The 72,089-nt window shown below is 38.1% G+C and overlaps 2 protein-coding genes and 2 non-coding genes across 4 annotated transcripts; 3 read left to right on the top strand and 1 right to left on the bottom strand.

Annotated features, from left to right (window-relative positions):
- The first annotated feature begins 27,203 nt into the window (after nucleotides 1-27,203).
- LOC130952107 (small nucleolar RNA R71) lies at nucleotides 27,204-27,311 on the top strand. Its single transcript, XR_009074288.1, has one exon. It is a non-coding gene; the product is annotated as a small nucleolar RNA R71 (small nucleolar RNA).
- Nucleotides 27,312-37,632: 10,321 nt separating this feature from the next.
- Nucleotides 37,633-39,109, top strand: LOC130949846 (peptide chain release factor 1, mitochondrial-like). Its single transcript, XM_057878461.1, has 7 exons — nucleotides 37,633-37,708; nucleotides 38,049-38,097; nucleotides 38,182-38,260; nucleotides 38,381-38,455; nucleotides 38,556-38,633; nucleotides 38,761-38,919; nucleotides 39,038-39,109. Exons 1-7 carry the CDS (start codon nucleotides 37,633-37,635, stop codon nucleotides 39,107-39,109), a joined length of 588 nt encoding a protein of 195 aa, XP_057734444.1.
- A 150-nt stretch (nucleotides 39,110-39,259) lies between these two features.
- On the top strand, nucleotides 39,260-51,074 carry LOC130949845 (protein GLUTELIN PRECURSOR ACCUMULATION 3-like). The gene is made up of 8 exons (XM_057878460.1): nucleotides 39,260-39,274; nucleotides 39,385-39,486; nucleotides 49,078-49,183; nucleotides 49,431-49,538; nucleotides 49,710-49,766; nucleotides 50,118-50,251; nucleotides 50,526-50,610; nucleotides 50,917-51,074. The coding sequence occupies exons 1-8, from the start codon at nucleotides 39,260-39,262 to the stop codon at nucleotides 51,072-51,074; spliced, it is 765 nt and encodes a 254-aa protein (XP_057734443.1).
- Nucleotides 43,385-43,492, bottom strand: LOC130952076 (small nucleolar RNA R71). The gene has a single exon (XR_009074257.1). It is a non-coding gene; the product is annotated as a small nucleolar RNA R71 (small nucleolar RNA).
- Nucleotides 51,075-72,089: the final 21,015 nt, after the last annotated feature.

Below are 72,089 nucleotides of genomic sequence, written 5' to 3'. Positions count from 1 at the left end.
CCTCTGGCGACTGGTTTGAGATCTTCTCTCTTGAGTTGATTTGGGATGCCAGTTGTGCTGGTGGTCCACCTGGCTTCGGGGATGCATATATCCTCTAGAATCTTGTCAAGGCCCTTGTTTGTTCTCATCATTCTCCTATTAAAGGAGTCTGGGTCATCTTTCAGCTGAGGTAGCTTAAAGATCTCCCTGATTTTGTCAGGGTGGATGTGAACAATTTTTCCTCTGACCAAGGTCCGATAGTCATAGAGGGCAATTCCAGATATTCTCTGCCTGTCCGTCTTCCACAGATTAGCATAGAATTCCTGAACCATGTTCCTTCCCACTTTTGTTTCAGGATTAGCTAGGATTTCCCAATTCCTGTTTCGAATTTGCTCTTGGATCTCCGGATATTCATCTTCTTTCAGATCGAACTTGACTTCCGGGATCACTAATCTTAGACCCATTATTTTGTAGTAATGGTCTGAATGTTCTTTGGTTAAGAACTTCCCTTGATTCCAAAGTGGTTTTGGAATACTCTCTTTCTTGCCTCTTGGAGTGGATTGTTTTCCTTTAGGAGCCATGATCTTAGTGAGTATGTTTTTGTGATCACGGATAAACACACCAAACTTAGAGGTTTGCTTGTCCTCAAGCAAAAGAAAAGAAAGGAGAGGGATAGAAGGAGAGCAAGTGTGGAATGGAGGATGAGAAGAGGGAGGCCGAATGGGGATTTAAAAGGGAGAGGGGTGGGTTTCGAAAATTTTAAAAAGATATAAGATAAAAGATATGATTTATAAAAGATAAATATGATAAGAAAAAGATATAATTTCTTTTCTAAAAAAAATTGTGAAAGATATGTGTAAAAGATAAATCTGAATTTTTATTTTGAAAAAGATTTAAAAAGATAGTTGAGTTTTGAAAGATTTTGAATAAAGAGTTGGATTGGATAAAAGGATTTGTTTTAATGGATTAAGATGCATTTGATATTTTTGAAAAAGGGATTTTAGAAATTAGGATTAAAATTTTTGAAATTGAAGGACGAGATTTTGAAACATGTTTGAAACGTGGAAAATAAAATAAAAATTGTGAAGTAAAAACAAATTTACCTCCTCCCCACCATCCTGGCGTTAAACGCCCAAATGCTGCATGTTTTGGGCGTTTAACGCCCATGTGCTGCTTTCCTGGGCGTTCAACGCCCAGCTGTTGCTTCTTTCTGGCGTTGAATGCCAGGTAGTCGTTTGTCACTGGGCGTTTTTCTGAACGCCCAGGACGCTGTCAATCTGGCATTAAACGCCCAGAAGCTGCTTCTTTCTGGCGTTCAACGCCCAGAAGATGCTCCTTTCTGGCGTTTAACACCCAGATGGCTACCCTTACTGGCGTTGAACGCCCAGTGGGTGCTTCTTTTGGGCATTCAACGCCCAAAACAGCTTTTACTGGCTTTTTCGAACCAATGAGCTTCTTTTTGCTGTTTTATTCTCTGTATCCTTCTGTAACTCTGTTAACTCATGCAAATTACCATTTTACTTTGAAGAAAATTGACATAAACCTGTAAAAATTAATTAATTAAAGAAAGAAAAAGCTTTTATAAATGGCTGGGTTTCCTCCTAGCGAGCGCTTCTTTACTGTCTTTAGCTGGACTACTACTGAGCTTTTAATCAAGCCTCAGTTTTGAGCATTCTTGCTCAAAGTTACCTTCAAGATAATGTTTAACTCTCTATCCATTAACAATGAACTTTTTATTAGAATCATCATCCTGAAGCTCTACGTATCCATATGGTGACACACTTGTAATCACATATAGACCTCTCCACCGGGATTTTAATTTCCCGGGGAATAATCTGAGCCTAGATTTAAATAGCAGAACTTTCTGCCCTGGCTCAAAGACTCTGGATGATAATTTCTTATGATGCCATCTTTTTGCTTTCTCTTTGTAAATTTTTGCATTCTCGAAAGCATTGATTCTAAATTCCTCTAGCTCATTTAACTGGAGCAATCGTTTTTCTCCAGCTAACTTGGCATCAAGGTTTAGGAATCTGGTTGCCCAATAGGCTTTATGTTCCAGTTCCACTGGCAAGTGACATGCCTTTCCATACACAAGCTGGTATGGAGAGGTCCCTATAGGGGTCTTAAATGCTGTTCTGTATGCCCATAGAACATCATCTAAGCTTCTTGCCCAATCCTTTCTACGGTTAATTACAATCCGTTCCAGGATTCTTTTAAGTTCTCTATTAAACACTTCAGCTTGTCCATTTTTCTGTGGATGATATGGAGTGGCTACCCTGTGGCTGACTCCATATCGAACCAAAGCAGAGTAAAGCTGTTTAGTGCAAAAATGAGTGCTCCCATCACTGATTAATACTCTAGGGGTACCAAATCTGGAGGAATTTTAGCACTGTTTTAGTGTCATTAGTGGGTGTTGCAATAGCTTCCACCCATTTGGATACATAATCCACTGCCACCAGAATATAAGTGTTTGAGTATGATGGTAGGAAAGGCCCCATAAAGTCAATACTCCATGCATCAAACAACTCAATCTCCAAGATCCCTTGTTGAGGCATGGCATAACTGTGAGGCAGATTGCCAGATCTTTGGCAACTGTCACAATTAAGTACAAACACTCGGGAATCCTTATAGAGAGTAGGCCAGTAGAAGCCACATTGGAGAACTCTTGTGGCTATTCACTCACTTCCAAAATGTCCTCCATACTGTGATTCATGGCAGTGCCAGAGGATCTTCTGTGCTTCTTCTTTAGGCACACATCTACGGATTACTCCGTCTGCACATCTCTTGAAAAGATATGGTTCATCCTAAAGATAGTACTTTGCATCCGTGATCAACTTCTTTGATTGCTTCCTACTGTACTCTTTGGGTATGAATCTCACTGCCTTGTAGTTTGCAATGTCTGCAAACCATGGCACTTTCTGGATGGCAAAGAGTTGCTGGTGGACGAAATTGTATCTCTTTATAGAATATGATAATAGAATATGGTCCAAGATCAACTTCGTTCAACTAACCAGCAAGTGCACTGGGTCGTCCAAGTAATACCTTACGTGAGTAAGGGTCGATCCCACGGAGATTATTGGCTTGAAGCAATCAATGTTATTTTATTAATCTTAGTCAGGAGGCTAATGAAGTTATTTGGATTTATTTGTAAAAGGTCAAACTACAAACTACTTAAAATTGCAAGTTGGAATAATGAAGAATAATAGAGTTACTTGTTTATAAAAGATTGTGGAATATGTTGGAGTTTTGGAGATGCTTTGTCCTTTGACTTCAACTCTTCCTTGAAATCCTCTTCTCACACGCAGGTTCCTTCCATGGCAAGCTCTATGTAGGGTGTCACCGTTGTCAATGGCTACCTCCCATCCTCTCAGTGAAAACGTTCCTATGCTCTGTCACAGCACGGCTAATCATCTGTCGGTTCTCAATCAGGTTGGAATAGAATCCCTTGATTCTTTTGCGTCTGTCACTAACGCCCAGCCCTCAGGAGTTTGAAGCACGTCACAGTCATTCAATCCCGGAATCCTACTCGGAATACCACAGACAAGGTTTAGACTTTCCGGATTCTCATGAATGCCGCCATCAATCCAGCTTATACCACGAAGATTCTGATTAGGGAAGCTAAGAGACATTCATTCAATCTGATGTAGAACGGAGGTGGTTGTCAGGCACACGTTCATGGGTTGAGGAAGGTGATGAGTGTCACGGATCATCACCTTCTTCACAATTAAGCGCGAATAAACATCTTAGATAAGAACAAGCGTGTTTGAATGGAAAACAAAGGAATTGTATTAAATCATCGAGACGCTGCAGAGCTCCTCACCCCCAACAATGGAGTTTAGAGACTCATGCCATCAAAAGTATGTAATTCAGATCTGAAAATTTCATGAGGTACAGGATAAGTCTGTAAAAGTTGTTTAAATAGTAAACTAGTAACCTAGGTTTACAGAAAATGAATAAACTAAGATAATTGGTGCAGAAATCCACTTCTGGGGCCCACTTGGTGTGTGCTGGGGCTGAGACTAATGCTTTCCACGTGTGGAGGCCTTTCCTGGCGTCAAACTCCAGGTTATGACGTGTTTTGGGCGTTCAACTCCGGATCATGACGTTTTTCTGGCGTTTAACTCCAGACAGCAGCATGAACTTGGCGTTTAACGCCAAGTTACGTCGTCTATCCTTGCGCAAAGTATGGACTATTATATATTGCTGGAAAGCCCTGGATGTCTACTTTCCAACGCCGTTGAGAGCGCGCCAATTGGACTCCTGTAGCTCCAGAAAATCCATTTTGAGTGCAGGGAGGTCAGGATCCAACAGCATCAGCAGTCCTTTTTCAGCCTAAGTCAGATTTTTGCTCAGCTCCCTCAATTTCAGCCAGAAAATACCTGAAATCACAGAAAAATACACACACTCATAGTAAAGTCCAGAAATATGATTTTTGCTTAAAAACTAATAAAATTCTATTAAAAACTAATTAAAACATACTAAAATCTACAAGAAATTACCCCCAAAAAGCGTATAAAATATCCGCTCATCAGTTGCTCATCTAGAAAGGTTTCAGAGATCTCAGTAAGAGGGAGGGACGTCCCTTCTACTAGTTCTATTTGGGACAGGTGATCTGCTACTTGGTTCTCTGTCCCTTTTCTGTCTCTTATTTCTATATCAAACTCTTACAGAAGCAACACCCATCTAATGAGTCTGGGTTTTGAATCCTGCTTTGTGAGTAGATATTTAAGAGCAGCATGATCAGTGTACACAATCACTTTTGATCCTACTAAATAGGATCTGAACTTGTCAATGGCGTAAACCACTGCAAGTAATTCTTTTTCTGTGGTTGTGTAGTTCTTCTGTGCGTCATTTAAAACACGACTGGCATAGTAAATAACGTGCAGAAGCTTGTCATGCCTTTGTCCCAACACTGCACCAATGGCATGATCACTGGCATCACACATCAATTCAAATGGTAATGTCCAGTCTGGTGCAGAGATGACTAGTGCTGTGACCAGCTTAGCTTTCAGGGTCTCAAATGCCTGCAGACACTCCTTATCAAAGATAAATGGCGTGTCAGCAGCTAGCAGATTACTCAGAGGTTTGGCAATTTTTGAGAAATCTTTTATAAACCTCCTATAGAATCCTGCATGCCCCAGAAAGCTTCTGATTGCCTTAACATTGGCAGGTGGTGGTAATTTTTCAATTACCTCTACCTTAGCTTGATCTACCTCTATTCCCTTGTTCGAAATTTTGTGCCCAAGGACAATTCCTTCAGTCACCATAAAGTGACATTTTTCCCAGTTTAAAACCAGGTTAGTCTCTTGGCACCTCTTTAGAACAAGTGCTAGATGGTCAAGACAGGAGCTGAATGAGTCTCCAAATACTGAAAAAGTCATCCATGAAGACTTCCAGAAATTTTTCCACCATATCAGAGAAAATAGAGAGTATGCACTTTTGAAAGGTTGCAGGTGCATTATACAGACCAAATGGCATCCTTCTGTATGCAAATACTCCGGATGGACATGTGAATGCTGTTTTCTCTTGATCCTGGGGATCTACTACAATTTGATTATAACCTGAATGTCCATTCAGGAAGCAGTAGTATTCATGACCTGCCAGTCTTTCTAGCATCTGGTCTATGAATGGTAAAGGAAAATGATCCTTTATGGTGGTTGTATTAAGCCTTCTATAATCAATACACATACGCCACCCTATAACTGTTCTTGTAGGAACCAGTTTATTTTTTTCATTATGGACCACTGTCATGCCACCTTTCTTAGGGACAACTTGGACAGGGTTTACGTAGGGGCTATCAGAAATAGGATAAATAATCCCAACCTCTAGTAATTTAGTGACCTCTTTCTGCACTACCTCCTTCATGGCTGGATTCAACCGCCTTTGTGGTTGAACCACTGGCTTAGCGTCACCCTCCAATAGGATCTTGTGCATGCATCTGGCTGGGATAATGCCCTTAAGATCACTGATGGACCACCCAAGAGCTGTCTTGTGTATCCTTAGCACCTGAATTAGTGCTTCCTCTTCCTGTGGCTCTAAGGTAGAGTTTATGATTACAGGAAAGGTATCACCTTCTCCCAGAAATGCATATTTCAGGGATGGTGGTAATGGTTTGAGCTCGGGTTTGGGAGGTTTCTCCTCTTCCTGAGGGATTTTCAGAGGTTCTATTATTTTCTCTGGTTCCTCCAGATCAGGCTGAACATCTTTAAAGATATCCTCTAGCTCTGATTCGAGACTCTCAGCCATATTGAACTCTTTTACCAGAGAGTCAATAATATCAACGCTCATGCAGTCATTTTGGGTGTCTGGATGCTGCATGGCCTTGACAACATTCAACTTGAACTCATCCTCATTGACTCTCAGGGTTACTTCCCCTTTTTGAACATCAATAAGGGTTCGTCCAGTTGCTAGGAAAGGTCTTCCCAGAATGAGAGTTGCACCCTTGTGCTCCTCCATTTCCAGCACAACAAAGTCAGTGGGAAAGGCAAATGGCCCAACCTTGACAATCATGTCTTCAATCACGCCTGATGAGTATTTAATGGAGCCATCAGCAAGTTGAAGACATATCCTGGTTGGTTTAACTTCATCAGTCAACCCAAGCTTTTTGATAGTAGCTGCAGGTATTAGATTAATACTTACCCCAAGATCACATAGAGCTTGCTTGGTACAAGTACCTTCTAATGTGCATGGTATCATAAAGCTTCCCAGATCCTTAAGCTTCTCAGGTAAGCTTTTCAGAATGACTGCACTGCATTCTTCAGTGAGGTAAACTTTCTCAGTTTCCCTCCAATCCTTCTTATGACTTAAGATCTCTTTCATGAACTTAGCATAAGAGGGTATTTGCTCAAGTGCCTCTGCAAACAAAATCTTTATTTCAAGAGTCCTGAGATAGTCTGCAAAGCGGGCAAATTACTTATCCTGTTCTGCTTGGTGAAGTTTCTGAGGATAAGGCATTTTGGCTTTATATTCCTCATCCTTAGTTGCTGTAGGTTTATTGCCTACAGATGTTGGTTGAGAAGTCTTTTTAGAGGGGTTGTTATCAGCACTTGTATGTGTCTGACCTCCCACTGGCGTTCGAATGCCAGGGGTGGAAGCTGGAGTGGCGTTAGACGCCAGCTCCTTGCCTGTTTCTGGCGTCTGAATGCCAGAACTGAGCTTCCTTTGGGCGTTCAATGCCGATTCATTGCTTGTTTCTGGTTGAACGCCAGAACTGAGCATGGTCTGGGCGTTCAGCGCCAGCTTTCCACCCATTTTCTGGCGTTTGAGCGCCAGAGTTATTCCTCTCTGGGCTCTGACTGTCCTCAGATGGATTTTGGGTGGTTTGCTCGTTTCTTGGCTTCCTGCTACCTCGAAGTGAGGTATTTAATGTTTTTCCACTTCTTAATTGAACTGCTTGGCATTCTTCTGTTATTTGTTTTGATAACTACTGTTCTGTTTGCTTCAACTGTACTTCCATATTTTTATTAGCTATTCTTATTTCTTGTAGTATCTCCTTGAATTTGGCTAACTGTTTTGTTAGAAAATCTAATTGCTGATTGAATTCAGCAGCTTGATCTGCAGGACTAAGTTCAGCAGTTACTGTTTTAGCATCTCCCTTCTTGGGAAGTTCACTGCTTAGGTACAGGTGCTAATTCCTGGCAACTGTATCAATGAGCTCTTGAGCTTCTTCAATTATTTTTCTCATGTGTATAGATCCACCAGCTGAGTGGTCTAGGAAAATCTGAGCTCTTTCTGTAAGCCCATAGTAGAAGATGTCTAACTGCACCCACTCTGAAAACATTTCAGAGGGGCATTTTCTTAGCATTTCTCTGTATCTCTCCCAGGCATCATAAAGGGATTTATTATCTCCTTGTTTGAAGCTTTGGATGCTTAGCCTTAGCTGTGTCATCCGTTTTGGAGGAAAATAGTGATTCAGAAATTTTTCTGACAGTTGTTTTCATGTCTTTATGCTGTCCTTAGGTTGGTTATTTAACCACCTCTTAGCTTGGTCCTTTACAGCAAATGGAAATAGTAATAATCTGTAGACATCTTGATCTACTTCTTTATCATGTACTGTGTCAGCAATTTGTAGAAATTGTGCCAGAAACTCTGTAGGTTCTTCCTGTGGAAGACCGGAATATGGCAACTTTGCTGCACCATGATGATGAGCTGAGGATTCAACTCAAAACTACTGACTCCGATGGAGGGTATACAGATACTACTCCCATATGAAGCAGTAGTGGGGTTAGCATATGACCCCAGAGTCCTTCTGGACTGTTCATTTCCACTTAGTTCCATGATGGAGCAAGGGAGATGATATGGATGTTGATATTATTTATTTTATTAAATATAAAAATTTATTTTCAAAATAATAAAATAAAATAAAATAAAATAAAAATGAAATAAAATTAAAAAAAATTTGAAAATGTTTTGCGAAGATTTTTGAAAAAAAAGATTGAGGAAAGAGAGAAAGTGGTTAGGATATTTTTGAAAAAGATAATAAAATATATATATATATATATATATATATGAAATCTTAGGAGGATAAGATTTGAAAAATTTTGAAATTGAAATCTGAATTTTTATAAAAAAAAATTTAGAAAAAGTAGCTTAAAAATAATTAGAAAAGATAATTTTTTTGAATTTTGAATTTTATGATGAAAGAGAAAAACACATAAAAGACACAAGACTTAAAATTTTTAGATCTAATGCTCCTTGTTTTCGAAAATTTTGGAGGGAAAACACTAAGGAACACCAAACTTAAAAATTTTAAGATCAAAACACAAAGAAGACTCAAGAACACTTTGAAGATTCACAAGAATACCAAGAACAAAAGAAAGAACACCAAACTTAAAATTTTTTAGAAAATCAAAATAATTTTCGAAAATTATATCAAAATTAACAAGAAAACACCAAACTTAAAGTTTGGCACAAGATTAAATCAAGAAAAATTATTTTTGAAAAAGATTTTTACTAGAACCGGTGCCCAATCATCAAGAACATAAACCAATGCTCTAGCCAATTGAGCTGTAAATGTAACACTTGTTCTGAAGAAGTATATTTGTATTATTCCTTTTGGAAGACTAATGCTTTGGAAAAGAACAAGAAAAACAAGAAAAGACACAGAACAAGAAAAACTAAAAATCAAACAAGAAAAATAAACAAGAACAGCTTAAAGATCAAAGAACAGAAATTCGAAAATTTAAAAGAAAAATATAAAATATGCAATTGACACCAAACTTAGAACAAGACACTAAACTCACGAAAAATTTAAAAATTGATAAAGAAAAAATAATATTTTTGAAAAATTTTTGAAAAGGAAATAAAGGACTAAGAATTTAATGACTCTATAGCAACAAAAATAAAGTATTCCTAATCTAAGCAACAAAATAAACCTTTAGTTGTTCAAACTCAAACAATCCCCGGCAATGGCGCCAAAAACTTGATGCACGAAATTTTAATCCCAATATCAAAATCAAGATTTCTTATGATTTCGTACCACTAACCAGCAAGTGCACTAGGTCGTCCAAGTAATACCTTACGCGAGTAAGGGTCGATCCCACGGAGATTATTGGGTTGAAGCAAGCTATGTTTATTTTATTATTCTTAGTCAGGATATGAATTATAATTGTCAGTTTGAATTATTAGAAAAATAAAAGAGCGTGAAATAATTACTTATTGTGCAGTAATAGAAAATATGTTGGAGTTTCGGAGATGCTTTGTCTTCTGAATTCCTGTAATGTAATATTCAACTCAATACCATAATGCAAGGTTCCTTCCATGGCAAGCTCTATGTAGGGTGTCACCGTTGTCAATGGCTACTTCCCATCCTCTCAGTGAAAATGGTCCAAATGCTCTGTCACAGCATGGCTAATCAGCTGTTGGTTCTCGATCACGTCGGAATAGAATCCATTGATTCTTTTGCGTTTGTCATCACGCCCAACACTCGCAAGTTTGAAACTCGTCACAGCCATCCAATCTCCGAATCCTACTCGGAATACCACAGACAAGGTTTAGACTTTCCGGATTCTCATGAATGCCGCCATCAATCTGGCTTATACCACGAAGATTCTTATTAAGGAATCTCAGAGATACTCATTCAATCTGATGTAGAACGGAGGTGGTTGTCAGACACACGTTCATGGGTTGAGGAAGGTGATGAGTGTCACGGATCATCACCTTCTCCATAATTAAGCGCGAATGAACATCTTAGATAGGAACACGCATATTTGAATGGAAAAATATAAGTAATTAAATTAATTCATCGAGACGCTGCAGAGCTCCTCACCCCCAACAATGGAGTTTAGAGACTCATGCCATTAAAGAGTATAAATTTCAGATCTAAAAATGTCATGAGATACAAAATAAATCTCTAAAAGTTGTTTAAATACTAAACTAGTAACCTAGGTTTACAGAAAATGAGTGAACTAAGATAATTGGTGCAGAAATCCACTTCTGGGGCCCACTTGGTGTGTGCTGGGGCTGAGACTTAAGCCTCTCACGTGCTTGGGCTGTTTCTGGAGTTGAACGCCAGGTTGTAACGTGTTTTGGGCGTTGAACTCTAACTTGTAACCTATTTCTGGCGCTGGACGCCAGACTGCAACATGGAACTGGCGTTGAACGCCAGTTTACGTCATCTATCTTCGCACAAAGTATGGACTATTATATATTGCTGGAAAGCCCTGGATGTCTACTTTCCAACCCAATTAAGAGCGCGTCAATTGGACTCCTGTAGCTCCAAAAAATCCATTCCGAGTGCAGGGAGGTCAGGATCCAACAACATCAGCAGTCCTTTTTCAGCCTAACTCAGATTTTTGCTCAGCTCCCTCAATTTCAGCCAGAAAATACCTGAAATCACAGAAAAATACACAAACTCATAGTAATGTCCAGAAATATGATTTTTGCCTAAAAACTAATAATATTTTACTAAAAACTAATTAAAACATACTAAAATCTACATGAAATTACCCCCAAAAAGCGTATAACATATCCGCTCATCAAATGCCAACCCGACACATCCTTTCGGATGTCGCCCTTCTGCCACTTCCGAGGATATAGCGCCTGGCTCACTCTTGTTCCGAGGATATAGTGCCTGGCTCACTATCATTCCGAGGATATAGTGCCTGGCACACTTGCATGCTCAATCCGAGAATATAGTGTCTGGCACACTCTTGTGCCAGAGAAGGAAAACAACAACACATATAACTCATCACAAATCATTCCAAGGATATAGTGCCTGGCACACTTTCCACATCCACAATTCCATCAACCTCAAATCATCATCATTTCTCATCTTAAATCACTTCCAATTATCAATTCTCAATATTCCAAGGATATAGTGCCTGACACACTCTCTTTCAAACATTTTCATTCCGAGGATATAGTGCCTGGCACACTTTCCACATTCAACACGATCATCATTCCTCTTTTAATCATCAACTCATCATAACCATTATCATTTCCATTAACATCCTTACACTTTCATATCCTCAAGTCAATTAGCTTCTCACTTCGTTGTCAACAATCACCAAATTCACTACTCCTCCTTCCCTCTTAACCAAACTCATTCTCAATCCACCAAAACCCTAATCCTCCGTTTGCTAACTTTTCAGAATAATACCAAATCAAACCTCCTAGGACCCTTCCCATGTTTTAATGCCCAAAACTAGTTGATGAAATCGTCGGGAAGGTGAAATAGTTGAAAACAAAGTTAAATTTGTGAAACAGGGCGTGTGCGTCTGTACAGGGGTGTGCGTGCGCACGCCCAGGAAGATTTTGAAAGTGTGCGTACGCACAGGGGTGTGCGTACGCACAGGTACTAAAATTTATAAAGTCTGTTCACTCACACAAGCTGTGCGAGTGCCCCTAACAGACGTCCCTTCCCGACTTGTGCATGCGCATAGGGCTGTGCGTCCGCACAGGTCGTAAATCTTCAGTTGATGTGCACGCGCACAAGCTGTGCTAACGCTGCGAGCAGTACACCCTTTCCTGCACAGGCCTGAGCGTCCGCACAGAATAACATTTTCGCAGGGTTGTGCGTCCACACGAAGCTGTGGGTGCGCACATATAAGAAATCCTGAAATTCTGCAACTTTGCAGAATTTCAGATTTCAACACCAATCTTTGAATGATCATAACTTCCTCTCCACAAATCTAAATTTTACAAACTTTATATCAAATCAAAGGATTTTCAAAGATCTTTAATTCTAAACCAAATTCAACAAATTTTAAAAACCGAAGCAAAAGTTATGATCTATCAAAGTTCACCAAAAATTTATTTTTACCCAAAACCTCAAATCTTCAATTTCACCAAAAATCTCAATCCAAAACCAAACTAATCATAATCCAAATAATACCAAAAGAACCTCAAAGTCCATACCATCTCTCTCCCAATTCAACTACCCATAGTATCCCAATGATATCACTCAACTCCATCAAAACCCTTAGTCATCAACATCCAAAACCCTCATAGCTATTCATAATCATCATCAATCAACAACAACATCAACCACTACAATTCCTCACCACTTAGCCTCAACATTATCAATCATCATCCATATTCACTTTATCACACTCAACATACACACCCTCCAACATCAACCAATATCACAATTTATATTTAACACCAACAACATCAATATTCATCATCAACTATAAAAAAATATCAACATCTCTCAACAACATTACACATCAACAATATTAACAATCATTATCAATCCTCATCAATTTCAATAATCATTAATCTCTCATCAATTACAATTAAATCACACATTCATCATCAATCTTCATCATCATTAAATACCAATAATCACCATCAAACTCATATACTCCTCATACCAAAACTCCATATTATCATCACCATCATACAAATCATCCCCAACCATCAAAATCACATACAATTGAGTATACACCCAAAGCATTCAATCCTATCTTAAAGGCAACTAGCCTAAGTGTCCATGAACATTACATATTACATAAAGAAAATTGAAACCATACCTTGGTCGATTTACAAACACACCAAACACCAAAACGAAGCCACCAAGCTTGATCCAAAGCCTCAACCAACACCAACAAACACCAAGGCTCACACTAACAACACATATATCATTAAAATCAAAACCTAAGATACACAAAACAATAAAAGACAAGGGTTTAGTGAAACCTTACCTTACCCAACGTGATTAGGGATAAAATTCAACATTTACCCGTTACTAGAGATCACCTAAACAACCAAAACCACAAAATCTACACAAAAACCAAACATGAAATCGCGCAGAAACTTAGGGCAGAGAACTGGGAGTGGAGATGCGATTTCTTATCAGGTTTTTTTGGATAGAAAGGTAGAGCTCAACGAGAGCTTCGCATGGCCGTAAACGACTGGTCAATCGGAGGTCCGTAGCTCAAGTTATGGCTCCCGGAAGTGGAGGATGAATAGTGTCATCCCTCTTCTCTCTTCTCTCAAAAATCGCGGCTCTCACTCTTTGGAGGGTGAAAATGAGCTGAGTTGCTCATTAAACCTACTTATATATGTTGGGCCTTTGGCCTGGTTTTGGCCCGGTCCAACCCGTTAGCGTTTTTGGTCCGTTTGGCCCACTTTTGGCTAAAACCTTTAAGATTAGTGTCCGGTTTTCGATTCTAAATTATTTTTGTCCTTTTAAAACAATAAACCAATTTTCCAAAATCTTGATTTTCTAAAAACACAGTACCGGGCAGACATAAACCGGTTCGACCGGTTCGGCTGCCGATCCGTGACTTTTCTCGATTTTTCTCAGAAAATATATTTTCCAATTCAAAAAAATCCACTAAAATCAAATTTCACATTTTATTTTCAAATTAAAACTTTGAAATTTTGAATCTATTCCGGGCACCAAAATTATTATTTTTAAAACGATTCTAGTGAAAACGCGGGTTCTTACACCAACAGCTCAAAGCCTCTAGTAACTTATATTGGAATATTATTTCAAAAGTTCTGGAAGTAAAAACGCTTACCAAGAAGGCAAAGGCTCAGTGGCGGCTTTCGGCAGCCAGAGCGGCGGTGGTTCATGGCTGTGACACGGATCTGGCGGCGAGACAGTGGTGGAAGGTGTCTTTCCTATCACGTTCTGACCCTTCCTTCCATAGCTCAGTTCGGCGATGAAGCAGATCCACGGCGCTGATGGAAGCACAGCGGTGATGAGCTCCCTCAATGGTGGCGCGAGACAGATCTGACGGTGACGGGATCCTCGACGGTGTCTTCTCTCTCTTCCTGCAAGCGTTCTCCCTTGGTGTGATTGCGCAGCGATTTGGCGGCAAGGCTGGGCGAGACGGTGGCACAGGGAACGGCGATGACGATGGGTCCTGGTCGGCGATGGCGACAGCTCGCGATGACAGGGACGCTCCTCCGTGACAGCATGAACAGAAGCAGCAGCGCGAGCCCCTCTTCGCGTCTCTCTCTGTCCGATCTCTCTCCTCTCAATGACTCGACGGCGACGGTGGCTCCTAGCCCCACCAGCGTCGTCCCCTTTCCTTCCCCCTCTTCTTCTCAGCTTTCTGGTAGACGAAATCGTGATCCTCTTTGTATTTGCATGAGATTTAAAAATTGGCTCTATTGGAATTTATGCTCACAACTCCATTCAACTAACCAGCAAGTGTACTGGGTCATCCAAGTAATACCTTACGTGAGTAAAGGTCGATCCCAAAGAGATTGTTGGTATGAAGCAAGCTATGGTCACCTTGTAAATCTCAGTCAGGCAGATTAAATGGTTATGGATTTCAAAAATTAATAATAAACAGAAAATAAAATAGGATAGAAATACTTATGTAAATTAATGATGGGGATTTCAGATAGGCGTGTGGAGATGCTAGAATCCTCTCGAATCTCTGTTTTCCTATTGCTCTCATCCTATCCTTCTCACTCCTTTCCATGGCAAGCTGTATGTAGGGCATCACCGTCGTCAATGGCTACTTTTCATCCTCTCGGGAAAATGGTCCTATGCGTTGTCAATGCACGGCTAATCGTCTGGAGGCATCACCCTTGACAATGGCTACATCCCATCCTCTCAGTGAAAATGGTCCAAATGCTCTGTCACAGCACGGTTAATCATCTGTCGGTTCTCAATCAGGTTGGAATAGAATCCATTGATTCTTTTGCGTCTGTCACTAACGCCCAGCCTTCAGGAGTTTGAAGCCCGTCACAGTTATTCAATACCGGAATCCTACTCGGAATACCACAGACAAGGTTAGACTTTCCGGATTCCCGGGATCCTACTCGGAATACCACAGACAAGGTTAGACTTTCCGGATCCCCATGAATGCCGCCATCTATCTAGCTTATACCACGAAGATTCTGTTGGGGAATCTAAGAGATATGTGCCCAGCCTAGAGTAGAACGGAAGTGGTTGTCAGTCACGCGCGTTCATAGGTGAGAATGATGATGAGTGTCACGGATCATCACATTCATCAAGTTGAAGTGCAACGTATATCTTGGAATAAGAATAAAAGAGAATTGAATAGAAAGTAATAGTAATTATATTGAAACTTGAGGTACAGCAGAGCTCCACACCCTTAATCTATGGTGTGCAGAAACTCCACCGTTGAAAATACATAAGTGAAAGGTTCAGGCATGGCCGAATGGCCAGCCCCCTAAAACGTGATCAATAGCCTCTTAAGATGAAGAATAAAACAAAACTGAGACCAAAAGATGCAACGTGGTCAAAAGACGACTAATACAATAGTAACTTATCCTATTTATACTAGACTAGCTACTAGGGTTTGCATGAGTAAGTAATTGATGCATAAATCCACTTCCGGGGCCCACTTGGTGTATGTTTGGGCTGAGCTTGATCTATCCACGAGCTGAGGCGTTTATTGGAGTTGAACGCCAAGTTATAACGTGTTTTGGGCGTTCAACTCCGGGTCGTGACGTGTTTCTGGCGTTTAACTCCAGACAGCAACATGTAATTGGCGTTCAACGCCAATTTACATCGTCAATTCCCAAATAAAGTATAAACTATTATATATTGCTGGAAAGCTCTGGATGTCTACTTTCCAATGCCGTTGAGAGCGCGCCATTTAGAGTTCTGTAGCTCCAGAAAATCCATTTTGAGTGAAAGGAGGTCAGATTCCAACAGCATCAGCAGTCCTTTTGTCAGCCTTTTTTAGAGTTTTGCTCAAGTCCCTCAATTTCAGCCAGAAATTACCTGAAATTACAGAAAAACACAAAAACTCATAGTAAAGTATAGAAATGTGAATTTAACATAAAAACTAATGAAAACATCCCTAAAAGTAGCTTGAACTTACTAAAAACTACTTAAAAACAATGCCAAAAAGCGTATAAATTATCCGCTCATCACAACACCAAACTTAAATTGTTGCTTGTCCCCAAGCAACTGAAAATCAATTAGGATAAAAAGAAGAGAATATACTATAAATTCCAAAATATCAATGAATATTAATTCTAATTAGATGAGCGGGACTTGTAGCTTTTTGCTTCTGAACAGTTTTGGCATCTCACTTTTTCCTTTGATGTTCAGAATGATTGGCTTCTCTAGGAACTTAGAATTTCGGATAGTGTTATTGATTCTCCTAGCTAAGTATGTTGATTCTTGAACACAGCTACTTTTGAGTCTTGGCCGTGGCCCTAAGCATTTTGTTTTCTAGTATTACCACCGGATACATAAATGCCACAGACACATGACTGGGTGAACCTTTTCAGATTGTGACTCGGCTTTGCTAGAGTCCCCAGTTAGAGGTGTCCAGAGTTCTTAAGCACACTCTTTTTGCTTTGGATCATGACTTTAACCACTCAGTCTCAAGCTTTTCACTTGGACCTTCATGACACAAGCACATGGTTAGGGACAGCTTGGTTTAGCCGCTTAGGCCTGGATTTTATTTCCTTGGGCCCTCCTATCCATTGATGCTCAAAGCCTTGGATCCTTTTTACCCTTGCCTTTTGGTTTTAAGGGCTATTGGCTTTTTCTGCTTGCTTTTTCTTTTTCTTTCTATTTTATTTTTTTCGCAAGCTTTTGTTTTTCACTGCTTTTTCTTGCTTCAAGAATCAATTTTATGATTTTTTAGATCATCAATAACATTTCTCTTTGTTCATCATTCTTTTAAGAGCCAACAGTTTTAACATTCATAAACAACAAGATCAAAAAATATGCACTGTTCAAGCATTCATTTAGAAAACAAAAAGTATTGTCACCACATCAATATAATTAAACTAAATTCAAGGATAAATTCAAAATTTATGTACTTCTTGTTCTTTTGAATTAAAACATTTTTCATTTAAGAGAGGTGAAGGATTCATGGAATTATTCATAACTTTAAGACATAGTTACTAACTACTAACGATCATGAAGTAGAGACACAAAACATAGATAAACATACAACATAAAAACCGAAAAGCAGAAAGAAAATAAGAACAAGGAATGAATCCACCTTAGTGGCATCTTCTTCTTGAAGGACCAACAATGTCCTTAAGCTCTTCTATGTCCCTTCCTTGCCTTTGTTGCTCCTCCCTCATTGCTCTTTGATCTTCTCTTATTTCATGGAGAATGATGGAGTTCTCATGATGTTCCACCCTTAATTGTTCCACATTGTAGCTCAAATCTTCTAGGGAAGTGTTGATTTGTTCCCAATAGTTGTTGGGAGGAAAGTGCATCCCTTGAGGCATCTCAGGGATTTCTTGATGATGAGCTTCCTCATGCATCTCTTGAGATCCGTGAAGGGTCTCTCTTCCTTGCTCCATCCTCTTCTTGGTGATGGGCTTATCCTCTTCAATGAGGATGTCTCCTTCTATGATAACTCTAGCTGAGTAACATAGATGGAAAATAAGATGAGGAAAAGCTAGCCTTGCCGTGTTGGAGGGCTTATCGGCTATTTTGTAGATTTCATTGGAGATGACTTCATGAACTTCTACTTCCTCTCCAATCATGATGCTATGAATCATGATGGCCCGATCTACAGTAACTTCAGATCAGTTGCTAGTGGGAATGATGGAGCGTTGAATGAACTCCAACCATCCTCTAGCTACAGGCTTGAGGTCCAGTCTTCTTAGTTGAACTGGCTTGCCTTTGGAGTCTCTTTTCCATTGAGCTCCTTCCACACATATGTCCATAAGGACTTGGTCTAACCTTTGATTAAAGTTGACCCTTCTAGTGTAGGGGCGTTCATCTCCTTGCATCATGGGCAAGTGGAATGCAAACCTCACATTTTCTGGACTAAAATCTAAGTATTTCCCCCGAACCATTGTGAGATAATTCTTTGGGCTCGGGTTCATACTTTGATCATGGTTCCTAGTGATCCATGCATTGGCATAGAACTCTTGAACCATTAAAATTCCGACTTGTTGTATGGGGTTAGTTAGGACTTCCCAACCTCTTCTTCGGATATCATGTCGGATCTCCGGATACTCATTTTTCTTGAGCTTGAAAGGGACCTCAGGGATCACCTTCTTCTTTGCCACAACATCATAGAAGTGGTCTTGATGGCTTTTGGAGATGAATCTTTCCATCTCCCATGACTCGGAGGTGGAAGATTTTGTCTTCCCTTTTCCTTTTCTAGAGGATTCTCCGGCCTTAGGTGCCATTGATGGTAATGAAAAACAAAAAAGATTATGTTTTGACCACACCAAACTTAAAATGTTGCTCGCCCTCGAGCAAGAGAAGAAAGAAGAGAAGAAGAAGAAGAAGAAAATATGGAGGAGAGTGAGAGATGGTGTTTTCGGCCAAGGTGAAGAAGAGGGGATTTGTGTTGTGTGAAAATGAAGTAGAATGGTGGGGTTTATATAGGGAAAGGGGAGGGGGTAGGTTTGGCCATTATAGGGTGGGTTTGGGTGGGAAAGTGTTTTTGAATTTTGAAGATAGGTGGGGTTTATGGGGAAGAGTGGGTGGATGTGAGTGGTGAAGAGGTGATGGGGAAGAGAGATTGAGGTGATTGGTGAAGGGTTTTGGGAAAGAGTGTTTATTGGGAAGAGAGATTCAGAGATTGAAGTTGTTGGGAAGTGTGACATGGGGGAGAGTGTAATAGGATTAGGAGGTAAGGTGGGAATATGTTAAGTGGGGATCCTGTGGGGTCCACAGATCCTGAGGTGATCCTGTGGGGTCCACAGATCCTGAGGTGTCAAGGAATTCCATCCCTGCACCAAATAGGCATGTAAAATGCCTTTGCACACCATTCTGGCGTTTAAACGCCGAGGTGATGCACATTCTGGGCGTTCAACGCCCATATGTAACATGTTTCTGGCGTTGAATGCCAGTTCCATGCTTATTACTGGCGTTCAGCGCCAGCTTTCCTTAAGGCACATTCCTGGCGTTCAAACGCCAGAATGTTGCTTCTTACTGGCGTTGAACGCCAGTCTGTCCTCCCTCCAGGGTGTGATTTTTCTTCTGCTGTTTTTGATTCTATTTTTAATTTTTATATTTTTTTCGTGACTCCTCATGATCATGTACCTAATAAAACACAAAATAACAATAAAATAAAATAAAATAAAAATTAGATAAATAAAATTGGGTTGCCTCCCAACAAGCGCTTCTTTAATGTCAATAGCTTGACAGTAGCTCTCATGGAGCCACAAGGTGATCAGGTCAATGTTGTATAGTCCCAACACCAAACTTAGAGTTTGGATATGGGATCTTAACACCAAACTTAGAGTTTGGTTGTGGCCTCCCAACACCAAACTTAGAGTTTGACTGTGGGGGGCTTTTCTTGACTCTGAACTGAGAGAAGCTCTTCATGCTTACTCTCTTTTGTCACTGAGGGATGGCCATGTGTCTTAAACACAAGGTAGTCCCCATTCAATTGAAGGACTAATTCACCTCTGTTGACATCTATTACAGCTCCGGCTGTAGCTAGGAAAGGTCTTCCAAGGATGATGCATTCATCATCTTCCTTCCTAGTAACTAAGATTATGAAATCAGCAGGGATGTAAAGGCCTTCAACCTTTACTAACACGTCCTCCACTATTCCATAAGCTTGTCTCAATGACTTGTCTGCCAATTGTAATGAGAACAAGGCAGGTTGTACCTCAATGATCCCCAGCTTCTCCATTACAGAGAGTGGCATAAGATTTATCCCTGACCCCAGGTCACACAAAGCTTTTGCAAAGGTCATGGTGCCTATAGTACAAGGTATTAAGAACTTGCCAGGATCTTGTCTCTTTTGAGGTAGAGTTTGCTGAATCCAGGTATCTAGTTCATTAATGAGCAAGGGAGGTTCACTTTACCCAGTCTCATTACCAAATAACTTGGCATTCAGCTTCATGATAGCTCCTAAATATTAAGTAACTTGCTCTCCAGTCACATCTTCATCCTCATCAGAGGAAGAATAGTCTTCAGAGCTCATGAATGGCAGAAGGAGATTTAATGGAATCTCTATGGTCTCTATATGAGCCTCAAATTCCTTTGGATCCTTAATAGGAAACTCCTTCTTGCTTGAGAGACGTCCCAGGAGGTCTTCCTCACTAGGATTTTCGTCCTCCTCCTCCCTTGTGCATTCGGCCATATTGATTATATCAATGGCCTTGCACTCTCCTTTTGGATTCTCTTCTGTATTGCTTGGGAGAATACTGGGAGGAGTTTCAATGACTTTCTTACTTAGCTGGCCCACTTGTGCCTCCAGATTTCTAATGGAGGACCTTGTTTCACTCATGAAACTGAAAGTGGCCTTTGACAGATCAGAGACTAGATTGGCTAAATTAGAAGTGTTTTGTTCAGGATTCTCTGTCTGTTGCTGAGAAGATGATGGAAAAGGCTTGCTATTGCTCAGCCTATTGCGTCCACCATTGTTAAAGCCTTGTTGAGGCTTTTCTTGATCCTTCCATGAGAAATTTGGATGATTTCTCCATGATGAGTTATAGGTGTTTCCATAAGGTTCACCCATGTAATTAACCTCATGAGCTTCTTCATGAAGCTGCCTCTTTAGTACTGTTGGACGCATGTTGCCATCCATTCAGATTTTGAGAGATCATGTTGACCTATTGAGTCAACACTTTGTTCTGAGCCAATATGGCATTCAGAGCATCAATTTCAAGAACTCTGGTGCACGAAATTGTGATCATCAATGGCGCCATCAACATGGTACGCTCATTGCAATCTCAACTCTCTATCACAACTCCGCACAACTAACCAGCAAGTGCACTGGGTCGTCCAAGTAATAAACCTTACGCGAGTAAGGGTCGATTCCACGGAGATTGTTGGTATGAAGCAAGCTATGGTCACCTTGTAAATCTTAGTCAGGCAGACTCAAATGGGTATGGGTGATATATGAATAAAACATAAAGATAAAGATAGAGATACTTATGTATATCATTAGTGAGAGCTTCAGATAAGCGTATGAAGATGCTTGTCCCTTCCGTCTCTCTGCTTTCCTACTGTCTTCATCCAATCCTTCTTACTCCTTTCCATGGCAAGCTTATGCAAGGGTTTCACCGTTGTCAGTGGCTACCTCCCATCCTCTCAGTGGAAATGTTCAACGCACCCTGTCACGGCACGGCTATCCATCTGTCGGTTCTCGATCAGGCCGGAATAGAATCCAGTGATTCTTTTGCGTCTGTCACTAACGCCCCGCCCTCAGGAGTTTGAAGCACGTCACAGTCATTCAATCATTGAATCCTACTCAGAATACCACAGACAAGGTTAGACCATCCGGATTCTCTTGAATGCCGCCATCAGTTCTTGCCTATACCACGAAGACTCCGGTTAAAGAATCCAAGAGATATCCACCCAATCTAAGGTAGAACGGAGGTGGTTGTCAGGCACACGTTCATGGGTGAGAATGATGATGAGTGTCACGGATCATCACATTCATCAAGTTGAAGAACAAGTGATATCTTGGAACAAGAACAAACGGAATTGAATAGAAGAACAATAGTAATTGCATTAATACTCGAGGTACAGCAGAGCTCCACACCTTAATCTATGGTGTGTAGAAACTCCACCGTTGAAAATACATAAGTGATAGTGTGATCATTGGCCTCGGCCCCAGAGAGGGAACCAGAAGAACCAAGATCTGATCTAAGAACTAGATGTCCCAAGATTAAAAATACAATAGTAAAGGGTCCTATTTATAGGAAACTAGTAGCTTAAGGTTTACAAAGATGAGTAAATGACATAAAAATCCACTTCCGGGCCCACTTGGTGTGTGCTTGGGCTGAGCATTGAAGCATTTTCGTGTAGAGACTCTTCTTGGAGTTAAACGCCAGCTTTTGTGCCAGTTTGGGCGTTTAACTCCCACTTTGGTGCCAGTTCCGGCGTTTAACGCTGGGAATTCTGAAGGTGACTTTGAACGCCGGTTTGGGCCATCAAATCTTGGGCAAAGTATGGACTATCATATATTGCTGGAAAGCCCAGGATGTCTACTTTCCAACGCCGTTGAGAGCGCGCCAATTGAACTTCTGTAGCTCCAGAAAATCCACTTCGAGTGCAGGGAGGTCAAAATCCAACAGCATCTGCAGTCCTTTTCAGTCTCTGAATCAGATTTTTGCTCAGGTCCCTCAATTTCAGCCAGAAAATACCTGAAATCACAGAAAAACACACAAACTCATAGTAAAGTCCAGAAAAGTGAATTTTAACTAAAAACTAATAAAAATATACTAAAAACTCAACTAAAACTACTAAAAACATACTAAAAACAATGCCAAAAAGCGTACAAATTATCCGCTCATCACAACACCAAACTTAAATTGTTGCTTGTCCTCAAGCAACTGAAAATCAAATAAGATAAAAAGAAGAGAATATGCAATGAACTCCAAAAACATCTATGAAGATCAGTATTAATTAGATGAGCGGGGCTTTTAGCTTTTTGCCTCTGAACAGTTTTGGCATCTCACTCTATCCTTTGAAATTCAGAATGATTGGCTTCTTTAGGAACTCAGAATCCAGATAGTGTTATTGATTCTCTTAGTTAAGTATGATGATTCTTGAACACAGCTACTTTATGAGTCTTGGCCGTGGCCCAAAGCACTCTGTCTTCCAGTATTACCAACAGATACATACATGCCACAGACACATAACTGGGTGAACCTTTTCAGATTGTGACTTAGCTTTGCTAAAGTCCCCAATTAGAGGTGTCCAGGGTTCTTAAGCACACTCTTTTTGCCTTGGATCACAACTTTATTTCTTTCTTTTTCTTTCTTTTTCTCTTTCTCTCCCCCTTTTTTTTCGTTTTTTTTCGCCTATTTTTTTTTTGTATTCACTGCTTTTCTTGCTTCAAGAATCATTTTATGATTTTTCAGATCCTCAGTAACATGTCTCCTTTTTCATCATTCTTTCAAGAGCCAACATTCATGAACCACAAATTCAAAAGACATATGCACTGTTTAAGCATACATTCAGAAAACAAAAGTGTTGCCACCACATCAAAATAATTAATCTGTTATAAAATTCAAAATTCATGCAATTCTTCTCCTTTTCAGTTAAGAACATTGTTAATTTAAGAAAGGTGATGGATTCATAGGACATTCATAACTTTAAGGCATAGACAATAAGACACTAATGATCATAAGACACAAACATGGACAAACATAAGCATGAAAATTCGAAAAACAAGAAAATAAAGAACAAGGAGATTAAAGAACGGGTCCACCTCAGTGATGGCGGCTTGTTCTTCCTCTTGAAGGTCTTATGGAGTGCTTGAGCTCCTCAATGTCTCTTCCTTGTCTTTGTTGCTCCTCTCTCATGATTCTTTGATCTTCTCTAATTTCATAGAGGAGGATGGAATGTTCTTGGTGCTCCACCCTTAGTTGTCCCATGTTGGAACTCAATTCTCCTAGGGAGGTGTTGATTTGCTCCCAATAGTCTTGTGGAGGAAAGTGCATCCCTTGAGGCATCTCAGGGATCTCATGATGAGAGGGGTCTCTTGTTTGCTCCATCCTTTTCTTAGTGATGGGCTTGTCCTCATCAATGAGGATGTCTCCTTCTATGTCAACTCCTACTGAATAACAGAGGTGACAAATGAGATGAGGAAAGGCTAACCTTGCCAAGGTAGAGGACTTATCCGCCACCTTATAGAGTTCTTGGGCTATAACCTCATGAACTTCCACTTCTTCTCCAATCATGATGCTATGAATCATGATGGCCCGGTCTAGAGTAACTTCGGACCGGTTGCTAGTGGGAATGATTGAGCGTTGGATAAACTCCAACCATCCTCTAGCCACGGGTTTGAGGTCATGCCTTCTCAATTAAACCGGCTTCCCTCTTGAATCTCTCTTCCATTGGGCGCCCTCTTCACAAATGTCAGTGAGGACTTGGTCCAACCTTTGATCAAAGTTGACCCTTCTTGTGTAAGGATGTTCATCTCCTTGCATCATAGGCAAGTTGAACGCCAACCTTACATTTTCCGGACTAAAATCCAAGTATTTCCCCCGAACCATAGTAAGCCAATTCTTTGGATCTGGGTTCACACTTTGATCATGGCTCTTGGTGATCCATGCATTGGCATAGAACTCTTGAACCATTAAGATTCCGACTTGTTGAATGGGGTTGGTGAGAACTTCCCAACCTCTTTTTCGAATCTCATATCGGATCTCCGGATATTCACTCTTTTTGAGTGAAAAAGGGACCTCGGGGATCACCTTCTTCAAGGCCACAACTTCATAGAAGTGGTCTTGATGCACTCTTGAGATGAATCTCTCCATCTCCCATGACTCGGAGGTGCAAGCTTTTGCCTTCCCTTTCCTCTTTCTAGAGGTTTCTCCGGCCTTAGATGCCAAAATGGTTATGGAAAAACAAAAAGCAATGATTTTACCACACCAAACTTAAAGGGTTTGCTCGTCCTCGAGCAAAAGAAGAAAGAAGAGAGTAGAAGAAGAAGAAATGAGGAAGAAGGGAATGGCTTTGTGTTCGGCCAAAGAGGGGGAGAAGTGGTGTTTTAGGTTGTGTGAAAGTGAAGGAGTGAAGAAGGGTTTATATAGGAGAGGGGGGGCTCATGGTTCGGTCATGTATGGGTGGGTTTGGGAGGGAAAGTGGTTTGAATTTGAAGGGTGAGGTAGGTGGGGTTTTATGAAGGATGGATGTGAGTGGTGAAGAGAAAGATGGGATTTGATAGGTGAAGGGTTTTTGGGGAAGAGGTGTTGAGGTGATTGGTGAAGAAGAGAGAGAGTGGTGGGGTTGGTGGGGATCCTGTGGGGTCCACAGATCCTGAGGTGTCAAGGAAAAGTCATCCCTGCACCAAATGGCATGCAAAAACGCGTTTTGAGCCAACTCTGGCGTTAAACGCCGGGCTGGTGCCCATTTCTGGCGTTTAATGCCAGGTGCTTGCCCTTTTCTGGCGTTTAACGCCAGTCTGGTGCCCCTTTCTGGCGTTAAACGCCCAGAATGGTGCCAGACTGGGCGTTAAACGCCCATCTGCTAGCCTCACTGGCGTTTAAACGCCAGTAGGTTCTTCCTCCAGGGTGTGCTGTTTTTCTTCCTGTTTTTCATTCTGTTTTGCTTTTTCAATTGATTTTGTGACTTCTTATGATCATCAACCTACAAAAAAACATAAAATAACAAAGGAAAATAGATTAAATATAACATTGGGTTGCCTCCTAACAAGCGCTTCTTTAATGTCAGTATCTTGACAGAGGGCTCTCATGGAGCCTCACAGATACTCAGAGCAATGTTGGAACCTCCCAACACCAAACTTAGAGTTTGAATGCGGGGGTTCAACACCAAACTTAGAGTTTGGTTGTGGCCTCCCAACACCAAACTTAGAGTTTGACTGTGGGGGCTCTGTTTGACTCTGATTTGAGAGAAGCTCTTCATGCTTCTTCTCCATGGTGACAGAGGGATATCCTTGAGCCTTAAACACAAAGGATTCTTCATTCACTTGAATGATCAGTTCGCCTCCATCAACATCAATCACAGCCTTTGCTGTGGCTAGGAAGGGTATACCAAGGATGATAGATTCATCCATGCATTTCCCAGTCTCTAGGACTATGAAATCAGTAGGGATGTAATGGTCTTCAACTTTTACCAGAACATCCTCTACAAGTACATGAGCTTGTTTTCTTGAGTTGTCTGCCATCTCTAGTGAGATTCTTGCAGCTTGTACCTCAAAGATCCCTAGCTTCTCTATTACAAAGAGAGGCATGAGGTTTACACTTGACCCTAAGTCACACAGAGCCTTCTTGAAGGTCATGGTGCCTATGGTACAAGGTATGGAAAACTTCCCAGGATCTTGTCTCTTTTGAGGTAATTTCTGCCTAGACAAGTCATCCGGTTCTTTGGTGAGCAAAGGGGATTCACCCTCCCAAGTCTCATTACCAAATAACTTGTCATTTAGCTTCATGATTGCTCCAAGGTATTTAGCAACTTGCTCTTCAGTGACATACTCATCCTCTTCAGAGAAAGAATACTCATCAGAGCTCATGAATGGCAGAAGTAAATTTATTGGAATCTCTATGGTCTCATTTTGAGCCTCAGATTCCCATGGTTCCTCATTAGGGAACTCATTGGAGGTCAGTGCACGCCCATTGAGGTCTTCCTCAGTGGCGTTCACTGCCTCTCCTTCCTCTCCAAATTCGGCCATGTTGATGGCCTTGCACTCTCCTTTTGGATTTTCTTCTGTATTGCTTGGAAGAGTACTAGGAGGGAGTTCAGTAATTTTCCTGCTCAGCTGTCCCACTTGTGCCTCCAAATTTCTAATGGAGGACCTTGTTTTAGTCATGAAACTTTGAGTGGTTTTGATTAGATCAGAGACCATGTTTGCTAAGTCAGAGAGGTTCTGCTTAGAATTCTCTGTCTGTTGCTGAGAAGATGATGGAAAAGGCTTGCCATTGCTAACCCTGTTTCTTCCACCATTATTGTTGTTGAAACCTTGTTGGGGTCTCTCTTGATTCTTCCATGAGAAATTTGGATGATTTCTCCATGAAGAATTATAGGTGTTTCCATAGGGTTCTCCTAGGTAATTCACCTCTTCCATTGAAGGGTTCTCAAGATCATAAGCTTCTTCTTCAGATGAAGCATCCTTAGTACTGCTTGGTGCATTTTGCATTCCAGACAGACTTTGAGAAATCAAATTGACTTGTTGAGTCAATATCTTGTTCTGAGCCAGAATGGCATTCAGAGTATCAATCTCAAGAACTCCTTTCTTCTGATTTGTCCCATTGTTCACAGGATTCCTTTCAGAAGTGTACATGAATTGGTTATTTGCAACCATTTCAATTAGTTCTTGAGCTTCTGTAGGCGTCTTCTTCAGATGAAGAGATCCTCCAGTAGAGCTATCCAAAGACATCTTGGATAGTTCAGAGAGACCATCATAGAAAATACCTATGATGCTCCATTCAGAAAGCTTATCAGAGGGACATTTTCTGATCAATTGTTTGTATCTTTCCCAAGCTTCATAGAGGGATTCTCCTTCCTTCTGTCTGAAGGTTTGGACTTCCACTCTAAGCTTACTCAATTTTTGAGGTGGAAAGAACTTTGCCAAGAAGGCATTGACTAGCTTTTCCCAAGAGTTCAGGCTTTCTTTAGGTTGTGAGTCCAACCATATCCTAGCTCTGTCTCTTACAGCAAAAGGGAATAGCATAAGTCTGTAGACCTCAGGGTCAACCCCATTGGTCTTGACAGTGTCACAAATTTGCAAGAACTCAGCTAAAAACTGATGAGGATCTTCCAGTGGAAGTCCATGGAACTTGCAATTCTGTTGCATTAGAGAAACTAATTGAGGCTTAAGCTCAAAGTTGTTTGCTCCAATGGCAGGGATAGAGATGCTTCTCCCATAGAAGTCAGGAGTAGGTGCAGTAAAGTCACCCAGCACCTTCCTTGCATTGTTGTTGTTTTCGGCTGCCATGGCTTCTTCTTCTTTGAAGATTTCTGTTAGGTCCTCTACAGAGAGTTGTGCCTTAGCTTCTCTTAGCTTTTGCTTCAAGGTCCTTTCAGGTTCAGGGTCAGCTTCAACAAGAATGCCTTTGTCTTTGTTCCTGCTCATATGAAAGAGAAGAGAACAAGAAAATATGGAATCCTCTATGTCACAGTATAGAGATTCCTTGAGGTGTCAGAGGAACAGAAAAATAGAAGAAAGAGGTAGAAGAATTCGAACTTAGTGAGATAGAGTTCAAATTGTGCATTGAGGAGGAGTGATACTCCATAAATAGAAGGATGTGAGAAGAGGGGAAGAAATTTCGAAAATTAAGTTAAAAAGATTTTAAAAACATTTTGAAAAACTTTAATTGATTTTCGAAAACCAAGAGTGGGAAAGAAATCAAGTAATTTTTGAAAAAGATTTTGAAATTAGAAATTAAAAAGATATGATTGAAAACTATTTTGAAAAAGATGTGATTAAAAAGATATGATTGAAAAGTTATGGTTTTAAAGAGATATGATTGAAAAGATATGATTTGAAAACAATTTTAAAAAGATTTGATTTTAAAAATTAATGACTTGCCTAACAAGAAAAGATATGATTCAAACATTAAACCTTTCTCAACAGATAAGGCAACATACTTAAAATGTTCAATCAAATCATCAATTGTTAGCAAGTATCTTTGAAAAAGGAAAGAAATTGATTTTGAAAAAGGTTTGATTGAAAAGATATGATTTGAAAAAGATTTGATTTTGAAAAAGTTTGAAATCTTGAAAAAAAAATTTTTTTGGAAAACAAAATCTTCCCTCTTGTGCCATCCTGGCGTTAAACGCCCAGAATGGTGCACATTCTGGCGTTTAACGCCCAATGCACTAAACCCTAAACCCAGTCTGTCCTTCTTCACTGGGCGTTTTGAACGCCCAGCTTTTTCTGTGTAATTCCTCTGCTGTATGTTCTGAATCTTCAATTCTCTGTATTATTGACTTGAAAAGACACAAATAATAAAAAAATTTTTTTTTGGATTTTTAATAATCAAAATGCAACTAAAATCAAATAACAATGCATGCAAGACACCAAACTTAGCAGTTTGTATACTACTGACACTAACAAAATGAGAATGCACATGAGAAACAACAAAACACTCAAGTCAAGAGAACTCAAAGATCAGAGCAAGGAAATCATCAAGAACATCTTGAAGATTAATGAAGACACATGAATGAATGCAAGAAGAATAGAAACATGCAATTGACACCAAACTTAACATGAGACACTAGACTCAAACAGGAAACATAAAATATTTTTGGTTTTTATGATTTTGTAAAATTTTTTGTGCTTTTTCGAAAATTAAGTGAAAAAAGAAAATAAAGGTATCAAAATTCTTAATGAGAATTCCAGGAATCATGCAATGTTAGTCTAAAGCTTTAGTCTAAAGAAATTAGACATGGCTAGCCAAGCTTCAGCAGGACATTGCATTCAAGAGCTAAATTGATAAAGATCAATCAGCTTTGGTGATGATAAGAGCATCACCTTGAAACACTAGAATTCAGTCTTAAGAACTCTGAAGAAAAAAAAATACCTAATCTAAGCAACAAGATGAACCGTCAGTTGTTCATACTCGAAACAATCCCCGGCAACGGCGCCAAAAACTTGGTGCACGAAATTGTGATCATCAATGGCGCCATCAACATGGTACGCTCATTGCAATCTCAACTCTCTATCACAACTCCGCACAACTAACCAGCAAGTGCACTGGGTCGTCCAAGTAATAAACCTTACGCGAGTAAGGGTCGATCCCACGGAGATTGTTGGTATGAAGCAAGCTATGGTCACCTTGTAAATCTTAGTCAGGTAGACTCAAATGGGTATGGGTGATATATGAATAAAACATAAAGATAAAGATAGAGATACTTATGTATATCATTGGTGAGAGCTTCAGATAAGCGTATGAAGATGCTTGTCCCTTCCGTCTCTCTGCTTTCCTACTATCTTCATCCAATCCTTCTTACTCCTTTCCATGGCAAGCTTATGCAAGGGTTTCACCGTTGTCAGTGGCTACCTCCCATCCTCTCAGTGGAAATGTTCAATGCACCCTGTCACGGCACGGCTATCCATCTGTCGGTTCTCGATCAGGCCGGAATAGAATCCAGTGATTCTTTTGCGTCTGTCACTAACGCCCCGCCCTCAGGAGTTTGAAGCACGTCACAGTCATTCAATCATTGAATCTTACTCAGAATACCACAGACAAGGTTAGACCTTCCGGATTCTCTTGAATGCCGCCATCAGTTCTTGCCTATACCACGAAGACTCCGGTTAAAGAATCCAAGAGATATCCACCCAATCTAAGGTAGAACGGAGGTGGTTGTCAGGCACACGTTCATGGGTGAGAATGATAATGAGTGTCACGGATCATCACATTCATCAAGTTGAAGAACAAGTGATATCTTGGAACAAGAACAAGCGGAATTGAATAGAAGAACAATAGTAATTGCATTAATACTCGAGGTACAGCAGAGCTCCACACCTTAATCTATGGTGTATAGAAACTCCACCGTTGAAAATACATAAGTGATAGTGTGATCATTGGCCTCGGCCCCAGAGAGGGAACCAGAAGAACCAAGATCTGATCTAAGAACTAGATGTCCCAAGATTAAAAATACAATAGTAAAGGGTCCTATTTATAGGAAACTAGTAGCTTAAGGTTTACAAAGATGAGTAAATGACATAAAAATCCACTTCCGGGCCCACTTGGTGTGTGCTTGGGCTGAGCATTGAAGCATTTTCGTGTAGAGACTCTTCTTGGAGTTAAACGCCAGCTTTTGTGCCAGTTTGGGCGTTTAACTCCCACTTTGGTGCCAGTTCCGGCGTTTAACGCTGGGAATTCTGAAGGTGACTTTGAACGCCGGTTTGGGCCATCAAATCTTGGGCAAAGTATGGACTATCATATATTGCTGGAAAGCCCAGGATGTCTACTTTCCAACGCCGTTAAGAGCGCGCCAATTGGGCTTTTGTAGCTCCAGAAAATCCACTTCGAGTGCAGGGAGGTCAGAATCCAACAGCATCTGCAGTCCTTTTCAGTCTCTGAATCAGATTTTTGCTCAGGTCCCTCAATTTCAGCCAGAAAATACCTGAAATCACAGAAAAACACACAAACTCATAGTAAAGTCCAGAAAAGTGAATTTTAACTAAAAACTAATAAAAATATACTAAAAACTCAACTAAAACTACTAAAAATATACTAAAAACAATGCCAAAAAGCGTACAAATTATCCGTTCATCAAACTCCTTTCTTCTGAGGTATCCCATTATTGACGGAATTCCTCTCAGAAGTATACATGAATTGGTTGTTTGCAACCATGTCAATGAGTTCTTGAGCCTCTTCAGGCGTTTTCTTTAGGTGAATAGATCCACCTGCAGAATAGTCCAATGACATTTTCGAAAATTCAGATAGACCATAATAGAATATATCTAATATGGTCCATTCTGAAAACATGTCAGATGGACATCTTTTGGTCAGCTGCTTGTATCTTTCCGAAGCTTCATAGAGGGATTCACCATCTTTTTGTTTGAAGGTTTGAACATCCATTCTCAGCTTGCTCAGCTTTTGAGGAGGAAAGAATTTATCCAACAAGGCAGTGACCAGCTTATCCCAGGAATCCAGGCTATCCTTAGGTTGTGAATCCAACCATATTCTAGCTCTGTCTCTTACAGCAAAGGGGAAAAGCATGAGTCTGTAGACTTCAGGATCAACTCCATTCGTCTTTACAGTCTCACAGATCTGCAAGAACTCAGTTAAAAACTGATAAGGATCTTCAGATGGAAGTCCATAAAACTTGCAGTTTTGTTGCATTAAGGCAACTAGCTGAGGTTTCAGCTCAAAGTTGTTGGCTCCAATGGCAGGAATGGAGATGCTTCTTCCATCAAATTTGGACGTTGGCTTTGTGAAGTCACCAAGCATTCTCCTTGCATTATTATTATTTTCGGCTGCCATCTCCTTCTCTTGTTCGAAAATTTCTAAAAGGTTATTTCTGGATTGTTGTAATTTAGATTCTCTTAGTTTCCTTTTCAGAGTCCTTTCAGGTTCAGGATCAATTTCCATAAAAGTGCCTTTTTCCCTGTTCCTGCTCATATGAAAGAGAAGAAAACAAGAAAAGAAGAGGAATCCTCTATGTCACAGTATAGAGATTCCCTTGTGTTAGTAGAAAAAGAGAGGGGAGAAGAATGTAGAAGAATGGGTTCGGATTATTAGATGAAGAGAGGTGAAGAGAAGTGTTAGTAAATAAATAATTAAATAGAATAAGAAAAGAGAGGGAGAATTTCGAAAATAATTTTAAAGAAGGGGTTAGTAATTTTCGAAAATTGAAGATAAGATATAATTAAAATTAGAATTTAAAACAAAAAGAATTTTTTGAAAAAGAGATGAGAAAATTTCGAAAATTAGAGAGGGAAAAGTAATTAGGTGGTTTTGAAAAAGATAAGAAACAAACACAAAGTCAAAGAGTTAGTTGAAAAAGATATTAAAATCAAATTTGAAAAGATAAGAAGATAAGAAGTTAGATAAGATATTTTGAAATCAAATTTTGAAAAAGATAAAATTTTTGTAAAAGATAAGATAAGAGATAAAAAAGATTTAATTTAAACATTTGAAATTACTTACTTCACTAACAAGAAACTACAAGATAAGATTCTAGAACTTAAAGGTTGAACCTTTCTTAACAAGAAAGTAACAAACTTCAAATTTTTGAATCAATCACATTAATTATTAGTGAATTTTCGAAAATATGATATAAAGATAAAAAAAAAAGATTTTGAAAAGATAAGATTTTTTTTTAAAAATTGAAAATTTGACTTGACTTGTAAGAAACAACTAATTTTAAAAAATTTTTTGACTAAGTCAACTCAAATTTTCGAAAATTAGGAGAGAAAAAAGGAAAAGATATTTTTTATTTTTGAAATTTTTAAAGATGAGAGAGAAAAACACAAATATGACCCAAAATATAAAAATTTTGGATCAAAACACAAGATGCATGCAAGAACACTATGAATGTCAAGATGAACACCAAGAACACTTTGAAGATCATGATGAACATCAAGAACATAATTTTGAGAAATTTTTGATGCAAAGAAAACATGCAAGACACCAAACTTAGAAATCTTTAATGCATGGACTCTAACAAACGAAAAATGCACATGAAAAACGACAAACAACACAAATCAAGAAAACATCAAGATCAAACAAGAAGACTTGTCAAGAACAACTTGAAGATCATGAAGAACACTATGAGTGCATGGAATTTTCGAAAAAATGCAAGAACAATTTTTAAAGCATGCAATTGACACCAAACTTAAAAATTGACTCAAGACTCAAACAAGAACACAAAATATTTTTGGTTTTTATGATTTTATGATTTTTTTGGATTTTTATTAATTTTTTTCGAAAACATTCTTTTAGAAAAACGAAAATAAAAGAAAAATTTTGAAAAAGATTTTTAAAAAGAAAATTACCTAATCTGAGCAACAAGATGAACCGTCAGTTGTCCATACTCGAACAATCCCCGGCAACAGCGCCAAAAACTTGGTGGACGAAATTGTGATCCTCTTTGTATTTACATGAGATTTAAAAATTGGCTCTATTGGAATTTATGATCATAACTCCATTCAACTAACCAGCAAGTGTATTGGGTCATCCAAGTAATACCTTACGTGAGTAAGGGTCGATCCCATATAGATTGTTGGTATGAAGCAAGCTATGGTCACCTTGTAAATCTCAGTCAGGCAGATTAAATGGTTATGGATTTCGAAAAATTAATAATAAACAGAAAATAAAATAGGATAGAAATACTTATGTAAATTAATGATGGGGATTTCAGATAGGCGTGTGGAGATGCTAGAATCCTCTCGAATCTCTGTTTTCCTATTGCTCTCATCCTATCCTTCTCACTCCTTTCCATGGCAAGCTGTATGTAGGGCATCACCGTCGTCAATGGCTACTTTTCATCCTCTCGGGAAAAAGGTCCTATGCGTTGTCACTGCACGGCTAATCGTCTGGAGGCATCACCCTTGACAATGGCTACATCCCATCCTCTCAGTGAAAATGGTCCAAATGCTCTGTCACAGCACGGCTAATCATCTGTCGGTTCTCAATCAGGTTGGAATAGAATCCATTGATTCTTTTACGTCTGTCACTAACGCCCAGCCTTCAGGAGTTTGAAGCCCGTCACAGTCATTCAATACCGGAATCCTACTCGGAATACCACAGACAAGGTTAGACTTTCCGGATTCTCGGGATCCTACTCGGAATACAACAGACAAGGTTAGACTTTCTGGATCCCCATGAATGCCGCCATCTATCTAGCTTATACCACGAAGATTCTGTTGGGGAATCTAAGAGATATGTGCCCAGCCTAGAGTAGAACGGAAGTGGTTGTCAGTCACGCGCGTTCATAGGTGAGAATGATGATGAGTGTCACGGATCATCACATTCATCAAGTTGAAGTGCAACGTATATCTTGGAATAAGAATAAAAGAGAATTGAATAGAAAGTAATAGTAATTGTATTGAAACTTGAGGTACAGCAGAGCTCCACACCCTTAATCTATGGTGTACAGAAACTCCACCGTTGAAAATACATAAGTGAAAGGTTCAGGCATGGCCGAATGGCCAGCCCCCTAAAATGTGATCAATAGCCTCTTAAGATGAAGAATAAAACAAAACTGAGACCAAAAGATGCAACGTGGTCAAAAGACGACTAATACAATAGTAACTTATCCTATTTATACTAGACTAGCTACTAGGGTTTACATGAGTAAGTAATTGATGCATAAATCCACTTCCGGGGCCCACTTGGTGTATGTTTGGGCTGAGCTTGATCTATCCACGAGCTGAGGCGTTTATTGGAGTTGAATGCCAAGTTATAACGTGTTTTGGGCGTTCAACTCCGGGTCGTGACGTGTTTCTGGCGTTTAACTCCAGACAGCAACATGTAATTGGCGTTAAACGCCAATTTATGTCGTCAATTCCCGAATAAAGTATAGACTATTATATATTGATGGAAAGCTCTGGATGTCTACTTTCCAACGCCGTTAAGAGCGCGTCATTTGGAGTTCTGTAGCTCCAGAAAATCCATTTTGAGTACAAGGAGGTCAGATTCCAACAGCATCAGCAGTCCTTTTGTCAGCCTTTTTCAGAGTTTTGCTCAAGTCCCTCAATTTCAGCCAGAAATTACCTGAAATTACAAAAAAACACAAAAACTCATAGTAAAGTCCAGAAATGTGAATTTAACATAAAAACTAATGAAAACATCCCTAAAAGTAGCTTGAACTTACTAAAAACTACTTAAAAACAATGCCAAAAAGCGTATAAATTATCCGCTCATCACTCTCCCTTCCTTCCGTGCCCCCTTTTCTTGTTTCTTTCCCTTTCTTTTGTTTCTTTCTACTGTAGGCTTGCTTAGGAAAGCAAAAGTGAATGGCGGCTAGGGTTAATCTAGGGGGGTAGGGTTAATTTGGTTAAAGTTAGGGTTTGGGTTTAATTTAGGAAAATTTGCGTTTAGTCATTTTAATCAAATTAGGATATGTTTTATTAATTTCAAATATAATTTAATCATTAAAATTACTTTAGAAATATTATTTAATTATTAATTTTCTAATTAACATTTAATTAGGTATGCTAATTTAAAATTAGAAATAAAATAATATAATTAATTTTCTCTGTTTATAAAAATTAGAGTATTAAATTCCAAAATCTCAATTATTTAACTAAATCGTACGAAATTCTTATTTTTTTTTCAACGGTTAAGTTGTATAATTTAAATATATAAAATTATTCAATAATTATAAGATTAAGTAAGATTTCTAATTTAATTATCAAAACTTGATTTAATTACTTTTAATAAAGTAATTTCTAAAAATAAAATTTTTAATGAATATATAAATCGAAATTAACTCATAGTAATATTTTTTTTAAAATTATGGTTCTTACAGTAAGACCTAAACTAATCAAACTTACATAATTAAAAATATAAAATATATAAATACAAAAAATATAAATATTTTTTATTCATTAAAATTAATTATTATACAAAATTTTTTTTATAATATTAAAAAATTATATTAAAATGATATTTTAAACTGTAATATAAAAATATGAAGTAATTAATTTATTTTATATTACTTGATAAATAATTAGATTATTATATTCAATACTTATTAACTAATTATTTTTGTTAAAAATATTATCACATAATATAATTTTTTATCAAATATTTGTCAAAATATAGTTTATTTACAATATTATATATAATACATGAAAATATTTTTTAATTTTTTTAGAAAAAATAAGTAAATAATATGTATCAACTACGTATATATATCATATGTGCGTATGTAATGATGACTGAGAATCTTATATATTATGTGTGTGGAACTTTTACCATACTGAGAACCTCTGGTTCTCACTCCATACTATGTCGTTGTTTTTTAGATGCAGGTCGAGAGGCATCTCGTTAGGCGTCTAGACTCCTGAAGCGAAGTAGTTACTGGGTTATTTTGTTGTACAGTGATGTATATATATGTACTTAGCTTTCTCTCCACATAACTTGTTCTTTTGAATCCTCTTAGAGGTTTATGGAGAGACAAAATTTTGTTTATGTACATTTGGGTTTTGGATATATATATATATATATATATATATATAGTCTCCGGCCAGCCTTGACTTCGCGGACTGAGTTAGGAGTTTGTTATTTATTTTGTATCTTTGGCACTCTATTCCTACTTTTATTGTAAGACCCAGAACCTTTGAAAAAGTCTTATTATGATCAAGTCTCAAATCATATAGTTATCTATAGCCTTAATTTCAAAAAATTATTTTATTAAAGATAATTAAGGTAAGTTCTGATTTATTGAATTTGAGATGAGTTATGAGTATTATCCAATTTTAAAATTATTGGATTATTTTCTATATTTAGATTATAAAGTTGGCAGTTATGAAATAGTAGGAATTTTACATGATTTGGACTAAATCACTACTAGAAAACTAGTTATTACAGACAGGTATTTCCGACGGATTTTATCCCACGGAAATACAGACAGAATTTCAGAAGGATTTTTTATCGAAAAACCAAAAAAATGGATTAGCATAAATTACAGACAAAAAAGGGAATCCGTCGATAATTCCGTCGAAAAAATTAATTTTTTTATGAAAAATAATTACAGATGGAAAATCTGTCTGTAATTAAGTAGACGAAACGGTGCGTTTTATTAAATTATTACAGACAAAAAATCCGTCTGTAATTTAAAATTTTCTGTCGAAAATGTTATATTCTGCGTTTTATAACTCTATTCATTTACAGCACAATGAGCAACTTCTTCTTCTCCTTTCCTCACCACCTAATCAAACGAGCTCAACGCCTCAACCTAGCATTCTTCTTCTCCGTCGACCAGCTTCTTCTTCTCCTTTCCTCACCCACAGCGCCACCGCTGGCTACCCTAACCACCGCAGTTACCTTCTCCTTCTTCTCCTCTTCTTCTTCTCCTTCTTCTCCATCATCTCCTCCAGTCAATGCCGCGGCTACCTTTGCGCAAGCCCTAGCTCCGTGGTGGCCAAAATCGGTTCCACTGTCAGCCGTGGTTCCACCTCTCTCTTTCCCCCTTGTTCGAACCGTAGAGAGTTCAATTAATTCAGAGAAACAGTGAGTTTTTCTTTTTCTTCTTCCCTCCCCTCTATGAATTTCGCTGTGCACACTACGTGTTCGATGGTTTGCTTATTTGTTGGTTTGACCTAACATGCACATCAAATGTTTGTTGCTTTTCTTTTATGTGTACATAAGTAGTAATATGTATCTTTATTCTTGCTATTTCACTCTTAATTAATTATTTTTATGTTGCAAGTTCTATCAAGGGGAGGGGAGACTGTAGAGATGACTACTGACCATGAACCTAATACTGAGCGGGGCAGCATTGAGAACAGAGGTGGCTTTGTCTCAAACATGCCAGGTTCTTCAACTAACCCTAAATTCTATGCTTTGTTGCTACTGATATTCAGTGCTGATTTTTGTGTTTTTATTCATCATTCCTTTTACTATATGAACTTGAGTTTCGTATGCTGTGATATTAGTTTACTCAATTCCTTTTACTATAGGGCAGTGTTTCTTAGAGAATATTTCTACTTCTACCATCCTAGCCAGAATAAGAATATCTATTAGTTTTTATAATCAAAATTGTTCTCCGATGAATGTGTATCAAGTTGTCTAGGGTTGTGTTGATTGTTTCTTACTTTTGTTCTATTTTGACTTCATTTGTTGCCACTTTCATTTGCTTTTACCACTTTTGACAGGCACTGGTGGGGAGGAGGCTTCTTTGTTTGCAATGGACATCTTCAAAATGTAAGGTTGCATTTGTGTCATCCAAATCAAAAGGGAACTACTGTTACAGTTTTCTAAAAGGTGATATTTTCTAACATAATACAGGTACGAAAAGTATGCTCACAAGAATGGCTGGAAATTTGAAGTAGTAGATATTGCTCAATCAGATCTTAAAGGATACAAGGTACGTATTTTGTACATTCTGTATGATCTGAGTTACCTGCTTTACTCAAGTTCCTGATATAGTAGAACTGCATTTCATCCTTCATCTGATGGATTTTTTGTTTGAACTTCATTTTCTCAGGAAGCTAGTGCAGTAATTGTAGGAGATGGTGCTTTTGGGAAACTAAAATTTGAAAGTGGAATCCATAGAGTACAGGTTTTGGCTACAACCTTTTACCATCCATGAACAAATCTACTTTCTGTTTTTGCTGACTTCTTTCTTCCTTTTTTTTAAATAAAAAACAACAAAACAAAAGAGAGTTTCTGTGACAGAAAAATCAGGACGAGTTCATTCCAGTGCTGTTTCTGTTGCAATCCTCCCTCAGGCCGATGAGGTAATTAAATAACTAATAGCTATCATTATGAATTAGTGCTCTAATTGAGCACTTTTTATTTAAGTATATGAAGTAGTAGTTTATGTTCAGTCTAGTATGAGACAATGATATGTTTAAGTATATGCAGGTTGATGCTCAATTGAAGAATGAAGACCTAAAAATTGATACCTACAGATCTAGTGGTTCGGGTGGTCAGCATGCAAATACAACAAACAGTGCTGTTAGAATAACTCACATTCCAACTGGGATTACAGTTTCTATACAAAATGAGCATTCTCAACACCAAGTGAGTATTTTCAAAATATTGGGCATAATTTTCATTTGATGATTTTAACCTGAAATGTGTTCCATCAGTTAAGATGTCTCATTTCTACATTCTACATATGCTTTCTTATTTCTGTTAGAACAAGGCCAGAGCACTTAAAGTATTCTGTGCAAAGCTATTTGAAATGGAAAAGAAAAATTCTTGTATTTGAACAAGATATGCTAGATTTAGAGAGGAAAAAAAAGTAGAAATTATGATAGATTTAGCATGGCATCCTGATTTAATGTAGCTGGTTCCTAATAATTTTTTGCTAAGGCTTTATGGTGTAGTATATACTATTACTGGCAAATGTAAAACTTGAATGGACTTGTTGCTGGTAAATTGCTCTGTGATTTCTTCTTTGTTGGTAAATTACTTGAACCCGTCTGTACCACACCATTCTTATTTTTTGACATTAATAAAGTCTGCGTGATATTTATTATTAAGGTTTCAAGATTGCAAGCTGAGAGGGATCTTAGAGCGTCATTGGAAGTTGGATTGAGTATGTCTTCAGGACAGTTTTCCAGTTCACGCGGCATGGATTCCAAGGTTCTTCCATTTCTAGCAAAGAGCCCATGGCTTTATCCGTTGACCATAAAGTGAGTTTCATCTATTATATTCTTCTATCTCCTTTGACTTGTTGAGGTTTAAACTGACCTAAAGAAATTGATTTCTGTTTCTTTTGTGGTAGTGATGAGCGGATAATTTGTACCCTTTTTGGCATTGTTTTTAGTATGTTTTTAGTAGTTTTAGTTGAGATCTTAGTATATTTTTATTAGTTTTTAGCTAAAATTCACTTTTCTGGACTTTACTATGAGTTTGTGTGTTTTTCTGTGATTTTAGGTATTTTCTGGCTGAAATTGAGGGATCTAAGCAAAAATCTGATTCAGAGACTGAAAAGGACTGCAGATGCTGTTGGATTCTGACCTCCCTGAATTCGAAGTAGATTTTCTGGAGCTACAGAAGCCCAATTGGCGCGCTCTCAATGGTGTTGGAAAGTAGACATCCTGGGCTTTCCAACAATATATGATAGTCCATACTTTGCCCAAGATTTGATGGCCCAAACCGGCGTTCAAAGTCACCCTCAGGAATTCCAGCGTTAAACGCCGGAACTGGCACCAAAATGGGAGTTAAACGCCCAAACTGGCATAAAAGCTGGCGTTTAACTCCAAGGAGAGTCTCTACACGAAAATGCTTCATTGCTCAGCCCAAGCACACACCAAGTGGGCCCGGAAGTAGATTTCTATGTCATTTACTCATCTTTGTACACCTTAGGCTACTAGTTTTCTATAAGTAGGACCTTTTACTATTGTATTTGACATCTTGGTTCTTCTGGTTCCCTCTCTGGGGCCGAAACCAATGATCACTTTTGTTCTTATGTATTTTCAACGGTGGAGTTTCTACACACCATAGATTAAGGTGTGGAGCTCTGCTGTACCTCGAGTATTAATGCAATTACTATTGTTCTTCTATTCAATTCCGCTTGTTCTTTATCCAAGATATCACTTGTTCTTCACTTGATGAATGTGATGATCCGTGACACTCATCATCATTCTTACCTATGAACAAAGTGACTGACAACCACTTTTGTTCTACAAGCAACCAAGGCTCTAGTGAATATCTCTTGGATTCTTTAACCGGAATCTTCGTGGTATAGGCGAGAACTGATGGCGGCATTCAAGAGAATCCGGAAGGTCTAACCTTGTCTGTGGTATTCTGAGTAGGATTCAATGATTGAATGACTGTGACGTGCTTCAAACTCCTAGCAGGCGGGGCGTTAGTGACAGACGCAAAAGAATCACTGGATTCTATTCCGGCCTGACCGAGAACCGACAGCTGATTAGCCATATGCTGTGACAGAGCATAGGAACATTTTCACTGAGAGGATGGGAGGTAGCCACTGACAACGGTGAAACCCTTGCATAAGCTTGCCATGGAAAGGAGTAAGAAGGATTGGATGAAGACAGTAGGAAAGCAGAGAGACGGAAGGGAAGGCATCTTCATTCGCTTATCTAAAGCTCTCACCAATGATATACATAAGTATCCTTATCTTTATCTTTATGCTTTATTCATCATCTATACCCATTTGAGTCTGCCTGACTAAGATTTACAAGGTGACCATAGCTTGCTTCATACCAACAATCTCCGTGGGATCGACCCTTACTCGCGTAAGGTATTACTTGGACGACCCAGTGCACTTGCTGGTTAGTTGTGCGAAGTTGTGTTTATGCCACGGTATTGAGCACCAAGTCTTTGAAGCCATTACTAGGGATTATTTTGAGTTGTAGTGATCACAATTTCGTGCACCAAGTTTTTGGCGCCGTTGCCGGGGATTGTTTTTGTGTATGGACAACTGACGGTTCATCTTGTTGCTTAGATTAGGTATTTTTCTTCAGAGTTCTTAAGAATGAATTCTAGTGTTTCAAGGTGATGTTCTTATCATCACCAAAGCTGATTGATTCTCATCAATTTAGCTCTTGAATGCAATGTCCTGCTGAAGCTTAGCTAGCCATGTCTAATTCCTTTAGACTGTAGCTTTAGACTAACATTGCATGATTCCTGGAATTCTCATTAAGAATTTTGATACCTTTATTTTCCTTTTCACTTAATTTTCGAAAAATCCAAAAAAAAAATTACAAAATCATAAAAACCAAAAATATTTCTTGTTTGAGTCTAGTGTCTCATTTTAAGTTTGGTGTCAATTGCATGTTTCTGTTCTTCTTGCATTTTTCGAATTCATGCATGTGTCTTCATTAATCTTCAAGTTGTTCTTGATGATTTCCTTGTTTTGATCTTTGAATTCTATTGACTTGAGTGTTTTGTTGTTTCTTATATGCATTCTCATCTTGTTAGTGTCAGTAGTATACAAACTGCTAAGTTTGGTGTCTTGCATGCATTGTTATTTGACTTTAGTTGCATTTTGATTGTTCCTCATTATTGAAAATCCAAAAATATTTTTAATTTGTGTCTTTTCAAGTCAATAATACAGAGAATTGAAGATTCAGAATATGCAGCAGAGGAATTACACAGAAAAAGCTGGGCGTTCAAAACGCCCAGTGAAGAAGGACAGACTGGCGTTTAAACGCCAGCCAGGGTACCTGGTTGGGCGTTTAACGCCCAAAAAGGTAGCATTTTGGGCGTTAAACGCCAGAATGGATACCATTCTGGGTGTTTAACGCCAGGATGGCACAAGGGGGAAGATTTTGTTTTCAAATCAATTTTTTCTCAAGTTTTCAAAGTTTTTCAAAATCAAATCTTTTTCAAATCAAATCTTTTCAATCAAATGTTTTCAAAATCAATTTCTTTCCTTTTTCATAGATACTTACTAACAATTAATGATTTGATTGAACATTTCAAGTATATTGCCTTTTCTGTTGAGAAAGGTTTAATGTTTGAATCATATCTTTTCTTGTTAGGCAAGTCATTAATTTTTAAAATCAAATCTTTTTAAAATTGTTTTCAAATCATATCTTTTAAAATTGTTTTCAAATCATATCTTTTCAATTATATCTTTTTAAAACCATAACTTTTCAATCAAATCTTTTTAATCACATCTTTTTCAAAATAAGTTTTCAATCATATCTTTTTGCTTTCTAAATTCAAAATCTTTTTCAAAAATCACTTGATTTCTTTCCCACTCTTGGTTTTCGAAAATCAATTAAAGTTTTTCAAAATGTTTTTTTTAAATCTTTTTAACTTAATTTTCGAAAATTTTCTTCCTCTCTTTTCACATCCTTCTGTTTATGGAGTATCACTCCTTCTCAATGCACAATTCGAACTCCATCTAATTAAGTTCGAATTCTTCTCCTTCTTCTTTCTATTTTTCTTCTTCCTCTGACACCTCAAGGAATCTCTATACTGTGACATAGAGGATTCCACATTTTCTTGTTCTCTTCTCTTTCATATGAGCAGGAACAAAGACAAAGGCATTCTTGTTGAAGCTGACCCTGAGCCTGAAAGGACCTTGAAGCGAAAGCTAAGAGAAGCTAAGGCACAACTCTCTGTAGAGGACCTAACCGAATTCTTCAAAGGAGAAGAAGATATGGCAGCCGAAAACAACAACAATGCCAACAATGTAAGGAAGGTGCTGGGTGACTTTACTGCACCTACTCCCGACTTCTATGGGAGAAGCATCTCTATCCCTGCCATTGGAGCAAACAACTTTGAGCTTAAGCCTCAATTAGTTTCTCTAATGCAACAGAATTGCAAGTTCCATGGACTTCCATTAGAAAATCCTCATCAGTTCTTAGCTGAATTCTTGCAAATCTGTGACACTGTCAAGACTAATGGGGTAGACCCTGAGGTCTATAGACTTATGCTATTCCCTTTTGCTGTAAGAGACAGAGCTAGGACATGGTTGGACTCACAACCTAAAGAAAGCCTGGACTCTTGGGAAAAGCTAGTCAATGCCTTCTTGGCAAAGTTCTTTCCACCTCAAAAATTGAGTAAGCTTAGAGTGGAAGTCCAAACCTTCAGACAGAAGGATGGAGAATCCCTCTATGAAGCTTGGGAAAGATACAAACAATTGATCAGAAAGTGTCCATCTGATATGCTTTCTGAATGGAGCATCATAGGTATTTTCTATGATGGTCTCTCTGAACTATCCAAGATGTCTTTGGATAGCTCTGCTGGAGGATCTCTTCATCTGAAGAAGACGCCTACAGAAGCTCAAGAGCTAATTGAAATGGTTGCAAATAACCAATTCATGTACACTTCTGAAAGGAATCCTGTGAACAATGGGACAAATCAGAAGAAAGGAGTTCTTGAGATTGACACTCTGAATGCCATATTGGCTCAGAATAAAATATTGACTCAACAAGTCAATTTGATTTCTCAAAGTCTGTCTGGAATGCAAAATGCACCAAGCAGTACTAAGGATGCTTCATCTGAAGAAGAAGCTTATGATCCTGAGAACCCTTCAATGGAAGAGGTGAATTACCTAGGAGAATCCTATGGAAACACCTATAATTCTTCATGGAGAAATCACCCAAATTTCTCATGGAAGAATCAAGAGAGACCTCAACAAGGTTTCAATAACAATAATGGTGGAAGAAACAGGTTTAGCAATGGCAAGCCTTTTCCATCATCTTCTCAGCAACAGACAGAGAATTCTAAGCAGAGCCACTCTGACTTAGCAACCATGGTCTCTGATCTAATCAAAACCACTCAAAGTTTCATGACTGAAACAAGGTCCTCCATTAGGAACTTGGAGGCACAAGTGGGACAGCTGAGTAAGAAAATTACTGAACTCCCTCCTAGTACTCTCCTAAGCAATACAGAAGAAAATCCAAAAGGAGAGTGCAAGGCCATCAACATGGCCGAATTTGGAGAGGAAGGAGAAGAAGTGAACACCACTGAGGAAGACCTCAATGGGCGTGCACTGACCTCCTCTGAGTTCCCCAATGAGGAACCATGGGAATCTGAGGCTCAAAATGAGACCATAGAGATTCCACTGGACTTACTTCTGCCTTTCATGAGCTCTGATGAGTATTCCTCCTCTGAAGAGAATGAGTATGTCACTGAAGAGCAAGTTGCTAAATACCTTGGAGCAATCATGAAGCTAAATGACAAGTTATTTGGAAATGAGACTTAGGAGGATAAACCTCCTTTGCTCACCAAAGAACTGGATGACTTGTCTAGGCAAAAATTACCTCAAAAGAGACAAGATCCTGGGAAGTTTTCCATACCTTGTACCATAGGCACCATGACCTTCAAGAAGGCTCTGTGTGACTTAGGGTCAAGTGTAAACCTCATACCTCTCTCTGTAATGGAGAAGCTAGGGATCTTTGAGGTGCAAGCTGCCAGAATCTTACTAGAGATGGCAGACAACTCACGAAAACAAGCTCATGGACTTGTAGAGAATGTTTTGGTAAAAGTTGAAGACCATTACATCCCTACTAATTTCATAGTCCTAGAGACTGGGAAGTGCATGGATGAAAACATCATCCTTGGCAGACCCTTCCTAGCCACAGCAAAGGCTGTGATTGATGTTGATGGAGGTGAACTGATCATTCAAGTGAATGAAGAATCCTTTGTGTTTAAGGCTCAAGGATATCCCTCTGTCACCATAGAGATGAAGCATGAAGAGCTCCTCTCAAAACAGAGTCAAACAGAGCCCCCACAGTCAAACTCTAAGTTTGGAGTTGGGAGGCCACAACCAAACTCTAAGTTTGGTGTTGAACCCCCACATTCAAACTCTAAGTTTGGTGTTGGGAGGTTCCAACATTGCTCTGAGTATCTGTGAGGCTCCATGAGAGCCCACTGTCAAGCTACTGACATTAAAGAAGCGCTTGTTGGGAGGCAACCCAATGTTATGTTTTATCTGTTTCCCTTTGTTATTTTATGTTTTTTGTAGGTTGATGATCATGAGAAATCACAAAATCAATTGAAAAAGCAAAAACAAAATGAAAAACAGGAAGAAAAATAGCACACCCTGGAGGAAGAACTCACTGGCGTTTAAACGCCAGTGAGGCTAGCAGTTGGGCGTTTAACGCCCAGTCTGGCACCATTCTGGGCGTTTAACGCCAGAAAGGGGCACCAGACTGGCGTTAAACGCCAGAAAAGGGCAAGAACCTGGCGTTAAACGCCAGAAATGGGCACCAGCCCGGCGTTTAACGCCAGAATTGGCTCAAAACGTGATTTTGTATGCCATTTGGTGCAGGGATGACTTTTCCTTGACACCTCAGGATCTGTGGACCCCACAGGATCCCCACCAACCCCACCACCCTCTCTCTTCTTCACCCACTCACCAATCACCTCAATACCTCTTCCCCAAAAAACCCTTCACCTATCAAATCCCATCTTTCTCTTCACCACTCACATCCATCCTTCATAAAACACCACCTCTCCCCCTCTTTGGCCGAACACAAAGCCATTCCCTTCTTCCTCATTTCTTCTTCTTCTACTCTCTTCTTTCTTCTTTTGCTCGAGGACGAGCAAACCTTTTAAGTTTGGTGTGGTAAAAGCATTGCTTTTTGTTTTTCATAACCATTTATGGCATCCAAGGCCGGAGAAACCTCTAGAAAGAGGAAAGGGAAGGCAAAAGCTTCCACCTCCGAGTCATGGGAGATGGAGAGATTCATCTCAAGGGTGCATCAAGACCACTTCTATGAAATTGTGGCCTTGAAGAAGGTGATCCCTGAGATCCCTTTCAAACTCAAAAAGGGTCAACTTTGATCAAAGGTTGGACCAAGTCCTCACAGACATTTGTGAAGAGGGCGCTCAATGGAAGAGAAACTCAAGAGGGAAGCCGGTTCAACTGAGAAGGCATGACCTCAAGCCCATCACTAAGAAAAGGATGGAGCAAACAAGAGACCCCTCTCATCATGAGATCCCTGAGATGCCTCAAGGGATGCACTTTCCTCCATGAAGAATTATTGGGAGCAAATTAACACCTCCCTAGGAGAATTGAGTTCCAACATGGGACAACTAAGGGAGGAGCATCAAGAACACTCCATCATCCTCCATGAAATTAGAGAAGATCAAAGAATCATGAGAGAGGAGCAACAAAGACAAGGAAGAGACATTGAGGAGCTCAAGCACTCCATAAGATCTTCAAGAGGAAGAACAAGCCGCCATCACTGAGGTGGACCCGTTCTTTAATCTCCTTGTTCTTTATTTCCTTGTTTTTCGAAAATTGTGCTTTATGTGTTTCTATGTTTGTGTCTTATGATCATTAGAGTCTTAGTGTCTATGCCTTAAAGTTATGAATGTCCTAGGAATCCATCACCTTTCTTAAACAAACAATGTTCTCAATTGAAAAAGATGAGAATTGCATGAATTTTGAATTTTATAACAGTTTAATTATTTTGATGTGGTGGCAACACTTTTGTTTTCTGAATGTATGCTTAAACAGTGCATATGTCTTTTGAATTTGTGGTTCATGAATGTTAAAATTGTTGGCTCTTGAAAGAATGATGAAAAAGGAGACATGTTACTGAGGATCTGAAAAATCATAAAAATGATTCTTGAAGCCAGAAAAAGCAGTGAATACAAAAAAAAAAAAGAGAGAGAAGCAAGCGAAAAAAAAAACGAAAAAAGAGAAAAATAAAGAAAAAAAAGAAAGAAATAAAGTTGTGATCCAAGGCAATAAGAGTGCGCTTAAGAACCCTGGACACCTCTAATTGGGGACTCTAGCAAAGCTGAGTCACAATCTGAAAAGGTTCACCCAATTATGTGTCTGTGGCATGTATGTATCCGGTGGTAATACTGGAAGACAGAGTGCTTTGGGCCACGGCCAAGACTCAATAAATAGCTGTGTTCAAGAATCATCATACTTAACTAGGAGAATCAATAACACTATCTGGATTCTGAGTTCCTAAAGAAGCCAATCATTCTGAATTTCAAAGGATAGAGTGAGATGCCAAAACTATTCAGAGGCAAAAAGTTAAAAGCCCCGCTCATCTAATTAATACTGATCTTCATAGATGTTTTTGGAGTTCATTGCATATTCTCTTCTTTTTATCTTATTTGATTTTCAGTTGCTTGAGGACAAGCAACAATTTAAGTTTGGTGTTGTGATGAGCGGATAATTTGTACCCTTTTTGGCATTGTTTTTAGTATGTTTTTAGTAGTTTTAGTTGAGATCTTAGTATATTTTTATTAGTTTTTAGCTAAAATTCACTTTTCTAGACTTTACTATGAGTTTGTGTGTTTTTCTGTGATTTCAGGTATTTTCTGGCTGAAATTGAGGGATCTGAGCAAGAATCTGATTCAGAGACTAAAAAGGACTGCAGATGCTGTTGGATTCTGACCTCCCTGCATTTGAAGTGGATTTTCTGGAGCTACAGAAACCCAATTGGCGCGCTCTCAACGGCGTTGGAAAGTAGACATCCTGGGCTTTCCAGCAATATATGATAGTCCATACTTTGCCCAAGATTTGATGGCCCAAACCGGCGTTCAAAGTCACCCTCAGGAATTCCAGCGTTAAACGCCGGAACTGGCACCAAAATGGGAGTTAAACGCCCAAACTGGCATAAAAGCTGGCGTTTAACTCCAAGGAGAGTCTCTACACGAAAATGCTTCATTTCTCAGCCCAAGCACACACCAAGTGGGCCCGGAAGTATATTTCTATGTCATTTACTCATCTTTGTACACCTTAGGCTACTAGTTTTCTATAAGTAGGACCTTTTACTATTGTATTTGACATCTTGGTTCTTCTGGTTCCCTCTCTGGGGCCGAAACCAATGATCACTTTTGTTCTTATGTATTTTCAACGGTGGAGTTTCTACACACCATAGATTAAGGTGTGGAGCTCTGCTGTACCTCGAGTATTAATGCAATTACTATTGTTCTTCTATTCAATTCCGCTTGTTCTTTATCCAAGATATCACTTGTTCTTCACTTGATGAATGTGATGATCCGTGACACTCATCATCATTCTTACCTATGAACAAAGTGACTGACAACCACTTTTGTTCTACAAGCAACCAAGGCTCTAGTGAATATCTCTTGGATTCTTTAACCGGAATCTTCGTGGTATAGGCGAGAACTGATGGCGGCATTCAAGAGAATCCGGAAGGTCTAACCTTGTCTGTGGTATTCTGAGTAGGATTCAATGATTGAATGACTGTGACGTGCTTCAAACTCCTAGCAGGCGGGGCGTTAGTGACAGACGCAAAAGAATCACTGGATTCTATTCCGGCTTGACCGAGAACCGACAGCTGATTAGCCATATGCTGTGACAGAGCATAGGAACATTTTCACTAAGAGGATGGGAGGTAGCCACTGACAACGGTGAAACCCTTGCATAAGCTTGCCATGGAAAGGAGTAAGAAGGATTGGATGAAGACAGTAGGAAAGCAGAGAGACGGAAGGGAAGGCATCTTCATTCGCTTATCTGAAGCTCTCACCAATGATATACATAAGTATCCTTATCTTTATCTTTATGCTTTATTCATCATCTATACCCATTTGAGTATGCCTGTCTAAGATTTACAAGGTGACCATAGCTTGCTTCATACCAACAATCTCCGTGGGATCGACCCTTACTCGCGTAAGGTATTACTTGGACGACCCAGTGCACTTGCTGGTTAGTTGTGCGAAGTTGTGTTTATGCCACGGTATTGAGCACCAAGTCTTTGGAGCCATTACTAGGGATTATTTTGAGTTGTAGTGATCACAATTTCGTGCACCAGGTAGCCCAATCGAGATGATGAATATGCAAGAATTGAGGTAGCAGGAGGGAAGGTGATCCAGGGGAATGGTCATCGTGTATTTGGTGTCCTTGCAATGTCACGATCTATTGGTATGTCCTTAACCTTAACTGTACTTAATTTAGGCTTTTCTGTTGTGGAAGCCTTTCTGTGAGCTTGGATAATTATAGAAGGATATCCTTTTAAGTGGTTGTCTGATGTTTATGTCTTGGATACAAGTATATTCCTTTTTCCCAGGCTTTCCAAATATAAATTTTATGCACCAAAAGAAAATGTTGTTATACTGTGAAAGAAAGTGGCAACATAATAACATTCTCTTATTCTCTTTTCCTGTTGTAGTATTGCTTGAGTGGATAGAGCTCTCAGTTTTTGGAACATTGCCACACCCTAGATGTGGCCACAGTGCTACCATGGTTGAAAAAAGGCTGCTTGTTTATGGTGGCAGAGGTTAAGTGGCATAGTTCTCCTCTATTAAATATTGATTTTCTTTGATGTTGAACTTTAAGGAATTAACCCCAGTTATTCAAATTAAAGAAGAAAATAAATATAGGAGCCTGTGTAAGTGTTTTGTGTATGAAGTTATCAGCTGAAATACGTTCCTAACCCTTACTTTAACAGGAGGAGGTGGACCGATCATGGGTGATTTATGGGCCTTAAAGGGCCTTATTGAAGAAGGTGTGTATTTTCACCATCTTTATCTCGTGTCGTTCTTTGCAAGTCATCATATCTGATTATCTGTTTCTGTACAAATGAATAGTGATTAAATGGTGTTGTAATGTATTTTAATTCTCATCGGTTCTTCCATAGATTGTACTCCCTTTGATTCATAACAACTATTGCTTGACCAAGATACCTTGATTTATGTATGTACCAAATTGGTTGAGCCATAGTTATGAAACAGATGGGGTACTTTGTTTGAACTTTGAAGCAAATCCTATGGTTCCTCAAGTCGCACCTTCCTTCTCTAATCATGATACAGTTTCTCATTCTAAAGAAATATTTAGTTCTAGGTGTCTACTTATTCAGTTCGGTTATTTACTTGTAGTTTTTATATGTTGTGGAGGGAAGAAAATGAAGCTCCTGGGTGGACTCCATTAAAGCTTCCGGGTCAAGCTCCTTCTCCTCGTTGTGGCCATACTGTTGTCTCTGGAGGACACTATGTAATCATATCAGCACAATCCTTCCTATTCTACTACAGCACAATACTTGTTAACTTCCAATGAAGCTTGTCTGATTAGAAAGAGTTTAAATTCATCGTCTGCAGTTACAAAGATTAAATAATGATAGTATTATGTTGCTATCATCATATTGTTTCTGATGCGGTTCCAATTCCCCCATTCTCCCATTGGGGACTTAACTCTTTATTTGTTCCATATGAGTGATAGTTTCACCTCATTTATTTATTTATTTATTTTGTTGGAATTGATTTTGCAGTTATTGATGTTTGGAGGGCATGGGATTGGTGGATGGTTGAGTCGCTACGACATCTATTATAATGATTGCATTATTTTAGACAGAGGTGAGAAGTTTTCTATCTATATGTGGCATTAAGACTTATTATATTGTGTGCCTCTATTAATGTGTTCTATACTTCTATTTAAATCCAACTAGTTACTAATCTCTGGCATCATCCTTCCTTTTGATGTTAGCTTTCTGAATCTCCATGTTGATCTGTTGCTTGTTGCAGACTTGTATACATTACTACTGATGCTGCATGATTAACATTCATGTTCTGGTTGAAGAAATTTGTTTTCTATTTTTGATTTTACATTGACTTAGTTGTTGGGTTAGATTAATTTTTTTTTTGCTATGCTGTTGCTTATAGTTTCGGCACAATGGACGCGGCTACCCATTGGCAACGAACCCCCTCCTACACGAGCATACCACTCTATGACAGTAATTGGTTCGCGGTATCTTCTAACAGGTGGCTTTGATGGAAAATCAACATATGGTGATCCATGGTGGTTGGTCCCTAAAGGTTAAAAGAATGTGTTGACCCATCAATATCTTTGGGATGAGTCTAATTTATAAGAAATAATTTTGTTTTCAAATTGGAGTGTATACTAATGACATGCTGAACATCCCGGGCTTTTTTGGATGGAGAGCGAGCTACAAGATATTTGACAAGTGAAAGCAGGAATTATGTTTGTTTATTGTTACTACTACTACTACTACTTCCTTGGAGTTTAATGGATAAGGTAATTTAATCTAATATTTAGGACATGTCTTGTAGCTTATTTCTCCTCATTAAACCAAATTTTGTTGCTTTATTCTAATTATTTGAATGTGTTCTTGTTTGACAGTTGACTGAACAAAAATTGACAAGAAAGGAAGGTATAAGCTTTTCTTGTTTGAGGTTACTTGCTAAGAATAAAGCCTCGCTATCTTTCACTTGATTAAAGCATTGTGTGCATTACATGTTCCAAATCTGCTATTGCTATTTGGCAGCGTCCATGATCTTTAAAAAGAATTAACCCTGAGAAATCTATGGAAGAGTTCCAAATTGTTGCAGGCAGATACTTGAAATTTAATCAAAAGTAACTGCAGTGGTAACAATTCCTTTTTGGTTCTTTTTTCTAATAACTGCAGTGTAGATCGGATATAGTAAGGTAGACATTCTCTGCTCAGAAATTGGGAAGCAGCGAATAATTTTGATGAACCAAGAATCTCAAGAAGCAAGTATATTGCCATCATTACTAAGAAGTTCAAGAAAGAATGAAGCTATCCATAAATTAGGATATTGAATCTTGATGAGTCCACTAGTAGTTATTTGTCATCTAATGTATTTAGATTGTATTATTGTATGGAAATAATTGCTTCTTATTATAAAGAAAGCGTTTTGTACTTACTGGTGTGTTTTTCTATTTATACCATCAATAAAAATTTGTATTTATTAAATTTATATTTATTTTGTATGAAAATAAGTTTATTTTGTAATTAGAAAAATAAAAAAATTCTAATTTACCTTACTGACGGATTTACAGACGGATTTTCTGTCTGTAATTAGAGTGTAAGATGATTTTTCAAAGTTCAAATTACAGACGGAAAATCTGTCGAAAAATTCGTCTGTAATTACAGATGGAAAATCCGTCTGAAAATCTATCTGTAATTACAGACGGAAAATCTGTCGGAAAATCCGTCCGTAATTACAGACAGAAAATCTGTCGGAAAGTTCGTCGCCTTTGGAAAATGGATAGAAAATTTACTGAGGGAAAATCTGTCGGTAACTAGTAAAAATCCGTCTGTAATTTTTCGACGGAAAAAAATTCGTCGGTAAATAATTTCCGACGGGGCTTTTACAGAGGGACAAAATTCGTCGGTAACCAAAAATTCGTCTGTAATAAAGACTAAATCTGTCTGTAAATCTGTCTGTATTAATCCATTTTCTAGTTGTGAATAATCTATATTTTAAGATATTAATACTGCTATTTTGGAAAATAAAAAAATTAAGTATATTACTTCTAATTACTTGATGTGGACATTTTATCGGAAATAATTTGTAAAATTGAGGAGCAAAGAGTATTTTCTATATACAATTAGTGTTGGATTTAATTTGGGTTTCAATTATTATATTATTCCCAATTTTAACTGAAATTACCAAATTACCCCTAACCCTAATTTTCAAAATGATGAAACCTTAACCTAGTGACCCGTACCCGACCCGGTTCCCTTCACCCACACTCAGCAGCAGCAGCAGACCCTTACTCCCTTCCATGAAAGGAAAGAATCAGAAATAAAAAGGGAGAGATGGAGCAGAGCTGCGATCAGGGGAGGGGATGAGCCGCGCTACTGTCGTCGGTCACCTCGCCGCCGTGCCCAGATCACGTCCAGCCCTCGTCACCGTCGCTCATCCTCACCACCACCAGCTGCGTTGTCCCCACCAAGCCACCGAACCTGCCTCGCTGCCGCGCCACCTTGCCTCGCCATCGAACCATCCCACTGCTACCACCATCACGGAGAAGAGGCGTCGAAGAGGGGCAGAACTCGAGTCTCATAGCCGCCATCCATGGGGCCTCGAGCCGCATCGCTGTCACCAGAAAGAGGGGGAAGACTCAAGCTGGAGGAGCAAGATGAGTCCTTCTGTCTCCGTTGTTCTGGTCCGCTGAGAAAGGGAAGATACTGCCTTTGTGCTTCACGTGTCGCCGATGAGCATAGAGAAGAGGAGCTGTGACCGCGTCACTGCCGTTTGGGGGGGCTGTGCTTTGCCGCCGTTGTACCATCCTGCTTCATCGTGGCTGAGCTCTGTCACTCCCTGCCCCTTTGGGCTTGTGATGTTGCTGTGGGAATCGCTACAGAAAGAGGAGCAGGCTGAGTCACCGTGATTTGGGCCGCCAAAGAAGGTTTTGTGACTTCTGGGACCATCGCCAAGCCTCTGCCGCCGGAGAACGCTCTGCCGGTAAGGCTTTTGATTTGTGGTTTCTATTCCTTTGGAATTCCGGGAATATTGTTGATACTGCGTGGTTGTACAGCTGATATTATCAAAGATTCGGGCTGCCGCTGTCGCTCAAAAATTATTGACGGAGCCGCTGCCGGATCGGTTCAGAATTTGCAGCTGCCTTATTTTGTTATTTCGGTAAGCATTTTCGATTTGAAAACCCTTTAGTTACTATTTTGTTATCATACGCTGAGGGTTGCAGCGTTAATTGCTATATGATCGAGTTTCGGTTATTGTATGTTGCGACTAGAGTCGTTGAGATTGTTGAGAAAGCAAGTGGAGCCGAGTTGTTGGCTGCAGTCAGTTTTGGGTTGAGATGAAAAGGACTCTGTGAGGCGTTTGGGTTATGGATTTGCGTTTTGAGGTAGGGGCGCTTTCCAAAAACTATGTTTTATGTATTAGAATTATTACATATGGATACTAATGTGAGACATTGTGTACTTGGTGATTGTATTAGCCTTATGTATTAATTGATTGTCTCAAATGATTATGAATGTTTGTTTGGCTGAATTGTTGTGTGGTTTTGTGAAACGAAATGCTTTTGAAGTTGATTCTTTTAAAGCTTTGAAATCGAGTTTAATCCGTTGGGAATTGATTTGAGTTGGGTTGATTTTCTTGAGAATGTGAAAAATAGAATACACTCTTGAATACAGCATGGTTTGCTTTAAATGGTCTGGTTTGATAAATGATTGTTGCTGAACCGTGTCTTTAAAGCCTTAGAAATGAGTTTATTCGGCTAATAATGATTTAATTTTGAAACAATTTTCTTGAAATATGGAATTGAGATGACTGTTGGATTTTTGGCTTGCCTTGGACTGATTTTGAAATTTGGGCTGTTGAAAAGAATTGTGGAATGGTTCCGTTTGGGACCCGAACCGGGTGGCAAAGTCCAAGTTTTAGGGGAGGTGCTGCCGAAATTTCTATAAAATCCGAGTCTTTATTGAAAGGTTGTCTGGAAAAATGATGAGTTAAAGACTTCTACTATTTTATTTGAATTATCAAGAAAAGGATGATTCATGCTTTTGAAAAAGAGGAAATTGTGATTTAGTCTTGCTTCTTAAGAAAAGCATTGTATCTCTTTTGGGAGAAACTTATTTAGATTAAACTTATGTTTTAAAGCTGTTTTAAATGTGACAAGGGCTATGCCTTTGAATTTGACTTGAGGGTTTCAATTAGAGGAGTTTCAGTGACTTTGAAAGAACCTGAACGTCGATTGACAAGTTTCATTTTGAAATGTTTTGGGAAAGGTTTTAAGTACTCTTTGAATTCTGAATTTTTGCAAGACTAAAACAATTTTGAACAGTTGAAACTTTTTAGAATTTATCGTGGGGTTGAAGCTGGTTTTGCCTAAGTAAAGGAAACGGCTTTGAAAGAAGTAAATGATTACGTGATTCGGTTTGGCTTAGATCCTATTTTATTACTCAAATCTGGAAGCCAAGGTTTTTAATGATTTTAAGTTAATTTGGCAAAATGAGTTATATTATTCTCCCCTAAAGACTTGGGACTCTGCCGAGAAACTTTGTTATAAAATCCCATTGTGGGATGGGTGATTTTGAATGTTCCCAAAATGAATCTTTAACTTTCCATGGTTTTGGAAGTTTTGGAAAGAGGATGCTGAGAGCGGCTTTGTTTTAAAAAGGGAACTCACTTTGAGTAAATTTAGCTTATGAGCCTGAGATGATTTGAGAAATTAAATAAGATCTTTAAAGCCAAGGCTGAAAAGAGTTGAAACTTGATTTCAAAGTGAAATGAATTGAGAAAAAGTGATTTATGGCTTAAATGCCGACTTTAAGATTTTGATGATGTTGAATGGTGGAAGTGCTATTTTGTTATGGGCCGGAATGGCTGTGTATGATTATGAATATTGGCTGGTTCTGGATTGAACCGTGAGCCGGAATGGCTGTGTATGATATGAATATTGGCTGGTTCTGGATTGAACCGTGAGCCAAAATGGCTGTGTATGATATGAATATTGGCTGGTTCTGGATTTAATCGTGAGCCAGATGGCTGAGATGGATGTTGATCCATGACTGAGAATGAATGCATATATATGCTGAATTATTGATATTTGTGATTTTTACTTCCACTATCAGAGGCACGGGTTCCCTGGGAGAAAGCAGTGGCTAGCCACCACGTGCTCCAGGTGGAGACTCGAGACTCTGCTAACCCTATGTCGTAAGTGTGGTCGGGCACTGTGAAAGTCCCGGATGAGCTCGCCCCCGTGAATATACACCAGTGAGGGTGTTGGATATGGATCATGATTATGATCAAGTTTATGTTGAGTATAACTCGAGTTGGGGATGCACAATAGAGGGACAGTCTAATGGTTAGCTACCAGGACTTGTTGGGTTTGCTCTATAACCGACAGATGATATCATCAGCCACTAGGAACAGGCATGCATCATATGCATCTATGTGACATTGTTTGGGTGTGCATATTGTACTTGGTTTGCCTTTGTGACTATTTGAGATTAACTGCTACTTGTTATACTTGTTGTAACTGTGTGTTTGTGCTTGAACTTCCTATCTATGTTTGCAACTGGGACTCTGTTGGATTGTGGTGATTGGTTGTTGGTTGGATTGTTTGGGCCTAGGGCCGTGGTTGAATTGAGGTGGACCGATGGTTGGTTTCAGTTTTGTGTTTCTGGTTTGGAAAAGTATGAAAGGCTAAATTGGTTCAGCATAGACAAACCTTTTGAAAGGCTTTTGAATATTGTTTTAAATGAACAGTTTTCTCTTTCAGATTCCTCTTTTATTGTAAACCGTTATTTTTGAAAAGAGGCATAAGTCGGTTATTAATCACTGGTACGGTTTGCCTTCACGTATCCTATTACCGTAATTCCCAAAAACTCTCTACTGAGAACCCTTTCGAGGATGATGTTCTCACCCCCTACAATTTTTTTCTTTTCAGGATATGGGCGCAGAAGTCACGAAGAGTTTATTTAGTTGTTGTTGAAATGCTTTGTATTGCTTCAGATTATTATTTATTGTACCCTCGCCGTTATCTTGATATATTCTGTAAGAGGGATAGGAATTATGTTGATGAATGATTGTAATATTATATATATATATATATATTTCTACTATTTATGAGTTGTTGTAAGTGTATTGTATGTATGGATGTACGTTGTATAGCAAAAGTATTTTTGGATCGGTATTGCGGTAAAAAGTTTTAAACAGGCTCATATTTTAGTATTAAATAGTATAAGTATCGTCGTAATGTCTGAGCTATCAGAGTCGCGCAGCCGGAAGCGTGAGCTTTGGTAGTTAGGGTGTTACATTTATTATCTTATGTTTGATAGTTATAGTTTTCTTAGCACACAAGTTAACTCGTTTCTTGAGCATTGCGCTTTTATTTCGCGATTTTTATTTCCTCTATTCTTTAAGGCTCCTAGTATATTATAATCTTTCTGCTATTATATGTACACATTTTATTTTAGAGGTCGTAATACCACACCACCTCTGTTTAATGACTTAAGTGTAAAGCTCAGTGTGGTAGGGTGTTTCAACTAATATAAGTAAATATATAATGTGATAGGCATGTATTTAGAATTATATTATTTATTCTGTTTTCTAAAAAATAAATAAGTTAATATATTTCTATGTATTATATATAATATTTTAAATAAATTATATTTTTAAAATATTTTGATAAAAAAGTATATTATATAACAATATTTTTAACAAAAATAGTTAGTTAATAAATTTTGAATATAATAATCTAATTATTTGTCAAATAATATAAAATAAAATCTTAATTATTTTATATTTTTATGTAATAGTTTAAAATATTATTTTAATATAATTTTTTAATATTATAAAAATTTCTTACATAATAATTAATCTTAATGAATAAAAAAATACTCATTTTTTGTATTTATATGTTTTATATTTAATTATTTAAGAATGGAAGATTCTATTATCATTTAACATATTATATATTAAAATATAGTCATTTAAAACATTTATTTATGTATTAGAATATTTTATATTAATTAGAGTCCATCAATACTTTTCTTTTATATTAACCTTTAATTTTTATCTAATAAAATTTAATAATTTATATAAATATAGCACATTCAATAAGCACATAATTATTGTGCTTATTTTAGACATATCCAAAATTTAAATTTCCAATAGGACTTGGAAGAACAAACAATTGTTATATTATAAGAACATCATCGAGCATTAATAAAGACTAAGAAAATCCAACAGATACATCACGTTGATTTTTTTTTTTTCGTTGAGTCTTAATTTCATATCTTCGGATTTTGAATTTGAGTCTTTCTATTTAAAAAGAAAAAGGCATATTTTATGATAAAGATTTTAATAAGAAAAACCAAAGAAAGAAAAGAAATGAGCATAGGAAGAAATTGAAGCTTCTTTTATCTTGGAATAGAACGATTTGGGTTCATTTATATTTTTTGTTATCTTATAAATATGCGGATCGAATCGAATTAGATCAAAATTTAAAAACTGCGAATAGTGAATTCGATACGATCTGATAATTTTATTGCGGATCGGATCGATATTTTAACTATATCTGATCTGATCAAATTTACATTCGTCCCTACTTTAAATTGGTATTTATAATCCTTCATTCTCTTATACTAAAACTAATTCATTCTTTTAGAATTAACAATAATTAAACTCTAAATCTTTAAATCATTAAAATTTTGATACTATATCGTAATACTACGTTACTATTTCATTATCTCAAAAACTTAAAATAACTAAAATAACACAAATAATTATATCTCTATCAAAAGAGTTAACCACTTATGTAAATAAAAATTATAAACTATGAACTTATATAAGATTATCATCATGTGCAATATAATTATCCAAAAATATTCCAATGTAATACATTTTTTAACATAACAATTAATTATAAATAAAAATCCAAATAATTCATTTGCTTGTGACCGCACACATAAAATAATCCAAAGTGTAATTGAAATTTTATGACAAGTCAATTTTCTTTTCTTTTCTTTCTTTTCTTTTTATTTTATTTTTGTGGGTTTTGTCCTAGTTGGTTAATTCTTTCTTTTCAGTAAATATCTTCATACCGAAATTTCATATTTCTTTTTTGTTATTAACTTATGATTTGTGATTAATTTTCTTATAAATTATATATTTAGTTAAAAGATTATTTAAATAATGTATATTAAATGGGATCATCTTAAAAAATATATATATTTCCCTAAACATGATTCAAAAGAAAAAGGTTCATTATTTTTCTTTCTGTATTTTAAAAAGTATAAAATATTTCAAATCAAAATAAATTATAATACAAGACATATTTCTATGTTGCATTAAATATTCAATGTTCAAGAAATAGATTAAGAGAAATAATAATCAAACCAAAGAAATGAACAACAAAATTAAATAATCCCGAGATATTATTAAAGAAAAACCCACGCGGAGTATGGTTGGAATCATAGGATTAAAAATAATTTGTAGTGTAGAAAATTTTCATGACCGCCGCGAGTTAGGAATAGAAAGAGGACTTTTGACGCATTAATTTTAAAGGGTTCGACTTTGAGGTAGGGTTTTTTTAAAGAGCCATTTTATATTTTGGGATTGTTATAAATGTATACTAATGTGAGAATTGTATATTTTTTAGTGATTGTATAAGTCTTATGTATTGTCTGGTTGGTTTGGATGAATATAATTATATGTTTGATTGGATTATTGTTTGGTTTTGATAAATGGATTGTTGCTGAACTGTTTCTTTAAAGCTTTAGAAATGAATTTAATCGGTTGATAATGATTTGATCTTGAAACGGTTTCCTTGAGATATGAAAATGAGGTGATTGTTGGATTTAGCTTGCTTTTGATTTGATTTTTGGGTTTTGAAACGTTGAAAAGGATTGTGGAATGGTTTGGTTGGGACCCGAACCGGGTGGCAAAGTCCAAGTTTTAGGGGAGGTGCTGCCGAAATTTCTATAAAAATCTTAGACTTTGTTTGAAAAGTTATTTAGAAAGGCTTGGATTTGAGAAATTATATTAATTTATTTCTTAAGATAATAGTTATGTTTTCGAGTTTAATTTATTTAAGAAAAACTATATGTCTTGAGTTCGATTTATTTAGAAAGGGATTACTTTGCCATTTTGCATCACTAAAGAAAAGTATTATGTTCTAATATTGATTTTAAATATAAAAAGGGCTTATGCTTTTAGTTAGGCTTAAGGATTTCGTTCTAAGGAGCTTTTAGCGATTTTAAAGGAAATTGGATTTTCGATTGAACGATTGAGTTTGTGATATTTTGGAAGAAGTCAGAGAATTGATTTTAAGAAGGAACCTAAAAGTGGCGTTGATTTAAATGAATTGGCTCCGTCTCAAGTGAATTCGTTTTGGATTGGGTTGGGACTTGTGACCTTATATGATTCGGTTTTATAATAAATTCTGTTTCTATTTACTTAAACCAAGAATCTATGATTTTAAGAGTTTCAATAATTTCTTTTAAAAAAGAAAAATTGAGATAGGTTGTCCTTCCCTAAAGTCTTGAGACTCTGCTGAGAAATTTCTATTACTAAATTCTGTTTTTGGATGACTGATTTTTGGGTCTTTCAAAAGAGATTTTTGATTTGGCCTAGTTGCTGAATCGTCTGGAAATTTTAGAAGGATGTTGTGGAGATATGGCTTTTGAAAGAGGAAATTTCTTTTGAGAAAGATGGCTTATAAGCTGTAAGTGATTTGAAAAATGTGAATTTTTGAAGTTAAGACTGGGATGAATTATGAATTGAATACGATTTCAAAGAAAAGTGATTTAAGAAAGTGATTTATGGCTTGAATGATGGTTTTATGAGTTTTATGATGTTGGATGGTGGAAGTGCTATTATGTTATGATCCGGAATGGTTGTATATGGCAATGAGTCATGGTTGACTATGAATCATGAATTTAAGCCGGATGGCTGAGATGAATGTTGATTTATGGCCGAGAATAAATGCATGTATGCTGAATTATTGATATTATGATTGTTGCACTTCACCTATCTGAGATACGAGTTTCCCTGGGGGAAAGCAGTGGCTAGCCACGACGTGCTCCAGGTGGAGACACGATACTCTGCTGACCCTATGTCGTAAGTGTGGCCGGATACTGTGAAAGTTCCAGATGAGCTCGCCCCCGTGAATATACACCAGTGAAGGTGTTGGATGTGAATTATTATTATGATTATGAATAACTTGAGTTGGGGATGCACGACAGAAGGACAGTCCAATGGTTAGCTACTAGGACTTGTCGGGTTGGCTTTATAACTGTCAGATGAGACTCATCAGCCACTAGGACAGGTGATAAGCGGATAATTTATACGCTTTTTGGCATTGTTTTTAGGTAGTTTCTAGTAGGATCTAGCTACTTTTAGGGATGTTTTTATTAGTTTTTATGCAAAATTCACATTTCTGGACTTTACTATGAGTTTGTGTGTTTTTCTATAATTTCATGTATTCTCTGGCTGAAATTGAGGGACCTGAGCAAAAATCTGATAGGAGGCTGACAAAGGACTGCTGATACTGTTGGATTCTAACCTCTCTGCACTCGGAATTGATTTTCTGGAGCTACAAAACTTCAAATGGTGCGCTCCCAACTGCGTTGGAAAGTAGTCATCCTGGGCTTTCCAGCAATATATAATAGTTCATACTTCATTCAAGATTAGAGGACGTAAACTGGCGTTCAACACCAGTTCCATGCTACATTCTGGAGTAAAACGCCAGAAATACGTCACAAACCAAAGTTAAATGCCAAAAAAACGTTACAACGTGGCGTTTAACTCCAAGAGAAGCCTCTGCACGTGTAAAGCTCAAGCTCAGCCCAAGCACACATCAAAGTGGGCCCCAGAAGTGGATTTCTGTACTTAGACTTATTTCTGTAAACCCTAGTAACTAGTTTAGTATAAATAGAACTTTTTACTATTGTATTTTCATCTTTGGATTATGTTTTTGATCCTTTGATCACATTTTTGAGGCTGGCCTCTCGGCCATGCCTGGACCTTCATTACTTATGTATTTTCAACGGTGGAGTTTCTACACACCATAGATTAAGGTGTGGAGCTCTATTGTACCTCGAGAATTAATGTAATTACTATTGTTCTTTTATTCAATTCAAGCTTATTTTTATTCTAAGATATCACTCGTACTTCAACCTGATGGATGTGATGATCCGTGACACTCATCATCATCCGTCCTTATGAACGCGTGCCTGACAACCACCTCCATTCTACAAGCAAGAGCTAGAGTGTGTATCTCTTGGATTCCTGATACACGACGCATGGTTGCCCTCGCCTGACAACCGAGCCTTCCATTCCGTGAGATCAAAGTCTTTGTGGTATAAGCTAGAACCCATTGGCAGCATCCTTGAGAATCCAGAAAGTCTAAACCTTGTCTGTTGTATTCCGAGTAGGATTCAGGGATTGAATAACTGTGACGAGCTTCAAATTTGCGAGTGTGGGGCATAGTGACAGACGCAAAAGGATCAATGGATCCTATTCCGACATGATCGAGAATCAACAGCTGATTAGCCATGCGGGAAACCGTAGAGGACCATTTTCACTGAGAGGATGGGAAGTAGCCATTGACAATGGTGACACCCTACATACAGCTTGCCATGGAAAGGAGTAAGAATGATTGGATGTAGTAGTAGGAAAGAAGAGATTCAAAAGGAACACAGCATCTTCATGCACTTATCTTTGAAATTCCCACCAATGAATTATATAAGTATCTCTATCTTTATTTTATGCTTTATTTATTTTTATATTCGAAAACCATTATAACCATTTGAATCCGCCTGATTGAGATCTACAAGTTGACCATAGCTTACTTCATACCAACAATCTCTGTGGGATCGACCCTTACTCACGTAAGGTTTATTACTTGGACGACCCAGTACACTTGCTGGTTAGTGATGCGAAGTTGTGAAGAAAGTGCTGAGATTATAGATGCGCATACCAAGTCGAATGCCATTGTTAGAGATCACAATTTCGTGCACCATGTTTTTGGCGCCGTTGCCAGGGATTGTTGAGTTTGGACAACTGACGGTTCATCTTGTTGCTCAGATTAGGTAATTTTCTTTTCAAAAAGTTTTCAAAAAAATCTTTCAAAAATTTTTCTTTGTTTTCATTATCCAAAAAGTAATTTTCGAAAAAAAAAATCCAAAAAAAAAATTAATAAAATCATAAAAATAAAAAATATTTTTGTGTTTCTTGTTTGAGTCTAGTGTCAATTTTTAAATTTGGTGTAAATTGCATGTTTTTAAAACTTATGCATTTTTCGAAAATTCATGCATGTGTTCTTCATGATATTCAAGTTGTTCTTGGTAAGTCTTCTTGTTTGATCTTCATATTTTCTTGTTTTGTGTCTTTTGTTGTTTTTCATATGCATTTTTGCATTCATAGTGTCTAAGCATTAAAAATTTCTAAGTTTGGTGTCTTGCATGTTTTTCTTTTCTTGAAAATTTTTCAAAAATAAGTCTTGATATTCATCTTGATCTTCAAAGTGTTCTTGGTGTTCATCTTGACATTCATAGTATTCTTGCATGCATCATGTGTTTTGATTCATAATTTTTATGTTGTGAGTCATTTTTGTGTTTTTCTCTCTCATCATTAAAAATTCAAAAAATCAAAAAAATATCTTTTCCTTATTTTGCTCATAATTTTCGAAATCTTTGGGTTGACTTAGTCAAAAATTTTTAAAATTAGTTGTTTCTTGTTAGTCAAGTCAAGATTTCAATTTTAAAAATCCTATCTTTTCAAAACTTTTTCAAAAGTCAAATCTTTTTCATTTTTTTATTATTTTCGAAAATTTAAAAAAAATTATTTCAAAATCTTTTTCTTAATTTTATTTCAAATTTTCGAAAACTTTGCTAACAATTAATGTGATTGATTCAAAAATTTGAAGTTTGTTACTTTCTTGTTAAGAAAGGTTCAATCTTTAATTTCTAGAATCACATCTTTTAGTTTCTTGTTAGTCAAGTAATCAATTTTAATTTTAAAAATTAAATCTTTTTCAAAATATGTTTTCAATCATATCTTTTCAAAAATTTGATTTCAAAATATCTTTTCTAACTTTTTATCTTTTCAAAATTGATTTTCAAATCTTTTTCAACTAACTAATTGACTTTTTGTTTGTTTCTTATCTTTTTCAAAACTACCTAACTACTTTTCTATCTCTAATTTTCGAGAATTCCCTCTTCTTTTTCAAAATTCTTTTAATTAACTAATTGTTTCAAATTTTAATTTTAATTTTATTTTTTCTTTTAATTTTCGAAAATCACTAACCATTTTTCAAAAACAAATTTTGAAATTCTCTCCCTCTCATCTCTTTCTATTTATTTTATTTATTTACTAACACTTCTCTTTATCTAAATATTCGAACCCTCTCTTCTTCTTTGTGTTTGAATTTCTCTCTTCTCTTCTTCTATTCTTTTCTTCTTCTACTAACATAAAGGAATCTCTCTACTGTGGTAAAGAGGATCCCTATTATTATTTTCTGTTCCCTTCTTTTTCATATGAGCAGGAGCAAGGACAAGGACATTCTTGTTGAAGCAGATCCTGAACCTGAAAGGACCCTAAGGTGGAAGCTAAGGGAAGCTAAAGCACAACCCTCTAGAGAGGACTTGACAGAAATTTTCAAAAAAGAAGAGGAGATGGCAGCCGAAAATAATAACAACAACAATAATGCAAGGAGAATGCTTGGTGATTATACTACACCTACTTCTAACTTTTATGGAAGAAGCATCTCAATCCCTGCCATTGGAGCAAACAATTTTGAGCTGAAGCCTCAACTAGTTGCTCTAATGCAACAGAACTGCAAGTTTCATGGACTTCCATCAAAAGATCCCTACCAGTTTTTAATTGAGTTCTTGCAGATCTGTGAGACTGTTAAGACTAATGGAGTAGATCCTGAAGTCTACAGGCTCATGCTTTTCCCTTTTGCTATAAAAGACAGAGCTAGAACATGGTTGGACTCACAACCTAAAGATAGCCTGGACTCTTGGGATAAGCTGGTCACAGCCTTCTTGGCCAAGTTCTTTCCTCCTTAAAAGCTGAGCAAGCTTAGAGTGGATGTTCAGACCTTCAAGCAAAAAGATGGTGAATCCCTTTATGAAGCTTGGGAAAGATACAAGCAGATGACCAAAAAGTGTTCTTCTGACATACTTTCAGAGTGGACCATTTTAGATATTTTCTATTATGGTCTATCTGAGTTCTCTAAGATGTCATTGGACCATTTTACAGGTGGATCCATTCACCTAAAGAAAACGCCTGTAGTAGCTCAAGAACTCATTGATATGGTTGCAAATAACCAATTCATGTACACCTCTGAGAGGAATCCTGTGAGTAATGGGATGCCTCAGAAGAGGGGAGTTCTTGAAATTAATGCTCTGAATGCCATATTGGCTCAGAACAAAATGTTGACTCAGCAAGTCAACATGATTTCTCAAAGTCTGAATGGATGGCAAAATACATCCAACAGTACTAAAGAGGCATCTTCTGAAAAAGAAGCTTATGATCCTGAGAACCCTGCAATGGCAGAGGTAAATTACATGGGTGAGCCCTATGGGAACACCTATAATTCCTCATGGAGAAATCACCCAAATTTCTCATGGAAGGATCAACAAAAGCCTCAATAAGGCTTTAATAATGGTGGAAGAAACAGGCTTAGCAATAGCATGCCTTTTCCATTATCTTCTCAGTAACAGACAGAGAATTCTGAGCAGAGACCCTCTAGCTTAGCAAACATAGTCTCTGATCTGTCTAAGGCCACTTTAAGTTTCATGAGTGAAACAAGGTCCTCCATTAGAAATTTGGAGGCACAAGTGAGCTAGCTGAGTAAGAAAATCACTGAAACCCCTCCTAGTACTCTTCCAAGCAATACAGAAGATAATCCAAAAGGAGAATGCAAGGCCATTGATATAATCAATATGGCCGAATGCACAAAGGAGAAGAAGAACGTGAATCCCAGTGAGGAAGACCTCCTGGGACGTCCTCTGAACAAAAAGGAGTTCCAAACTGAGGAACCTAAGGAATCTGAGGCTCACCTAGAGACCATAGAGATTCCATTGAACCTCCTTTTGCCATTCATGAGCTTTGAGAACTATTCTTCCTCTGAAGAGGATGAAAATGTAACTGAAGAGCAAGTTGCTCAATATTTAGGAGCCATCATGAAGTTGAATGCCAAGTTGTTTGGTAATGAGACTTGGGAAGATGAACCTCCCTTGATCATTAGTGAACTAGATACATGGGTTCAGCAAACTCTACCTCAAAAGAAACAAGATCCTGGTAAATTCTTAATACCCTGTACCATAGGCACCATGACCTTTGAGAAAGCTCTGTGTGACCTGGGGTCAGGTATATATCTGATGCCACTCTCTGTAATGGAGAAGCTGGGGATCTTTGAGGTACAAGCTGCAAGAATCTCATTAGAGATGGCAGACAAGTCAATAAAACAGGCTTATGGATTGGTAGAGGACGTGTTAGTGAAGGTTAAAGGCCTTTACATCCCTGCTGATTTCATAATCCTAGACACTGGGAAGGAGGAGGATGAATGTATCATCCTTGGAAGACCCTTCCTAGCCACAGCAAGAGCTGTAATTAATGTTGATAGAGGAGAACTAGTCTTTCAATTGAATGGGGACAACCTTGTGTTTAAAGCTCAAGGATCTTCCTTTGCAACCATGGAGAGGAAGCATGAAAAGCTTCTCTCAATACAGAGTCAAACAGAGCCCCGACAGTCAAACTCTAAGTTTGGTTTTGGGAGGCCCTCATCATGCTCTGAACATCTGTGAAGCTCCATGAGAGCTCACTGTCAAGCTATTGACATTAAAGAAGCGCTTATTGGGAGGTAACCCAATTTTTATTTATCTATATTTTTATTGTTCTTTTATGTTTTATTAGGATCATGATCATGTGGAGTCATAAAACAATTGCTAAAATTAAAAACAGAATAAAAAACAGCAGAAGAAACAGCACACCCTGGAACGCCAGTAAGGAGCATCTGGCTGGCGTTCAACGCCAGAACAGAGCATGAATCTGGCGTTGAGCGTCAGAAACAAGCAGCAGTCTGGCGGTTAAACGCCAGGATTGCACCCTGAGGAAAGCTGGCATTTAACGCCAGCAACAAGCATCAGGCTGGCGCTAAACGCCAGAAACATGCTACATTTAGGCGTTTAACGCCAGAAACAAGCTTCAGTCTGGCGTTAAACACCAGGATTGTATGCAGAGGGCGTTTTACACACTTAATTGGTGCAAGGATGATAAATCCTTGACACCTCAGGATCTGTGGACCCCACAGGATCACCTCAGGATCTGTGAAACACACAGGATCCCCACCTACCTTAACTCACCTTCTCTCTTCTTCACACAATCCAATAACACTCTTCCCCAAACACCCTCCACCACTCACATCCATCCACTATTCCCCATAAACCCCACCTACCTTCAAATTCAAAATCTCTTTCCCACCCAAACCCACCCTAAATGACCAAAACCTACCCCCTCTCCCACTCCTATATAAACCCCCCTTTCCTTCTTTATTTTCACACAACACAACCCTCTCTTCTCCCTCTTGGCCGAATACACCTCTCTCTCCCTCTCCTCTATTTCTTCTTCTTCTTCTTCTTCTATTCTTTCTTCTCTTGCTCGAGGATGAGCAACATTCTAAGTTTGGTGTGGTAAAAGCATAGTTTTTTTGTTTTTCCATAACCATTTATGGCACCTAAGACCGGAGAAACCTCTAGAAAGAGGAAAGAGAAGACAAAAGCTTCCACCTCTGAGTCATGGGAGATGGAGAGATTCATCTCAAAGGTCCATCAAGACCACTTCTATGAAGTTGTGGCCAAGAAGAAGGTGATCCCTGAGGTCCCTTTCATGCTCAAGAAAAATGAGTATCCGGAGATTCGACATGAGATCCAAAGAAGAGGTTGGGAAGTTCTTACCAACCCCATTCAACAAGTCGGAATCTTAATGGTTCAAGAGTTCTATGCTAATGCATGGATCACTAGGAACCATGATCAAAGCGTGAACTCAAACCCAAAGAATTGGCTTACAATGGTTCGGGGGAAATGCTTAGATTTCAGTCCGGAGAATGTGAGGTTGGCGTTCAACTTGCCTATGATGCAAGAGGACGCACGCCCCTACACTAGAAGGGTCAACTTTGATCAAATGTTGGACCAAGTCCTCATGGACATATGTGTGGAAGGAGCTCAATGGAAAAGAGACTCAAAAGGCAAGCCGGTTCAATTGAGAAGATTGGACCTTAAGCTTGTGGCTAGAGGATGGTTGGAGTTCATCCAACGCTCCATCATCCCCACTAGCAACCGATCCGAAGTAACTGTGGATCGGGCCATCATGATCCATAGCATCATGATTGGAGAGGAAGTAGAAGTTCATGAAGTCATCTCTCTAGAACTCTACAAAGTAGCCAAAATACCCTCCACCTTGGCAAGGCTAGCTTTTCCTCATCTCATTTGCCATATATGCTACTTAGCTGGAGTTGTCATAGAAGGAGACATCCTCATTGAAGAGGACAAGCCCATCAGCAAGAAGAGGATAGAGCAAACAAGAGAGTCTATTCATGGATCTCAAGAGACACATGAGGAAGCTCATCATCAAGAAATCCCTGAGATGCGTCAAGGGATGTATTTTCCTCCAAACAACTATTGGAAACAACTCAACACTTCTCTAGAAGGATTGAGTCATGACATGAACCAATTAAGAGTGGAACACCAAGAGCACTCCATCATTCTCAATGAGATTAGAGAAGATCAAAGAGCTATGAGGGAGGAGCAACAAAGGCAAGGAAGAGACATAGAGGAGCCCAAGAACACCATTGGTCCTTCAAAAGGAAGACACCACCATCACTAAGGTGGACTCATTCCTTAACTTCCTTGTTCTTATTTCTCTGTTTTTCGATTTTTATGCTTCATGTTCATCTATGTTTTGTGTCTTTACTACATGATCATTAGTATTTAGTAACTATGTCTTAAGGCTATGAATAATTCCATAAATCCTTCACCTTTCTTAAATGAAATATGTTTTTAATAAAAAAGAACAATAAGTACATGAGTTTCAAATTCATCCTTGAAATTAGATTAATTATATTGATGTGGTGACAATACTTTTTGTTTTCTAAATGAATGCTTGAACAGTGCATATTTTTTATCTTGTTGTTTATGAATGTTAAAATTGTTGGCTCTTGAAAGAATGATGAACAAGAGAAATTTTATTGATGATCTAAAAAATAAAAAAAATTGATTCTTGAAGCAAGAAAAAGTAGTGAATAAAAAGCTTGCGAAAAAAAATTGCGAAAAAAAATATAATAAAAGAAAAAAAAGCAAGCAGAAAAAGCCAATAGCCCTTAAAACCAAAAGGCAAGGGAAAAAGTATCCAAGGCTTTGAGCATCAATGGATAGGAGGGCCCAAGGAAATAAATCCAGGACTAAGCGGCTAAATCAAGCTGTCCCTAACCATGTGCTTGTGGCATGCAGGTCCAAGTGAAAAGCTTGAGACTGAGTGGTTAAAGTCGTGATCCAAAGCAAAAAGAGTGTGCTTAAGAACTCTGGACACCTCTATTGGGGACTTTAGCAAACCTGAGTCACAATCTGAAAAGGTTCACCCAATCATGTGTCTGTGGCATTTATGTATCCGGTGGTAATACTAGAAAACAAAGTGCTTAGGGCCACGACCAAGACTCATAAAAGTAGCTGTGTTCAAGAATCAACATACTTAACTAAGAGAATCAATAACACTATCTGAACTCTGAGTTCCTATGGATGCCAATCATTCTAAACTTCAAAGGAAAAAGTGAGATGCCAAAACTGTTCAGAAGCAAAAAGCTACAAGTTCCGCCCATCTAATTAGAACTAATATTCATTGATATTTTGGGATTTATAGTATATTCTCTTCTTTTTATCCTATTTGATTTTTAGTTGCTTGGGGACAAGCAACAATTTAAGTTTGGTGTTGTGATGAGCGGATAATTTATACGCTTTTTGGCATTGTTTTTAGGTAGTTTCTAGTAGGATCTAGCTACTTTTAGGGATGTTTTTATTAGCTTTTATGCAAAATTCACATTTCTGGACTTTACTATGATTTTGTATATTTTTCTGTGATTTCAGGTATTTTCTGGCTGAAATTGAGGGACCTGAGCAAAAATCTGATAGGAGGCTGACAAAGGACTGCTAATGCTGTTGGATTCTGACCTCTCTTCACTCGGAATAAATTTTCTGGAGCTACAAAACATCAAATAGCGCGCTCCCAACTGCGTTGAAAAGTAGACATCCAGGGCTTTCCAGAAATATATAATAGTCCATACTTCATTCAAGATTAGATGACGCAAACTGGCGTTCAACGCCAGTTCTATGCTGCATTCTGGAGTAAAACGCCAGAAACACGTCACAAACCAGAGTTAAACGCCAAAAACACGTTACAACGTGGCGTTTAACTCCAAGAGAAGTCTCTGCACGTGTAAAGCTCAAGCTCAGCCCAAGCACACATCAAAGTGGGCCCCGGAAGTGGATTTCTGCACTTAGACTTATTTTTGTAAACCCTAGTAACTAGTTTAGTATAAATAGAACTTTTTACTATTGTATTTTCATCTTTGGATTATGTTTTTGATCCTTTGATCATGTTTTTGAGGCTGGCCTCTCGGCCATGCCTGGACCTTCATTACTTATGTATTTTCAACGGTGGAGTTTCTACACACCATAGATTAAGGTGTGGAGCTCTGCTGTACCTCGAGAAAATTAATGCAATTACTATTGTTCTTTTATTCAATTCAAGCTTATTTTTATTCTAAGATATCACTCGTACTTCAACCTGATAAATGTGATGATCCGTGACACTCATCATCATCCGTCCTTATGAACGCGTGCCTGACAACCACCTCCGTTCTACAAGCAAGAGCTAGAGTGTGTATCTCTTGGATTCCTGATACATGACGCATGGTTGCTGGTGCACGAAATTGTGATCTCTACTTTTTGCAACTCAAATAATCCCCGGTAATGAATCCAAAAACTTGGTGCTCAATACCATGGTACAAACATAATTTCACAACTTCGCACAACTAACCAGCAAGTGCACTGGGTCGTCCAAGTAATTAACCTTACGCGAGTAAGGGTCGATCCCACGGAGATTGTTGGTATGAAGCAAGCTATGGTTACCTTGTAAATCTTAGTCAGGCAGATTCAAATGGTTATGGATGATATATGAATAAAGGATAAAGATAGAGATACTTATGTAATTCATTGGTGAGAATTTCAGATAAGCGTATGGAGATGCTTTGTCCCTTCCATCTCTCTGCTTTCCTACTGTCTTCATCCAATTCTTCTTGCTCCTTTCCATGGCAAGCTGTATGTTGGGCATCACCGTTGTCAGTGGCTACAATCTCGTCCTCTCAGTGAAAATGTTCAACGCACCCTGTCACGGCACGGCTAATCATATGTCGGTTCTCAATCAGGTTGGAATAGAATCCATTGATTCTTTTGCGTCTGTCACTAACGCCCAGCCTTCACGAGTTTAAAGCTCGTCACAGTCATTCGATCCTTGAATCCTACTCAGAATACCACAGACAAGGTTTAGACCTTCCGGATTCTCTTGAATGCCGCCATCAATTCTAGCTTATACCACGAGGATTCCGATTAAGGGATCCAAGAGATATCCACTCAATCTAAGGTAGAACGGAGGCGGTTGTCCGGCACACGTTCATAGGTGAGAATGATGATGAGTGTCATGGATCATCACATTCATCAAGTTGAGGAACAAGTGATATCTTAGAACAAGAACAAGCTGAATTGAATAGAAGAACAATTGTAATTACATTAATACTCGAGGTACAGCAGAGCTCCACACCTTAATCTATGGTGTGTAGAAACTCCACCGTTGAAAATACATAAGAACAAGGTCTAGGCATGGCCGTGAGGCCAGCCCCATGATCTAAGATAGCATAAGACTAAAGATAGCTACCAAGATGAGAATACAATAGTAGAAGGTCCTATATGTAGAGAACTAGTAGCCTAGGGTTTACAGAGATGAGTAAATGACATAAAAATCCACTTCCGGGCCCACTTGGTGTGTGCTTGGGCTGAGCATTGAAGCTTTCATGTGTAGAGACTTTTCTTGGAGTTAAACGCCAGCTTTTGTGCCAGTTTGGGCGTTTAACTCCCATTCTTGTAACAGTTCTGGCGTTTAACGCCGGGTAGTTTTGAGCTGATTTGGAACGTCGGTTTGGACCATCAAATCTTGAATAAAGTATGGACTATTATACATTTCTAGAAATCCCAGGATGTCTACTTTCCAACGCCGTTGAGACTGCGCCAATTGGGCTTCTGTAGCTCCAGAAAATCCACTTCGAGTGCAGGGAGGTCAGAATCCAATAGCATCTGCAGTCCTTTTCAGCCTCTGAATCAGATTTTTGCTCAGGTCCCTCAATTTCAACCAGAAAATACCTGAAATCACAGAAAAACACCCAAACTCATAGTAAAGTTCAGAAAAGTGAATTTTAACTAAAAACTAATAAAAATATAATAAAAACTAACTAAAACATACTAAAAACAAACTAAAAACAATGC

The sequence above is a fragment of the Arachis stenosperma genome, chromosome 9 (genome assembly GCF_014773155.1).
Source record: "Arachis stenosperma cultivar V10309 chromosome 9, arast.V10309.gnm1.PFL2, whole genome shotgun sequence".
In the NCBI taxonomy this organism is placed as follows: domain Eukaryota; kingdom Viridiplantae; phylum Streptophyta; class Magnoliopsida; order Fabales; family Fabaceae; genus Arachis; species Arachis stenosperma.
Note: the sequence above shows the minus strand (reverse complement) of the source record. Positions and strands in the feature narration are given on the sequence as shown.

Excerpts from the sequence above, each read along its gene's own strand:
- LOC130949846 (XM_057878461.1), top strand. The coding sequence starts at position 37,633 with ATGACTACTGACCATGAACCTAATACTGAGCGGGGCAGCATTGAGAAC. Across the intron at positions 38,261-38,380 it reads CAGATCTTAAAGGATACAAG|GAAGCTAGTGCAGTAATTGT; the intron begins GTACGTATTTTG and ends TCATTTTCTCAG. Across the intron at positions 38,634-38,760 it reads TCCTCCCTCAGGCCGATGAG|GTTGATGCTCAATTGAAGAA; the intron begins GTAATTAAATAA and ends AAGTATATGCAG.
- LOC130949845 (XM_057878460.1), top strand. Across the intron at positions 39,487-49,077 it reads CACGCGGCATGGATTCCAAG|CCCAATCGAGATGATGAATA; the intron begins GTTCTTCCATTT and ends TGCACCAGGTAG. Across the intron at positions 50,252-50,525 it reads TTGTCTCTGGAGGACACTAT|TTATTGATGTTTGGAGGGCA; the intron begins GTAATCATATCA and ends TTGATTTTGCAG.